The sequence below is a fragment of the Aphis gossypii genome, chromosome 2, assembly GCF_020184175.1.
Source record: "Aphis gossypii isolate Hap1 chromosome 2, ASM2018417v2, whole genome shotgun sequence".
Classification (NCBI taxonomy): domain Eukaryota; kingdom Metazoa; phylum Arthropoda; class Insecta; order Hemiptera; family Aphididae; genus Aphis; species Aphis gossypii.
Genome location: NC_065531.1, coordinates 26,017,175 through 26,089,263, shown reverse-complemented (window position 1 = coordinate 26,089,263; position 72,089 = coordinate 26,017,175). Strand labels below are relative to the sequence as shown.

At 26.8% G+C, this 72,089-nt stretch overlaps 5 protein-coding genes and 1 long non-coding RNA gene across 7 annotated transcripts in view; 2 read left to right on the top strand and 4 right to left on the bottom strand.

Moving 5' to 3' along the window:
* LOC114123300 (protein held out wings) overlaps positions 1–17,508 on the top strand; it is a 26,043-nt gene extending 8,535 nt beyond the window's left edge. The window contains exons 2-9 of one of the 2 annotated variants that reach the window (XM_027986218.2): positions 4,160–4,293; positions 12,268–12,384; positions 12,565–12,705; positions 12,789–12,888; positions 12,969–13,310; positions 13,613–13,684; positions 14,893–15,054; positions 15,903–17,508. In XM_027986218.2, coding sequence (XP_027842019.1) covers positions 4,160–4,293; positions 12,268–12,384; positions 12,565–12,705; positions 12,789–12,888; positions 12,969–13,310; positions 13,613–13,684; positions 14,893–15,005 — 1,019 coding nt within the window. In that variant the 3' untranslated portion in view covers positions 15,006–15,054; positions 15,903–17,508. The remainder of the gene's footprint in view (positions 1–4,159; positions 4,294–12,267; positions 12,385–12,564; positions 12,706–12,788; positions 12,889–12,968; positions 13,311–13,612; positions 13,685–14,892; positions 15,055–15,902) is intronic. The other variant, XM_027986219.2, reaches the window with a different exon arrangement.
* Positions 5,339–6,394, bottom strand: LOC126550473 (uncharacterized). Its single transcript, XR_007604594.1, has 3 exons — positions 6,212–6,394; positions 5,554–5,664; positions 5,339–5,473 (listed from the first exon to the last, which is right to left on the bottom strand). It is a non-coding gene; the product is annotated as an uncharacterized LOC126550473 (long non-coding RNA).
* Positions 17,509–18,651: 1,143 nt separating the features above from the next.
* Positions 18,652–21,063, bottom strand: LOC114123294 (RING finger protein 37). The gene is made up of 2 exons (XM_027986210.2): positions 20,803–21,063; positions 18,652–20,734 (listed from the first exon to the last, which is right to left on the bottom strand). The coding sequence occupies exons 1-2, from the start codon at positions 20,803–20,805 to the stop codon at positions 19,637–19,639; spliced, it is 1,101 nt and encodes a 366-aa protein (XP_027842011.2). The 5' UTR covers positions 20,806–21,063; the 3' UTR covers positions 18,652–19,636.
* A 146-nt stretch (positions 21,064–21,209) lies between these two features.
* LOC114123292 (golgin subfamily A member 7) lies at positions 21,210–23,586 on the top strand. The gene is made up of 4 exons (XM_027986208.2): positions 21,210–21,646; positions 21,713–21,865; positions 21,942–22,043; positions 23,203–23,586. The coding sequence occupies exons 1-4, from the start codon at positions 21,497–21,499 to the stop codon at positions 23,245–23,247; spliced, it is 450 nt and encodes a 149-aa protein (XP_027842009.1). The 5' UTR covers positions 21,210–21,496; the 3' UTR covers positions 23,248–23,586.
* LOC114123291 (tetratricopeptide repeat protein 1) lies at positions 23,569–25,010 on the bottom strand. The gene is made up of 5 exons (XM_027986206.2): positions 24,812–25,010; positions 24,469–24,726; positions 24,153–24,326; positions 23,903–24,085; positions 23,569–23,844 (listed from the first exon to the last, which is right to left on the bottom strand). Exons 2-5 carry the CDS (start codon positions 24,712–24,714, stop codon positions 23,674–23,676), a joined length of 774 nt encoding a protein of 257 aa, XP_027842007.1. The 5' UTR covers positions 24,715–24,726; positions 24,812–25,010; the 3' UTR covers positions 23,569–23,673.
* Positions 25,011–38,121: 13,111 nt separating this feature from the next.
* LOC114123299 (kinesin-like protein KIF12) lies at positions 38,122–71,831 on the bottom strand. The gene is made up of 16 exons (XM_027986217.2): positions 71,434–71,831; positions 68,777–68,869; positions 68,600–68,678; positions 64,309–64,530; positions 60,721–60,864; positions 60,226–60,367; positions 59,876–59,970; positions 57,413–57,557; positions 56,358–56,476; positions 55,225–55,329; positions 49,862–49,982; positions 47,946–48,159; positions 46,513–46,615; positions 42,386–42,468; positions 42,237–42,326; positions 38,122–38,623 (listed from the first exon to the last, which is right to left on the bottom strand). The coding sequence occupies exons 1-16, from the start codon at positions 71,472–71,474 to the stop codon at positions 38,122–38,124; spliced, it is 2,298 nt and encodes a 765-aa protein (XP_027842018.2). The 5' UTR covers positions 71,475–71,831.
* Between the last annotated feature and the right edge of the window lie 258 nt (positions 71,832–72,089).

Here is a 72,089-nt window from a genome sequence, read left to right as displayed (position 1 = left end):
TCTGTCTTTCGTGATATTTGTCCAAGCGACACCAGCAGTAGCAGTCAGCCACCACATGTTTGTTGATTATTATGATTTTTTTATGCACGCAGTCCTTTGACCACTGTTGCCGTCCCGCCGTCTTGTTAAATCGCGATAAATCCCTCAAGGCTTTTTCTTATGTACGTTGGAGCGGTTTCATGCTCGATAATTATTGTCGTCTCTCAAAGAACGGTTTTGTTTTATATTTCGTTAAACGAAAAAAAAAAGTATAAAATAAAAAAAATACCATGTACCGAGGGGATTGGTCGTCGTCCGTTTATAAATAAAGAGCGTGTTGAAAAAGTCAAAATGGCGTCACAGCAGATGCCAAGTGCATTGCGTCTATTCTTGGACCTGGCGTCTGCATTGCGTGTGTTTTCTCCCCTTCAAAGGACTCTACGGCGTATATACCAACGCATCGAAGGTTGAAAAAATAACACTCGGACGATCATACACACGCTCGTTTGTATAATAATATGAATAATAATAATAATGTACCCTGTTACGAAAAACGAAAATAACAAGCTTTTGGTCAAAGCCCGCATACGCAGTAAATTATTAGATCAATCTATTATTATTAATATCACCCCGATGATGGGGGTTGTTTAATTTTTCACCATGTGCGAATATATACCCACCCGTACAACCATAAATAATCGACGGCGTCCATTAGTGTATATTTAATTTTTATTAATGACAATATAATAGCAATTTGATAAATATAGTTTATATCTACGACAACCTCTTACACGCACGTACGTATGTATATTACAATAATATGTAATGTATGTAATGTTTGTATGTATCGTGTAATGTGCGCGCGTTTTAGCCTTGGCGGACGGAAAGAAAGGCGGCGGCGGCATCGACGAGATTGGTAATTCGAGACACATCGCGCGAACGGAGAACAATGTGAAAACGATATTTTATACAGATGAACATGTCACACTCGTCGACTTCTGAGTCGGTGGAATCGTGTATTGTTTTACCCGCTCGTAATCTAATATTCCCCTCCTAGAGAAATGGTTTTACAAAATAGGCGCAACGGGATTTGTAGGTATATTAACTGTACAAATACAATATAATAATATGTTCGTCGTGTGTGTGTACGGTATACGTACACGTACGATACGTGTAAGTTATTCGTTCCCGTCTTCCCGACTTGGCGTTGACCCTTCGTGACGATTCCGCCCTTTTGAGAACCACTGAACTGCGACGATACAGTACCTACATTTTTTCTATTTCGTATTATGCGTATACGTGTGTAGTGCACGTACATTATATATATAATGTGATATATAAATAACAATAATAAATGATTCAAACGCCATATAAAGAATACACGGTAACGTGGCTTAAACATTACACACACATACACACATGTTTTCGTCGGGAAGACAAAGCACGGAAACCTCCTCATCGTGATGATGCATCCTGTGTGCTGTATATGTAGTAGTATATAATATTTATAATATTAGAATCGCTTTGGTTTAGAGCAGGGAATGAAAATATTCTCTCTTAGAATATCTTTTAATGAGAACCGAATGCGTGCAAACGGTATTTTTTTTATTTTTTTTTTTTTTGGCACTCGTTTTAGTTTTCAGATGACATTTTTAAATGCATAACGTGTCACATAAAATGCATTACAAACGTGTTTTTAAATGAGCCGCGTATAATTTTCAGACGTATTCTTCTAATTTTTGTAACTATTTTAACTTGTTGTTTTAATCATTATTGTACATCCGACATGCGACGATTATTCGAAAATGTTTGTTTTAGAGCTCTACGGATTTGGAACTTACAATAACGTGTGCATCTATGACTTTAGCCGATAATCTGTTTTGCATCGAATGTATAATCATTTGCAGCGCGGAGCAGCAACGCACGTACACACGCAAACAACGTACATATTGGTTACTTTATGTCTGACGTTGGATAAAACGATTTTTTTTTTTTTTTTTGTGAAAGTCTGCTCTTCAAACGCTGAAAGTGTTCCAACACACAACAGATGGTACCAATATATAATATTGTGTACGGTTTTGTTTTAAAATCCGTTTCTCGATCAACTAGTTGCACCGTGCAACTGCGGTGACCGCGGTACTGTAACAACAGCAGCAGGTTTATAGTTTCTATAATATTATTATTGTATTATGTTCCGTTTGAAAACGATATAGGCGGCCGCGCCGGCTTCTTCGACGTTATACGCGTGTATACAGAGGTATTTAGGGGCTGTGTTGTGCACCGTACACTGATTTCCACTTGCGATCATCCCCGAGGGCGGTGCATGTGTGTAAGACAATGATAATACGATATTCGTATATAGGTATTATTTTATTATTGTTGGTGGTATTTGTAGGAAAAAATGAAGGGTTCTGTTTGTCGAGACCTTGATGCGCGCGCCCCCCCTCCTATACGGCGCAGGCAACCGGTTTTTTTACTTGCATTATAAATACGTTCGGAATCTCCTCTCGGGGCCGGTTCTCGGCCGCCGCACAACTGATGTTTCGACGGACGCACGGTACTACACAGTTACTGTACGTACGTAGACAGTCGTAGGCTCATGTGTGGCGGAAAGGCAGCGAGGTGTATCTCGTAATATATGTAATATGTATATATATTGTATGGTCAAATGGCAGAAAAAAAAAACAATCTATTTCGATTTACAATAATTTCGTCGTCGTCGACCGGTAGCGTGTGGGTGTTGTGGGTATGTTTGAGAGAGTTGTGTGTCCGGCGTGTGGGACGATTTCCTACTCCTTCTCGAATATGCATCTTAAAACTTTATAGTAATATTATTAAATGATAATAAAATAACAATTTGTACACGCCCGTGTGCGCGATTCTTCCGCACCGAGTCATCGGGGGGGGGGGGGGGAAACCAGCCCGACCTTTGAATGTATTTATTCATGATATAATATCGTATTATCATATTATTATATTATATGATTTCCGCGGACCCGCTCGTCGTCACGGTCGGTAGTTAACAGTGACGACGATGTGGTTTCTGTGTATATTATGCCGTAGTCCACCGCCCACCGCCGCCACGGATCTGACGAGATCCGACAGGCTCTTTTGACATGTACTTTTTCCTTCGCATATTACTTTGATACGGCGCTGCTGTGGTGTTCGTCTTTAATTAATCGGAATTGAAAAGAACAAAACGTTTGGGCAATCGCATAAATTTGTTGCAGCGCACCCAATCGTCGCGGGGACACGTCCACCCAAACCAATGAAAGCGAAACTTATCATTTTGCTTTGTGTTGTTATTACGTTAATATTATTATTCTACTACCTAGAGTTTTTGCTGCCTCGTTCAGTATACGAGAGTGAAACACGACCGATAGACGTAACAATGATATGATGTCAATTGTCAACAGCAGTATACACATAATTATTTTTTTTAACTCCCATTTCTATAGCGAATTCAAACGAAATATTTTTTATACTTGTTGACGTTCAATTTTTTTAGTTTTACTTCGATTAGCTTATTGTTGCATTACCCTATTTTTTTATACTGCATGTGTATCGAATATTATACTATTACTCCTTGGACAAAATCGTGTTTCTATTTGTATAGGTATCGAATAAGTACAATTTACATGGCCGGAAGCCCGGAACACCTTTTATAATATAAGATATGACGAAGATCAATGTTGGTTTATTTTTTTGTAAATGTTGGTATTTTTTCACGAGATTAATTTTGTTCACTGTTTGCTCCTATTATTTGCACTATAAGTCAACTTTCGACCTTGTGACGGTCAACCCTTCATTGTTAAGACAATGGAATATTATAGGCGTCTAGACATATTTTTATTGAACACAGAGGGTTTTAAATTATTCTCCAGATCACGTTAATGGATGTGTACAAACAGCAAATATTAAGAACAATAACATAATACTGTACCTATTTTTTTCTGTACATCAAACATTTTAATGATTTTTACAAGTTCCAACAGTGTATACGCGTAAAATAAATATGTTACAAAAATAGAAAAAATGATCAATGATAACTACCTATATTATATATGATATTGAAGCAATTAATCATGTGTTACTTTTTAAAATTTAACATTATAACGCAATAATATTGAATTTTTAGATTGCTGTGTATTAACCCGTGAAATTTAATTTTTGTCCACAGAAATAACCAAAGTCCGGGCCAGCCTATTCGAAGTGAACGGTGTGAAGAAGGAACCGTTGGTGCTGCCGGAACCAGACGGCGCGCCCGTTACCATTACCGAAAAAGTGTTCGTGCCGGTTAAGGACCATCCGGAGGTAAGATCGTGAGGCGTTTAATTTATTGTCGTTATTACGCATTATTATTATTGTTATTGTTGTTTTCCGGGGCGCGGACGCGACATAATTTCACTGTAAACTATATTATATACCGTTTAGACAGTAATAGCGAGGACGGACTTGATACTCTACATGGATGTAATTTTCTCATCACGAAATTTTTCTATGTTAATGTTTAAAACAGTATCAAATATTAGTATGAATTCGGCTCCAGTGGTGGTGGTGCGGCTTAAACGACGCTGGTGTTGACGGTGGTGCTTCATGCCGGCATGGCTAAAAATAGAGGAAATATCGTGTCGCCTTCGCCGCCCACGCCGCGCCATCTTACCGGTACACATTCAGTGCCAAGATCCCAACCCGTATCGTGTGTCCTCCCCCGCTACCAGTCGATGGGCACTCGCCCAAACGACGGTCATTACTACAAAAATAAATTTGAAAATCTTACCGTAAACCAGGAAAAAACATGTGATCTGCGCTCTTTCCGCAGGACATTTTCTCGTCAAGACGAATGTATTCATTATTATATCCGTCATCGACGATTTTCCTGTACATTATACACCTATACTACCTAACATCGTACAACACATCTTGGTGGGGAGGGTGTTGATAAACCGAACGATGACCACCAAACGTCCATGGGATAATGAAATCACCGGTACCGGGTTTCACATGCTATCATAATATTATTTAATATATTTCAACGTTTTATTGTAGGTATTAAAAAAAAATAATAATGCGAAGTAGGTTAAAGATTATTTTATCTTTTGTTCGATATTTCGCTCAATAATGTGTGAGTTTATTGAATTCGTTGTTCAAGGTGTTTACTTCCTCCCTCACTATCTGTCTTGTCGTTTTCCTAACGTAATAATCTACAGTTCACGTTTCAATATTTTATTTCGCTCCTTCGTCGTTTTCGCCCTTGTACCTATGCGCTTATACTTGTTTTAAACTACATGTGACATCTGTACCAGATGTCTATATGAAAAACGTCCCCTTTCTCTTGTAGACACTTCTATAAATACGAGTCAAATCGTCTCGTGTACATGTGTGGTTATTTACAACTCAGACGCATCCCTCGTCACCACCACCGCTGCCACCCTCTTGAAAACTGAATACCAGACGTTTACGTCCCGTTGCTTCGGGTGCTGTTCCGGCAGCCCTGTTTAAAAACGAATTATTTTAAACAAAAACGTCCAAGTACATTTCTTTACCGAGAACGACGAGAAATAGTATACAAACCTAGTACCTACTCGCAAAATCCCCGTCGTGAGTCAAACCCATCGAATGACCTTTTTTTTTTGTTAGATGAAATTGTCATCGATTCCATAAGTATAGGTAGTCTTAAAATAACTAAAAATAACAATTCAGTCAATCTGAAGTTAAAATTCTAAATAATTTGAAGGTAAATTACTGTTTTACTCAACAAAAAATTACCATGTATTTGAATCAAGAAATTTGAGAAAAAATATAAACTTTTTGAATAAAAATAAAAAATAAAAATTGTATTCATCATTTTTTAATTGAAATGGACATTAACAGCTTTATTTTATTTATATTGTTATTATGATAAAAATAAATTTATATAATATATGTTAAATACATTTTTATCTTAAATTTGAATCAAATTAAAATTTAATACTGCAAATTTTTAAGCTTGATAGTCCAACGTAAAGAATGACATATTAAGTTCAGCTGACTAATTGTATTCCAAATTAATTAGAAAATGTTGATTTTTTCTCATGTCATCGTAATAATGAATTGTGAAGTATGTATATAATTGTTTTGTCAAATGTAAATTTATTTTTTAATTAATCGATAAAATTAAGAAGTAACCACTACAGGACGACCAAAAGTAAAAATTATTATTTGTGAAGTTGATAAGTTGTTTTAAATTTACCTGTACTGGTGGAATCGATGTGCCCCTTCGAAAACAATGTATTTCTTATAATATTGTTATACCAACAGTTCATTGTGTAGGCAGTATGTGGGTAGGTAATGTGTCCAGTGGTGTAAATAATGATCAGTTTGTTTTGAGTGCGAGTCAAAGATGGCCGCTCGGAGTGACTATGGCAATGATTAATCTGTAAAAAATAAGTCTCCTCACGACGAAAACCGCGCACTCTCTTTGTGCCGGCAGCGGTGTTGACCTTTTTTACTTGTTTGGATCTATTTTTAAGGCACTGTAAAATTATAATTCGGGAAAAACAACTTATTAATAAAATTAAAATTCATATTTTTCACGGTTTTTAGCGTAAAATATAAATTGCCTTTTGTATTCTGTGTAGGTACTTTTTAAACTATTTTACGATTCGACATTTTTATTTATTAATTTATACACAATTACACTGTATGTTTTATTTATTATTACCGCTTATGCTATTATTGATCCTGCTGATCCATTCACAATTTCTTGCAATAGGTTAAGTATTGCAATCAAATAATTTTTTTTATATGTTATTTAGCCATTTAGATACCTATGTGTTTTCTTTTATTGCATACTTCGAGAAATTCAATTATTTTGAACACGTATAATGTAAATTCTTTAAAGTATTTATACATTTTTTCTAGTATTATTAATTTATTATTTATTATAACTATGACCAAGCTTTCAACAATTTTTTGTATGAATAATGCACAACTTGTACTTGCGTTGCGTATATTATGATGTAATGGTAGAAAATATTGTACAGTTATTGTCCAAGATTTTTAAAATTTATTTCAGGAGATTGTCTATCTTTTTTACTGTTTAAGAAAAAAAATTAATTTATTATTACTAGGATGTGTTTTAAACTTTATTTTTGTATAGTTTATCTTCATGACTTATCAATTGATAAATTTAATAATATTGGCTGAACACATTTAATATTTTAATTAACTGTACAACTTACAAAGAATTCACTAATTTACAAAATTTTCCTAATAAAAAAACAAATTTTAGAATATTGTAGTACTTGAGTATTTTATAAAATATAGATCGCAATTGCTATAAACCTAGTTACTAGTTATCTATATAGGTAAATATAATATACACTATAGAGTACCTTTGAAAATTGTAAATATATATTCAATTGTGCTAAGGAATTTGTTGTTAAATTAAAAATGTCTATACTATAATGTATTTGAATTTTGTTGTATGCTATTTTTTCACCTATATCACTATTACTGTCGTGCCTTGTACAAGTACTTTCTGGTAGAGTCGTAGAGAAGTGCAATTTACGTAATTCTGATTTTTTTATTTTCATACCTTTTCTCCAGTAGAAATAATGACATCGACCGCCTTTTACGCTGATCAATTTATCATATGTATTTTCTCATATTATAAAGTGACAGGGAGGAAAACGGAGTTTAAATGTTACGCACTTAGTAGAATGGGTTTGGCATGTCCTTGGTGCATGTGTTTATATAATAATATAATATTTGTAATACTCAACGGATTGAATGGGATGGTCCGAAAGACATGTCCGGTCGTGGATGCCCATTAATGGACAACAGTGGCGTATATATATTTTTCTAATTTTTATTTATTATTTTTATTTTGTCTACTCTACAATTGCGACCTACGCGAGTTATAGGCGTTATAGCGAATAGTTCTGAGAGGGAGTGGGACAGGAAAAAAGGAACTTATTACTCACATCAATATATTCAACGCGGGGTTGGAGATGTATGTATAAGACCGATTTGCATCTCGTCATCATCATCATTATTATAATTTTATTAAAAATCTAATGAACGATGTATGTATATCGCAGGCGTAATAATGGCATTTCCAAAATGAGTAATCCCACGCTATTAAATTTCCATATACTACCACCGTGTGTATATATTATTTTCGTCTTTTAAATCGTCGTCGTCGTCTACACACTTCTATATATATATGCAATGTTAAAGATCATAAACGTGCCAGAGAAAACATGAGAGGACCATATGGTCGGGTTCTTTTTTAGGATCGTGACAACGCTGAATATGGCCAACAAGCAATGGCGCCCTCGCAGTTTCTGCTCCCGCCGCCATTGCCTCGTGTCCTTAATGTTTCTTAATTTTTTTTTTCTATCCAAAATCGTTTTTCTGTTTTATAGCAATTCTCCGTTCGTTCGTTATAATAATAATAATAATAACAATAAAAATAAAAATGAATGGTGACAAATGCATTTGTGTGAAATTATTGTGTATCGTGTACATGCTATTTGCATATATTATTATTATTATTATTTTAGCATATGCGCGGCGAGAGTGCGAAGAGATAGTTTAGGAGAGAAAGAGAGAGAGAGAGTGAGAGCTGGCTCGCCTATAAAGAGGGGGGTTTAATCCTTTTTTGGCGTTAGCACCATCGTTATTCGGGTTTGGCCAAAAACGGTTCATTAGCAGAATTACTATGTATTATTGTGATGTGTGGTAGGTAGTTAGTCACTTTTTGTCGCCGCAAACCATTGTTGTGATTTGTGGTGGTGCCCATTATCATTGAGTCGTTATTATATATATATATATATATAACAATAATTAATAATAAAATATACTTATTATATATTTTATTTATCCTTAACTGGCGGTAAAATTAATTGTTGAGTCTTCTCGCGTGAATTACCATTTTTTTTCTGGCTTGTCACTTCAGGCCGTCGTGAACTCGTGAGTTCCACAAAACTCGGTGGGGGGTATACACAATCGTCACTTAGACGAATGTCTGACTATGTTTGTATTTATTTTATAATATTTGACTTCGTGCAAAATTTGATTTATTTTGAAATTCATATTTGTTTATCTATGAAATGTTAGTAGTATAATTGTATGTATGGTTTATTAAATATTACTATAGTATTATAATTACATATATTATGTGAAAATTAATCTCATTATCGTGCCGTATTTGTAACATGTCTTATTACTTTGATAATGTACAATAATGTTATAACCATGTTATTCAGTCTATAAATTAGTGATTTTATGCATAATTATCTGCTTTCTATTATATCGAATCTGCCGAGGTCATCGTAGTATACCTAAATCTACTTTATTATCATTCGGTCCCTACAATAACAATTTCGATGAACATTTCAATATTGTGATGCGTCATTAGTCATACTTAACTATAGGGCTGTGCTTTACACTTGCAATTATTATAGATAATGCATAATTGATAAATATAATAAGTATAATAACCAATGTACAACGGTATGGGTCACGGAGTTTGGTACAGTTTAACTTCATAAAATTATTACTTTTATACTTTTATCTAGTTTATAAAATATATTATGTTGTAAAAATTATTAAATGTTTGTGACTGAAGTGTGTTCGGTGTGGATTGATTAGTATAACGCTGTTGAAAGTTTTTCTACGAAATAATTACGAAAAGAAATTAGAAATGGAAAAAGATGTAAAAAAACTCGCGTTCGGACTACAATGATTATTAGTTCTTTTCAAATACATATCCGCTCCTTAAATGTTGTACTGAATAAAAAGTATCCATGTTTCTTGGGGAATTTCAAATATCTGCGTCACCATTTCCTCTACTGTGTAGAGTCTGCATTTCAGATGCTGTAATTTCTACGGTTTAAAATGTTGGTACATAATATGATATTTTAATCCGTTGAAATAACGTCATAGTAGTAGTCGTAGTACCATAATAATATTGAGAGGACGAGGTGTAACCGCGGTTACGCATGTCTATACAGAGGAGTGCCATCCATAAAATAATAGTTAATGCACAGGCAGGCTTTGTAGGACTATTATTAATTATTATTGTCATCGTCCACTTCTTGATCCAGCGGCGTAACAAAGGGAAATAAAAATTGACGACGAGTCCCATACGATGTTTAAAACGTGAAATTGACGTTTCGGTAATTTTTTTAAACAATATTTCTACTGTATTGTAAACCATAATTATACCATGTCATCGCAGTATTTGTTAGTGTTCGGTCGCACGTATTGTCTTAGCGGAGGCTAGATTTTGTTGGAAAATAATTGGTTAGGTTGTAAAAATTCGGGAAATTTTTCTGAATTATAATATGTTATATGTGTATATTTTATTTTTGGAATTTTACTGATTTAGGAATATAAATGTTTTATTGGTTAAGTATTTACCTTGAAACGTATTTATTAGAAACATGTGTTGGGCACTTTGATGAAGTATTATTTTAGAATCGTATTTATAATTTAAACGTATATTGTTGGAATAATATTAGCTCAGAAACGTTTTTTGTCAAAAAATAATTTGTTTGCAACCATGTATCGTAATCCAATAATATACATTTCCAATAAAATATTTTTCATTAAAATAATTTGCTCAGCAATATGATTTTCAAAAAATATTGTTCAATGTATAATTTATAATTTATGTTATATAATAGTTCTAAGAACACTTGTTTTCCAATAGAGTATTGTCCATAAAAATATACGAGTAGTTCTAATTTTCAACACATAATATGTGTTTCTCACAACTACGACTCTGAACTTATAACTTTTCAACTTTTTAAGCACGCCAGTCGTAATACTACTGTAACCTGACTGTAGTAGTGGTAATTGCACTTAAGATTACCTTTACAAATTGTATACACCAATTTATTGTGCTCGGTTATGTTCCGGGTTGATTATCCAAATACTGCATTAGATAATCGCTATTAGTTATTTTTTTTTTAACATTTTAGTTATTTTTTAAGATTTGAAAATAATATTTAGTAGAACTTATTTACTTAGTATTTAAGTTACTTCACTTAAATTAAATAAAAACATATAATAATGAACATCTAGTTATTTAAAATATAATAAAAATGAATTACAATTTTAAAAGTATTTAATATTATCCATTTATTGTCATCGTGTTTACCTTATATTATAAAGTATTATACAATGCATATGGATTTAGCTTATATTGGATAGATAGCTTGCGAAAATTAAAACTTATTTCTTCTGTAAAGTATCACTCAAATCCATACTCGTTAGTTATGTATGCACAATGCACATAATGACTAATAATGTAATGAAAACTTCAATAATTTTAAAGGATATTAGCTGTGAATCAGTTACTAAAATTTTAAATGCAAAAATATAATTTTTTATCGACTGTAAAATATAAGGCGCGCAATATTACCTATTATACAGTAAACTCGGTCTGAAATACAAATTGTGTTTAGGCGAAACCTATAGTCTATGCCCGCGTGTTCACGTGACGTTTAAAATGTTCCAACCAATCCAGTCGTATAATATTATTTATTTTATATTATTTTAGTCGTGGAATTATATTCGTATACGTTGGCCATAAAAAGTAAACATTGCGTGTTTAAAATGTCATATGTGTATTCGAGTCAATTAGTATATAATATTATAATAGTGACGAGTAGAAACCACTCGACTGTTTATATAATCATAATATATACACCACAGTTATTATTACTATATTATAATGCTATGTTATGTGTATGGTGTGTGTCGAAAAGACGATATCCAATTCAAGTACCTACGTTGTTCGAAGAAATTAACGTACTCGTGGCCCATGGGGCCTTGTCGAGCCATAGTCGGCGACACCGTGTGGATACACAGGATGTTAACATCGTTTCAAATGTTATTATCTATCGATTTGTTACAATAAGTGTCTCGCCAGTATATTAATCAGTACTTCACATTAATTTTCCGTAAATCGTAATCGACAATACATTTAGTATATTAATGTATTAATATTAAACGTGGGGAATGGGAATCTTGGTTTATTTGAATAGTGTTGGTGATAATTTTATTTCGAAATATAAATTGTGTCACGAAAAAAAAAAAATTGAAAATTATGCGTAGATATTTGCTAGCATTACTATGATTTAACTAGCCCACTTAAAATATACATCTGATACGACAATCGTTACAATCAACATGTTATTATGATTTTTATATGTTTTTTTTCTGTATCATTTTCAAATGTTTCCATATTCTTAAATGCGATTTTAACAATAGATTTGTATTAATATTTTTTAGTTCAACTTTGTCGGAAGAATATTGGGCCCACGAGGTATGACAGCAAAACAATTGGAGTTGGAAACCGGATGCAAGATTATGGTTCGAGGAAAGGGTTCAATGCGTGATAAGAAAAAGGTATGTACGAAAATTAAGTGTTAATTTTATATTGATTTTTCTTGTCTAACACTATGAATAAATATCATTTATTTGCTAACACCATTATCGGGAGTTTTTCATACAGAATCGTAAGTAAATATGAATTGTATAGTTTCGAGTGATATAACAATTAATTATTATTAATATGTATGTTTCAAGGAGGAACAAAATAGAGGTAAACCCAACTGGGAACATTTGAGCGAAGAACTTCATGTTTTGATATCTGTTGAAGACACTGAAAACCGGGCTAAGCTCAAGTTGAAAAGAGCAATTGACGAAGTGAAAAGGCTTCTTGTGCCAGTTAGTTGAAATTATTTTTACAAATCTTTTTGGTTTTTAATTAAATTCAAGTATATTAAAGTTCTAATATTATTACTTTTTAGGCTGATGGAGAAGATGAATTGAAGAAACGCCAACTAATGGAACTTGCTATTATTAACGGTACATACAGGGACTCAAACGCTAAAGCTTTAGCAGCAGCAGGTAAATTAATATTTACTATACCAATAATATTATAATTTATTTAGTATTTTAATCACAATATTTAACAATTAATATTCTAGCTTGCGATGAGGAATGGCGTAGGATGGCTGTTGCAGCAGCTGCTGAGACACAGCGACTTTTGTCACCACATGGTATGGGTGGCCTAGCCACAACTTTGCGACCACAAACTGCCACACCATTAACTGCGCCACTTATATTATCGCCACGTATCCCGACTGCCATTACTACCAGTGGTGGAAATCCTGGTGCTCCTCAGCTATTGTCTCCAGCTGAACATCATCATCATGCTGCAGCAGCAGCAGCTGCAGCTGGTCTTATATATACACCATACGCTGATTATGCCAACTATGCATTAGCTGGATCACCATTGATCACAGAATACACTCCTGCCGATCACTCGGGTGCGTTGTTGTTTGTTTGTTAAAAAAAAAAAAAAGATTTATATAAATATATATATTATATATATTTATATGGTGTATATGATTGAATGCGCTTGGGAGACTGAGAAATCATTATTCAGGATGAAAATAATTTAAAACTACAATTAAAATCGCCCCTGTTCAAATATCACTAAACAATTATTAGTTTTTAATAAGACTGAAGAAAAACACATATGAACCTAATCAGTATTTTTACTTTTCAAAGCAAACTGTTCTTGAGATATTTTTTAAATTTTAATTTATTTTTATTATTATATTAAAAGAATGTTCGGCCAGATACATGCTAATGGTTCCAGAACTACAAGGGCTCACCTACCGTCACTGGCCAAATCAACGTTAGTACCATCCTTAGTATTTGGCCATCCAACCCTTCTTTTTTTATGTTTGTGAGGTGCTATCTTATTTATTATTTATGTATAATTTTAGGAATTAATTTTATTTCAATATTCCTTATTATTATTTTTTTATTATTATGAATATTATTATTATTATTTATATAACTATTATTTATCTTGTTTATTTTATTATGATTATGATTATTATTATTTTTTTTTTTTTTGATTCCTTAATTTTTTGCGCGCTTTTAATCTATTTTATTACTCAAAGCTTTTATTTTTATAGTAATTATTTATAGATTTTATTTTAGTTATATATACATATATATCCCTTCTTTATCTCTGTTTCTTTCGCGTTTAGTTAGTTCAAATATTAGTCTAACTCAACTAAAATATTATTTTAAAAAACTAGGTGTGTACTAATGAATTTAATACGGTAATCAAACATTTTTCCTAATAATACTCCTCAAGTACTTCCTATTGAAAAAAAAAAATATAATATTTAGAATTTGTATTCTAACTGGTAAAACAATTTTAATAAATAATAACAATTAAACAAATCCTTATTATTTTTAATATTTTTCATAGTTTTGAAATTAGTGAATTTAAAAGTATCTTTCATATCTTCTTAGTCAATATTTTCAACTAACCGGGACAAATATTTAAATAATTTTTTAGAAATATGTAAACCAAGGTGTGACTCTAACATTAATAGTTAATACTAAAGTTTTAACAAATATAAAACAAAATATTAAAAACATTAGGACCCGAATTAACAAAATACTTGAGGGACCAAGAAGAACCACCAAACAGGTTTTTTACTCATAAGAAGAATATATACTTCTGACACCTAAAGTTCCTTAATTTGATAAGAATGAAATACCATGACAAACACTTTTAATATTTTAATTATGTTTATATTATATTATATTATAATATTATTATAAAAAAAATACTCAGGCTGATTATATAATTAATGTAATGTATATTTTTTTTGTGATTGTTTAGTACACATCTATGTTTAGAATTTGTTATACATATATACTATATATATATATATATATATATTAAATAATAATTACTATTATTTTTGTACAAGTTGTAGGGGGTCGACGTTTTAAAATGGAACCTGGCTCTCTAACGGTGTTTTTATGAATGCATTACTAAAATTAATTTTCAATAAATAAATAGAAATAATATGTTTATAGCAGGTGCAGCAGCCGCGGTTGCGGCGGCGGCTCAGGTCGCAAAACAAAGAAGGCATTTGACTCAGATCAGGGATCATCCGTATCAGAGGGTTGGCACTTCGATTGTCAATTAAAAAAAAAAAAAAAACCAAAATTAAAAAAAAAGTTCTTTGAATCTGAAAGGTCAGTTGCTATTCGTTTTTAATTTAGGGTTAGACAATCATAGTTTATAGGATATAATCTGGCGCGATTATCAAATTTCAAAGACCCCAAATTATTTATATCAATTTCAATGACCCCCATGCGTAATTTTTTTTATTTATGCTTCTTTTTTTTTTCTAGACCTTTTTTTCGGTTGTGATATTTTTATTTATTTTTTCTCATCATTTATTTGTGTTTATGTAGGTATACTATTAGTTTTATATACCTACATATCATATATTAAATAAATATCTATTTATTCATTTTTAGTTAATTTATATACATTTTTATTTTACTATTTTTTTTTTGCTTGTTATAGCAGTATTATGTAGGTGTAGGAGCTACATATATATTAATTTGTAGTTGTAACATATTTAAGTATATTTTTCACGTATTGTGTTCTAATATTGTATTTAACAGCAAAACCGAAGATTGGTGAAGGTAGACTATCAAAATTATCTACGATTACTACGAAACATCCCTTATTTTGCACTATAATATTTAAATTTAATGCATTTAATATATAAACAGTGGAATGAAAAAAAACTTACATTACTGATTAAATAATAAAAATAATAATCACATGAAAGTTTTTTTTTTTGTATTACTCATATGTATTTTACGTCATAACGCTTTTCATTCATATGGTAGTAAAATATTGTACTAATAACTATTGAAATACACTTGACAGAACACTTATGTTTGTCACAGGCGTACTTATACTAATACAATAATAGAACATAATACTTTTAGCTGCTATTTTTTTTTTTTTGAAATATTTCATTACTAACATGTTTTTTTATTTATTTTTTATTTAACCTCAAAAAAAGGCTTGCGGAGATCTAACATACTGGACCTTTATTTTAACACCACACAATGCAGCCTGCGGCCGAAGTGCGACGATTGCCAGACGGAACTATTATTAACAACTAAACAATATCATTCTGCGCACATATATACACACTTAAAAAAAAAACGCAATGTTGCACTTGAAATTATTCGTCTAACCAATTATCTGTCTGTCTAATCATTTTCGTATAATAATATTTGTTTTATTTATATTATTATAGTGTATTATGTTGTTTCGTAATATTACAATTTAAAGACTAGATAGATTTATTTTGTTGAGTCCCTTGATGCCTTTAAAAACATATGTATCTATATATTTGTTTATTTTGGTATTAATGTCGACAATCGTTATATGCTTGTCGTCACTAGTCTTAGTATTTTTGTTTGTTTATTTCCTGAATTCTGAACCACCACAATGGTCTAATAACACAAAGTATACGACAATTAAAAATATAAAAGAATATTGAACAAACTTTTTTTACAACTCTACTTATCAAATTTGCTTAGTTTAAACAAGAATATAAAATAAGAAAATTACAAAAAAATATAAATGAATATTTTTTTTTATGTTGTTATTATTTATAAGAACTATTTTATATATAGTGTGCAATAAAATGTTAATTTTTTTTTTTTAGAAAAGTTTTTCGATATTATTATCTAGAGAAAATTTTCAGTATTAAATACAATTAAAATATAATACCTTAAATAATACCATATGCCAGGTGCCAAAATCGACCCATGCCAGTTCATTTTACATTTTTTTTTTTTTTTTGTTATAGAATTATGTTAAATAAATATAGAATATAATACTCACAATAATTTATTTATTAGTGAGATATATTTAAAATTATATATTATATGAAAATATATATTTATACGTAATGAAAAAATTATTATATATTTATATATATATATATATAATTAAGTTTTTATAATATTTTTGTAAGTACTTAAGAGCCTAAATAATTTAGACAATCTCTCGTATAGGCTAAATATATATATATATCATATACATACATTATTATATTACTTTATTTTATTTTGTTGTTTACGAATCTCAACGTTAAAATAGTCGTGTTTTTGTTTTTTCTTGTTATTTTAGACGTTTGTAGTTAATATATAAAATAATTATAAATATACTTATAAATGTATATTTTAGATTTTAGAAAAAAAAATTTTTGTTTGTAGATGAGCACTTTACTGCCTCCCAAAACAATAAATAACTGTTTGATGTATTTCAGGCTCATGTGCCATAGGGTAAAATTTTTTTCTTCTCTTTAAACGTATTAAGATTTAACATTATAAATTTTAATTTATTTCAATCTATAAAACATTGTTTATATTATATAAACTATATTTATATAATATATTGTATTAATATTATACGCTTGACAATATGAATTTTATTTTTATTTATAAATATATGTGTATATGTTTTATAGAAATATATATATACCATAGGAGTTTCTATTTTAATCAAATTTATCAATGTTGCATGTAAGGTTTTTCAGATTTTTATGAAATTTATTTTGTAAATGAAAATGTTTTATCAAATGATATGAATAATAAAAAAAAGCATGTAGAACAGTTTTTTTTCATTATTTTTTTATTACCCATATCTTCCTTTCATCACCATGCCGCGTATGTTGGGCAACTCGTATAATAAAATCTACTTTTTGTTTGCACTGCTGAATCCACATGAAGTTGCTAATGAATAGAACAAAGAGGTTTAGAACAAGTCATAAAAATATATTGACTTGTGTTGTACAATACACATAATATATCAATGTATATATTTTATGTTTAATTGTATTTCACTCTACGTCGCAGTAACTCAATAATTGTCTTTTTTTTCTTTAATTACTAGCCATGATGTACGCCACCGTATAGTGTATATGTTTTTTTTTGCTAATCCAATATATTATGTGCAAGAAAATAATAAAATATATTGTAGTGGTCACATGGTAACCATTATTGGCCAAAATAGTAATGAATTTGTGATCATTTTATACACAATGTGATGATGTTTTGGTATAAAAATATTAATACTAAGTTTGCTATTATCAATTTCATAACTATGAGTTTAGTAGGATGTTTTAATTTTATATTTGAATATAATATGGAGGTTTTATTATAAATTATTATACATTCATATGTAGTCATCAATCATTGATAATATCAAATATGAAATAGAATTAAATGACCACAATATTATGCTTTGTAGAAATCTTAATTATAATAAAGTATGTAGCTTTTGTGTACCTAAATATGGCTGATAGTGGGGAGGGTGTGTTTAAGCATTTTAAAAATATAGTTTTAATTTATATAAGAACATACATACGTACATAATTTAATTTTCATATATTATGTGACAACGGGAAGAACAAACAATTAATGAGTTAATAAATATTGTGTATAGTAACATAATATTATGTAACATATTTATTAAGCAATAATTTAAGAATAGAAATGTAAAATCTTAGTGAAATGATGTTAAATATAATGTTAATAGATTAAATATTTATTATTTGCTCTTTTGGGCTCGTGTTCTACGTATACACTATCAGCACTCGCTGAGGAAGGTAGTTTACGGTCCCTTGAGGGCTTATCAAATGTGTATGTATCATACCTATATGATTTTATTTTACTCAATAAACGATGCTGCATGGGGGTTAATCAATGTGAAAATAGTTCGGCCCCCGATGCAGTGATTTACAAGGAAAAAAAATATTTATAAAAAAAATTACATGATTATATTAAATTATTCATAATATTATCATACAAAAAATAACCTTGATACTTTAAGTAATTATCACTGGAATTTAATCCTCTTTGCAGATGAATGATTGCCAGCAGTTTAATTTAATATTATACTATTATCAACATTGCAAAGTTCTCAAATGTCATAGTGCCACTTGTGACTTGCATGAATAATGAAACTCCTAGTATGATCATTTTATATAGATCGTTTTTTATTGTTTCAAAATTAATAAGTTGAAGCTTCCCACACAGCATACTTTGGCAAAACAACTTTTTGGTTAATATGTTTGAGGTGGATGTAAATTGACATGAGTGATGTGTTACTTTTTTCAATGAAAAATATTTTTTTAATAATATTTAGTTACAATAAAAATATTCTATAATCTAAATTTAACACCAGTATTTATTTTCCTAAGGCAATGATTATAGTTTTTTTTCACAACCACATTTATAATACAAAAAATGTAATACAAAATGTATTTAAACATTTAATTAAATTGTATGTGTAAAAATATACAAAGTAAATATTAATTCTACCTTCATCACAAGCTTTTGCTTCAGAAAGTAAATAACTCATGGTATATGAGAATTTAAAAAAAAAATGAAAAAATATATATCACAGCCTAATAAATTTATTAAAAAAAAATTATTAGTTTTAAATTAATACTTTTAAAGGTAATTTTGTACTTAATTCACATTTATTTTGAAGTACAATACAATATATACAAAATAAAGAAAACAAATACGTAATGTACAAAAAAAAATATATATATATAATGTAAATATGTACCTACTGTAAAGAAATTGGAAACTAACTATAGATTTATTGTTATTGTAGACTTTCAATCATTAAACTTATTATCATAATTGATTTATTATGAAATAGTCAATTTCTTCGAAGGAATGAACAGAAATACATAGTTGTAATCAATGTTGTAACAAAACCATGTTTATATTAGCGGTTTTCATGATATTTTTCAATTTGACTCCGATGAAAGTTACTGTGACAAACATTGCATTCAATTTTTTCAGTATTTAAGCAATTCCTACATTGCAGATGTTTACAAGGTAAATAATACAAATTACAGTTTTCGTTGCATATACTACATTGTACTTTGGATTTTTTAGTCTGTCGTTCTGTGTAAAAACTAAAACTACGTTTACCCACTGCACGTGGTATACATTTTACATTGTCATCATCTGCATGTTTTATTAAAAATGAATCAATTCGTCCTTTCAGTTCAGGCACAGGCATCGGTTTAAGTTTATCTGTAAATGGAATTCCGGTGAAAGGGTCACAAGGTGTACGTCCATACATGGTATCATGTTCAATGCATTTTTCTATAGTTGAGCTGTCGACATATTTTCCACAAGGTAGAACCATAGGACATGTCATTACTTCATAAGTGATTGAATCTAAAAAGTCATCACACATAATGAAAGTATCACCATTTTTTTCTGTAGCCAGTTGTGTGTTGTTAATTTGTTTTTGTATTTGTTTTGGTATTTTACTCTCTTCCCAATTACGAGTTATTGATTGACGAATTTCTTTTGGTACACAACATGAAACCTTTCCCCAAATTTCTAATTTACCTATTGCCGGTATAGAATTTTCTGTTTTAAAAATACCTACAGATAACTTTTCAGCTGATCTGATATTTCTACTAGCTGATATATTAAAACAGCATTTGTCATAATTGTTCCCAAAGATAGATAAATCTGTACTATTGTCATGAAATACTATCATCTCTTTATTAGTTATCATAGAACAGATCTTTTGAGTATTGTTACTGCGTCCAGCCCATATCTGAAATCCCGAGGACTTTTGACCACCCACTCTTGTGCCAATCACCACATACTTAATGTCAAACGCGAACGGGAAACTGAAAGTCAAACTCACAGGTGGTCGAATGAAAGTCTCGCATAGAAATCCTCTTTTTCGTAATCCCGCATCTGGTGAAATGAGATTCTCTACGGAATAGTCTTCTCGAGATATACAACTCCCATCCAACTGTATATTTGCATTGAAAATCGGATCACATGCGTTTATTAACTACAAATCAATAATCCTATGGTAAATATTCATAATAATATTAAATTTTAATGTCACTGACCACTCACCATTTTGGTTTATTTTTGTAAGTCTCTAAACATCTATGAGACTGAGATCTATTGCTGGATTACTGCATGAAAAATCGATTGCGAGAATTAAATTTTAAATACAACATTTTGTAATTTAATTTATTGAAATAGATATTTTGATTTTTCATGTTTTAATCGAGTTCATTCGTCTTCGAACGTGTATTCTATTCGACATTGAATACCTATATTTTATTATTTTTTGAACCATTAACTATAGTCTATAATATAGCCTACTCACATAATAATAATAATATTGTCTCTGTTTGTTTTTTAATTTGTTATCACTTATCATTGTTGTTGGTGTGTTTTCTTTACAACTATAGATATTAGATAGCATTGATAGTAATAACTTTAATATAGTTAGTAGTTGATCTAAATTTCAGACTTCTAATTTATTTTAAGAAGATCAATATATTTTCTATCTATTTATTTTTTTAAATCTTTAATGAACATTTTTTATTTTGAGAATACCTAAAATACTTTACATTATATTGTCTTGTCAGGATTAGGTATATAATCAAGTGCATAATTTGCCACAATACCATTTAGTATTTTTCATTTTTAAAGTACTTCTCAGTAGTTAGTGAATAGTCAGTTGTATCTCATAACCATTTAATATTTGTCTAGTAGACTGGAATCATTAATTTTGTAGTCATAATATATTGTATACACTATGTCCCCACCAACTATAAGGTCATCCCAAGGAAATACAGCCAGTCAAGCACAAGGGCCTCAATATGCTAAAGTATTTGTTCAACGAGACTATTCGGATGGCACAACTGTAAAATTTATGACAAGTTTTCCACAAGGACTCGAAAACAAGGTAAGAACTTTATTGGTTGCTTGATTTTATTAAACTATTGACTGTATGATTATTGTTTGATTGTAGATCGAGCGATCGGTTTTTGAATATACAATCAATCAATTGAATACATATTTCGCCGAAGCTGAAAAAGCGTCATGTAAGACTTACTGTGAAGGCTGTTTTGCGTGTTTCACCGTGTATACAATGTTTTTGTGTGCAGATACACATTATGAAAAAGTAAATAAATAATAATTCATTTTACACATAGGTATTTTAAAAACAATATTAAATGATTGTTTAAACAAATTTTTAGTGTTTACGCAAAGTTGGGAAATTTATAGTTGAACAGAATGAAATGGTCTATTTACCAAGAGGTTTGCTGCTTACCAATCCTGCTGAACGAGGGTTAAGAATTGTATCCTTTAAAATGTTTTTTTTTTTTATTATTATTTGAGCTACATATTATTATGCAACTGTTAATTAATAACTAATATTTACTCTACTGGACTCCCTAAAAGTATAATTTATGATTTTTTATCATTTAATCTTTGTCAAATAGTGACGTAACTATTTTTTAATATTTTATTTGACTCATAAATTACTAGGATGTTGATGGTAGTGTGATTTTTCTTCTTTATATAGTATAGATCTATACTTTATAAAAATGGTTCAATGGCGTAATTTAAATTTTATTGCCAAAATTTAAGTAGTTTAATTTTTTTTCATCTTAGTAAATTGTAAATATACATCACACTTACACAACACATATTTTTCAAATTTAAACAGACAATGAAAACCTATGTTCACTGATGACAACAGGGTATAAGATATTAGTTGGGAATATACGAGCTTGATTGCTGTCTAGACTCAAGGTGTATTTCTCATGAGCCTGAGTATGTTTAGTGTTAAAGGGTTACATTTTTAAAAAAAATAATGAATTAAAAAAATTAGAAAGTATTATGCATTATGGTTTTCATACTATAACTATTATATTTTGGGTGTTTAGCATGTTTGTAAATTTTATGACATGTTAAAAGGACATAAGTAGAAAAAAGTGGGTGTGCTAAGATTTAATCTGTCATTATTAAAAGGATTCTTTGAAATGACTGAATAGTTTGGTATACAATTTTTTGAAACTTGTGACTTAAAGTAGAGATTCCCAACTAGGGTACCGCTAATTTTATTTAGGGTTCCATAAAATTATTTGAAATAAATTTTTTGAGAAAAAACGATGTCATGAAATATTTAGCAGTATGAATAATAATACATATCTATTGTTCTATATAATTTATGAAATATTGCGATGTTCAATGTATTTAAATATTTATATCTGTTTCTCGTTTAATAGCTATCTACTAATGCACTGCTAAATAACACCAATGTGGTCTTTAGGGTGCTTCGGGACTTTTAGAAAATGACTAAGGGTGTCTTGAGTCAAAACAGGTTGGATATACCTCTGATATAAAGGTAGTAGAACATTTATTAAATGTTCTAAAAGTCTAGTTTTCTATGTATTATTTTTTGGTTAATATGTCATATAAAAAATGTACTTTACCTTAACTTTTTATTAATAGATTGAAATAACTATGCTAGATCAACCTATAGTGGCCAGAACATGACTCACATTAGCCGTTTCGACGGAAGAATTCTTCATGTGAAAATTGGCTAAAAATATTTGTTGAGTGTAATACTACTACTATTACAATTGATATCATACAAACGAAATGTCAACCTTTCAATGGTTTTTCATTAAAATACTTTGAATCATGCATTCTTATGGTCTATGGAAGAAAACTATTGTTATGTTAGTATTAGTTTTTTTTTTTTTTTGTTGTGTGGTTTTGTTTGACTTAACATACCTAATTTTGCATTTACTTAACTTTTTATTTTTATTATTAAAAAACCTTATTTTCAAACAATAAAAAGTTGATCAAAATAAATATGTTTTTATCACCAAATAGTTTTTATTTATAATTAACTTATAATTAAATTTGTATGTACAAACTAAAGCGAGTCGATAAGTTGTAACAAAATATTAAATTAAATTATTGTTTAAAATTAATTGAGTATCCACCAGTATTTGGATCTTGGTTAACTTGGAAGTTTTGGGTAGATAAACCGAATGGTTTTAGTACCATATTGCCCAAATCTTTAAGTTTGGCCATCATTTCAGTTTTTAGTTTTTCATTACGCTCATTTACTTTTTCTTGTAATACCTAAATATACACATTAAAAAATTAATTAAAATATAAATAATGAATAATTATTACTTACTCTAGCATCATATGCCACTTCACCATAACGTGGATCAATTTCAAGGACTTTTTTTAGATCATCTAATGCTTCATCGAGCTTGTCATTGCGTTCAAATAGTTTAGAACGTCTAGTGTATGCTCTTAAATAATCAGGATCCAACTCAATAGCATGAGTACAATCTTGAATAGCACTCTCTATATTCTGTAGATAAAATAAATTATATCATATATTAAATGTGAGTACCAACAAAGAATATGTGTTAACATACAATGTCAGATTTAGCTGCAGCTCGATTTGCAAAAAGTATAGCCCTGTAATTGGGAAAAATTAATGGACAAGTACGCAATGCATCCGTGTATATTTTACAAGCTTCTTCGAGCTCTTGATTTTTAAACTTAATGTTACCTTCATTTTTTAATTTTAGAGCTTCTTGCAATAATTCCTAAAATCAAGCATATCTATGAGTATTACACCATGAAATTACAGGTATACAAGTTTAATAGTATAAAACTATATACTATGAACATAATAATCTATAGTACTATTATATTAAATAGTAGTATAATGTTAATTCTTATACTAACTCGTAGTGTTTCTTCTGGTAAGTTATCATCTCTTGCTTTTAGTACTGTCTCATCAATATAGTCTTCATCTTTGACTTCATCTTCTTCGTTTACATTCGCTTCAGACTCCAAATCTGAATCATTGTGATGCGATGCATCATCGACAGAGTTGTTATCAGTTTTAATGGCTGAACTCTCTAAGTCTTTAGTGAGTTCTTCTATGATTTTTTCATTGGAGGGAATTCCACTTTTACTATCAGAAGACATCAGTCCTAATTTCTAAAAAAAATGTTTGTACATTCAAAAACACTTCAAACATAAATGATATTATATCAATACTTGATGAGTATTTTTTAGTCCTTACCTAGTGTTGACGTTTTAATAAAATGCAGAATAAATAATTTTTTTTGTTAAATGTAATTAACTCGATAAACGTATTTGTTTAAATTCAATGATATTGATCTAGATAAATGTATTAAAATATTATTAATAAAATAACGTATATAATAATTATTGATGATGATGAAAATTAACTATTAAATACAAAGTACAGATTACAGAATATTATAGTATCTTAAGTTCATGTAATCATAACTTACTGATTTGTGATTGTAATTTTATAATGATAACACTGATAAAAAAATAAGATCATAACCATGGTTAACATATTTTATACCTAACCACTGGTTTTTTACAAACCATTAAAAAAATCGATCTTTAATATTTTATCGTGCGACGTATCAACGCAATAAATGTCGAGTACAATTATTATAAAATATATTTTCGTGACTAGTCGTGAGCGCTATAATAGTATACTTGTCTTTGATAGTATCTAAATTTCTAAACGTTTCGCGGGAGTCGCTTTTCTGTTTAATTATTTTAATCTCTTTTCTACGAATCATTAATTGTAAATATTATGTTAAATTAAGTTAATTGGATTGTAAATATTAGATTATCGTTAAAAAATAATGCGCACGAAGAAAATTCGGTTAGTATTATAGGCTTTGCATAAGTCTATTTCAATGGTTGTACCTGTTGGAAATGAAAACAGCAGTGCCATCTATCGCTTTGTTATTTTCCACCACACAACATCAGCGATGACACTTTCTTTTGTCACTAGATATCGCTACAAAATACGGTAAATGCTAATTGTTTAAAAAACATCCACATTATAGGTATTCATTGACAATAATACAAAAATTATAGACGTCTAACTACTAATTATGGTGACCAGATTTAAAAAAATAAAAAAATAAAATACTTATTCTTATATAAATATAAAATGAATACAATATAATAACTGATCAAACAATTTTTAATAATTTTGAAACAACTTCAGTTACTTATCAATGATTTTTAATTTTATTAATAATAATAATAATAATAAAAAATCTATATTACTTACATAAATCATATGACTCATGACAAATATAACTTAAATCTTAATACTAATAATAAACATTTAATATATAAAAAAAATTAACGAATAGTATTTTGATGTAAATATTATTATTTTTTAGAGTTTTAGATTAAACATTTAACTTATTTAGTTTGAAAAAATGGAATACCGAATAGGTATATTATAAGTACTTAGGTATTAATAATAATAAAAAAAAAAAATTCAAAACCATAAATGTTTTAATATTTTTTAGATCCATGAATTTCTTTAAGTAACTTGTGATAATTTTTCGATACCTATATAAAACGTTTATGACACGTTTCATCAATATTTGTATAAGCCTGCATTAGATGCATTTAATGAAGACATTTATAGTTGTGTTTTTTCAGAATTTCCATACTTGTTGATTGGTAAAGGCTGTAAGAGTTTTTCAATTTGATAAGCTTATTCCCGGAAGACTTAGAACAAATTCACACAACTTCGCTGTAAGTTACTAATTTAAATAAGTTTTTCTTTAATAAAATAAAAAATCCTAGGCATTGACCTTCTGTCAATATAATATTGTATTTTAATCAAACATTTTTCTGTTGTTAAATACAACTTGAACTAATCAATTTCATCAAATAGTTGATTTTCATTTATAATTTTATCCAAAGAAGTCTTATATGTTTCAAAAGCAGTTGATATTTGGTCCTATGTCATTTTATTACACAAACAAATTCATGAAAATAACTTTAAATCGTTTATGGTCTATTATTTAAATAATCAATATAGCTAAAATAAAATCTCTTAGCTTTCAATAAAAATCAATCATAATTATTTATATTAATTGTATTTAAAGTCTGACATTTTGATAAAAATACCTTCTCTAACTTTGCCGGGTAAAAATGATTCATCCTTTATGATTTTATGATTTATAATGTTTAGTAGTAACAAATATTTTAAAGAAGCTTCAGTGGTAGGTACATATTTTATTATTTTTATTCTTTAAAATGGTTTGATGAACTAATGATGCATTACACATTTTTTAAACATTATTCTATTTTGTAATCATTACATAATTTAAAATTGAGTACCTACATTTTTATGTTCTTTAACCATTTTCTATATTTATATTGTCACTATGTATCTAAAAACTAGTATTGTCCATATAAAATAGGCATATCTGGTCACCTACGTATAATCCAACTTTGTCAGGGAAAAAATAAACTTAAAGAAGGGAACGAATTTTCTGTACCTAATGGTGTTAGCGTAGGTATCTCAGTTCACTGACAGATCGACATCGGTTTAGTTCACTTTGTGAACTAATTCGACCGAGATATAGGCTATCGGTCTATGGCGGATTGGCTATAGGCATAGTTCTTGATACATTTTTGGACTTGGTTCAAACTAATCTCTTAACTTTCCCGATATCCCTAAGAACAATTTCTAAAACTTTCAATAATACTGATGGAATAGTTTTTCAATCCATGGAAAATGCATAAAAAACCTAAGGACATTGCCTTTTTCTGTAAATTTGAATAAAAAATAGAAATAGTTAATTAAATAGGTACTATTATTTAAAAAAAATCTCTTATCAACGTATGGTAGGTTTGATAGTTTAAACCATTTTTTAACCATAGGTATTCTTATTAATATACAAAAATGAATTAAATTATCGTGAGCCAAAATGATATCCATACGTTAGTCACAATATATCAATAGTATGTAAAATATATTTTACCGGATGATAATACTATTGTATTATAATAATTACCTACCTATTACCAGAATGATAAAAAGATCTCTTAACATTCATTGTACACCATTTAAATAGTGTGAGTAATGGGCTAGATTGAGAAAAATATTTCTGGGTGCTAGAAGACAATTAAAGATGAGATTTAAACTGCGTGTCTTGTACGCAGTACGTACTACGTACAAAAATGTATTTTTTTGCCAGGAACGAAGCCAGAATTTTTTAGGGAGGTAAATATAATTGATGTGGGCTCACACATTCTCTGTTGTAGTTATCAAGATCATACACTAAGTTCTTCCCGGTTAAGTATGTGGATCTATTTCTAATCTCTCATATAGTAGCAAACTAGCCAACTATAGATAACATTTTCAAACCACACACAATGGCATATAACTGACAGATAGATGACATCAATATCGTCATGAAATCGTCGTTAATCATAGCATACCATCTAATTAGGCAAATACAAAAATATGTATCTAATAAAATACTAAAATGCTTATGCTATGTAAGTATTGAAAGTAATGTATACCTAAGATTGAAATTAGAAAATTATGAGGTTTTTAAAGGATGAAACATTTACTAGTTGTTATTCATTATTAAATTATTTTATTTTATATATCTGAGTTAATTATTCTTTTGTTTAACAACAATTTAAAATGATATGAAAAAATAAACAATTGAAATAAAATAATTAATAAAATAAAAGAACTTGTATTTTAAGTATATTAAGTACGTATTTTAGAATTTACAATTATTACAATATAAACATTAATTAATATAGTTTGTGGCTTAAAGAAATGCTACAAGTTGACCATACGAAAACACACCCGTCAATAAAATTTTGTTTTTGAATATTAAAATAATATACATAATTAATAAACATGAATACATAATATTATAAAATAAAATGTAAATAAATGAAAATAACAAAGAAAACAAACAGTGCATGGTAGAGGTTTGATAGAATTTTTTTCGAGGTGGGGACAACTATTTTATTACTGGATAAAACAGTTTTACTTCTGCTCAACTCAAATATCTATGTACATAAATAGAAAATTAGTATTTTACTAAACGACTAATCTCATAAACTATACTACGTCAATGTCATAAAAAGTTATATCAATAGAATCTTTGATATTCTTTTAATGGTGATTTAAACTTATTTTTTTCTGTTATTATTTATAATTCTTTCGATATTAATAATAAAAATATTTTTTCTGTGCATACACTTCTAGAACAATTATTAAACCTGTTTTGTAACAGTCATAGCGATGTTATCATTTTGTATAGATATATATAATCCAGAAACTCCATTCGTAAGTTTCTGAGGTAATTGGTAAAGATAAAATTGATATCTATATACTTGTAAAAGTTTAAATAAGTCAGGGAATATAATATATATATTTTAATGGTCCCCACACGTACGTACATGTTCAGTTGGGCCCTTTATCTTTTTGGATATTAAATAAAAATAAAAATAAAATATAAATATACCATATCTATATATTAATTAATATCAGAGTTGGGCATCATTCGAATAAAATTTTATTTAGATGATTATCTAGATAATATTTTATTCGAATAAAAAATTATTCGAATAAGTATTTATTCGTATAATTATCTAGATAATATTTTTCCCAACTCTGATTAATATCTATCAATCTATTAATATATTTTTAGATATTGATTCCTGTAAAAGACCTTCTGTTTATTATTCAACAGTCGGTGATTAAGTAATATAAGACTGAATAATGTTGATTTAAAAATCAAATATTTTAATTTATCGGTATCATGATAGCGCCGTGCATAAAGGGGGGTTAACATCGCATCAGTTTTATCATAATGTAAATCATTGGAAAATGTTGTATATCGAGAATCATGGAAAAATATTCATTCATAAAATAAAATTCAAAGTTGAATAATTATTTATTAATAAAATTATTAGCTAAAAAAATATTGGTTACCTACACTTTAAGATCTTGGGAATTAATGGAAAATAGAAAATAAGTATTTTACATTTCGAATAGTTGATAATAGTTACTCATAGGTACCTATATATTGTGTATTTTTTTTGGTGGATGGTCTTTGAATATTTTTGGTGGTTAAGGTCTACCACTCCTTTGTACATATTATATAATTATTAATTATATATCGTATAATATATAATATATGTCATAGGTAGATGGTTTAAATAAAAACAAATTTATCATAAAATGTGTTATTTTTTAATTATAATTTATATCATCTAGTAAAAATATTTTCTTGGTAAATTATGGTATGATAATTATGGTTTTATTATCCACCTTTTATTAATAAAATAATATATAAAAATGAATTTCAAGGTGTTTGTTATCAATTAAGATGTACAATATACAAAAATTACAAATTAAACATTAGTTTAATATAACGTATTATATAATGTTGTTTGTGTAATTTCATGATTTTAACTGTATCTATAGTTACTAGATTTAATTTACTATACATAAAATTAACTTTCTACTTCATAGGTCGGTAACCCGCGGCACACAAAGCAATTTTATGTGGACGGTGTAGTAATAAATGCACCCATAATGTACATAAAAATAAACGAATTTCATATAAGAACATTATTATGTTTGTCATCTTTGTGGTCCTTACACATTTTTTGGCTCTTGATATTCGATTATCTATATTATCGTTTAGCATATTTTATTCAAGAGTGTGGAAAACGACTATGGGAAAATTACTGAATGTTCTTGTTACAGCGTCTCTGACAGTGTGTGCGTTATTTATACTTTATATCGTAAAATATGTTGGAATTAAACAAATTATATGTTAATTGCTAAGTACATATTGGTGTTATACAATACAATTAATCGATTTTACAATATTTATATGTGTAGGTATAGCTAGGTAACTATAGGTATTTAAAATAAGAAGATGCATAATTAGTCTAAATGCTTTTGAGATTCCATTATTTCAACCTTTCGAGGGATTATATGCAATATACTTGTTTGTAGATTAGAATTCCGAGCATATTTGACGATGTCCATTAGTAAACGTAAACGATCAATTACACGATTACGTGACCAAAATGTAAATTGAATTGGATCGTTATCGAGCCTTATACAAGTGTTTAATTTACATAGGTACATACATTTTTAATAGAAAATATTCTCCTTATTATTGCACTAGTTATTGTTATTGGTAGAGAATATTTTATTAAGTTCCAAAAGTTATCGATAAAAATATTTTCACTTATTACACACATAATAATATAATATGAAGATAACGGGTTTTAGATGATTTCATTTTTTAAAAACGGAATATTGTGATAAAATGACAATCCCGTTTTAAACGGAACATCCAAAATATATAAGAGACTTAAATGTAATTAATCATTAAATATAGACGAATTAAAAATGTTTTATTTATTTATGCGGGGTAATCAAAATTTAAAAACTGTGCAATTACTATTTACTAAAATTAAACCAATACATAAATATTAATGATTATAGTATTTACCTACCTTGAATATAATTTTTCCATTGTTTATCCACAGTAATTGATTAGTTGATATTCATAATATTTAATATACTCCTAATATGTAATAGGACGTCCGACATAGGCATTATTTACAAGCTGCACTCAGTCAATGCATAATTAAATTTACTTAAATTAGAGTTTAAAAAGCCATTAATTATTTTTTGTTAGGTATATTGAAAAAACTTAAACTATTTATTATAAACATAAAACCAAAGTATTATAAAAAATAAACTCTATACATATACATAAAAAAAAATATAAAATTAAAAAAGAACTATAATCTTAAGATCTACATATTTTTAATGTTATTGTTTGAGTGATCGTATCTGTTATTTCGTTTTTTTATCAGCTATAATATTTGTTTGTTATGTTTTGGGTCGGTCATTATTGTTTCCACCTAAACGAAAAAGGTACGATTTTTGTTTTTTCCAAATCTACTTCTACTTATTTGTTGTTATTCAACATACATGATTAACTAACACATGATTAACTAGCACATTATTTTACATTGTAAACTAATTAAAACGATGAAATAATAACATAATTATGATTAACAGAACTTTAAATGATCTAATTTATTGCCATTTTATGTGTTTTAGATGTATAAATAAAATCCGTAATGTCATAAGTTTGAGATAAAAGAAACTAACTATTTGTGTATTTAATACTGAATTTCTTGTTTTTATTCCACCTCTGTCAATCATAATTATGTAATTATTTCATCGTTTTAATTAGTTTACAATGTAAAATAATGTGTTAGTTAATCATGTATGTTGAATAACAACAAATAACTAACACCACCGTTAATCCTTTAGTGTTCTCATACAAATCGATGTGTCACACTACTTTTTTTTTAGTCAGCGATTCGAGCGTCAAAAACGATGTGACGTCTCGATTCATATGAGAGTTTCGTAAAAAATACAATTAGAACGTTTATTTTGACATTTAAGATAATGTTCTAAAAATAACTAGAAGAAACCCAGATTTTGAAGATAGAAAAAAATTTTCAAAAAAATCTTCATTTGTTCATCACAGCGAGTAAGCGTATACTAATGTTCTCATTCATTTCAGAAACACCCTGTATATCGAGATTCGGGATTAACTATTTATAATGCAATAGAAGAGTATAAAAACAATACAATATCAAGAATGACATTTATAGAAATGGTTTACAACAATTATTTGAAATAATGGTACATTTGACTTTATATAATATATTATAAAACATTTTTATAATAACCTTAATTCAAAAATATGAACCTAAAAATCAAGTCAAATAATTTTTTGGGGGTTAATAAGAAACGCATCCTTGAGGTGGTCCCTGGGTAACTCTAAATGGTTTCCAAACTATAATTTAGACAGGTGGGTAACAATAGATTTGGCGGAAATAAAAATAGAACCTTTTTTGTTTTAGCAAAAACGATAATTGGCTGAAACGAAAATCATATTATATATTGTAAATTCCGCCTGAAATGAATAGGTAAAAATAAGATTTACGGCATTGCATCAATACAAATTTTGTTATTTAATAGTTCATGAACTATTGTTTACAGACAGTTCAGTAGTTGGTCTAGATTTGTTTCAACGAAATATATATATCTATTATAATATCAAACTAATTGAAGAACATAATATAGTAAGCGTAGTACTGACAAATAAATAATAATGATAGTATTCAAATTTTCATGTGTTTGAAGATAGCAAGTTATAATATATTATACGATATGCAATACCACTTCAATACTTCATAATATCAGATTGTATAACTTTGGATTATATATGGGTTTTATTATTATTTGACATTTAGTTTTATTATACTGTTCATTGTTTTATATAGTTGTTTCCTATTGGTTGTTTTATTTTGGTTTTGACCTACAGCACATCCAAATAAATAGTCGTTTCTTATACTTATACTAACCTTCAAGTTCACGACATACGACTAAGTACCTTTATTTAATGCACGAATTATACATATCACTTTTGGTTACGGGTTTTTTCACTATTATTTTTCTGTTTTATTCAAACATTATTATTTATTAGTAATAAATAATAATGTAATATAATTATCTGATATTTTTCTAATTACTTTCGAGGATTTCAATCCTATTCTCAGTTTACCAAACTTACTATTGGGTGTTTCGATGTTTCCTAAACGATCGTTGGTCAAAAAAGTGTTTAATTTTTTTATTGATAATTATATTACTTTATTTTATCAATAGTTATATTACTTTCTACATACATAATTTTGGTCGTTGATATTTGTGATCAGCGTGTCCAAATTATACTTGAAATTCCCTATGTATTTCTTTCTCTTCTTCGACTCTATATAGTTCTAGAAATCATTGAATTATAAAAGATTTTTTAATTAAAAAATATTTTACAATATATTAGTTTAAATTAAAAATAAGAACTAATGTTTTAAACTTCTGCTGCATAAACCATAAATACGTTCTTCTCGTTTATTTTATTAAACATTTCCAAAATATTATTAGGTATATTTATATTAGTACTTGGAAGTTCACTTTTAGTTTTTGCATCATAAAACTTCTCATCCATGTCATCCTAACAGTATAAAGAAGTAATATTTCTTCTTAGTTCGTATTACAATGTATTTATTTAGCATGAATTATTATTATACATTATATTTCCTTTAATATACTAGCTACTACTTATCTATATTACTTCAAAAGTATAGAATTTCTGTATCTTAATTATCACAAATATTCTTATTGAATGTCAGAAAATATTATGTAAAATAATAATGATTCACAAAATTTGCTTTAGTTTGGTAACCCTTCATTAAAAAAAAAAAAAAAAACAATTTCTATTGACTAATAAATAATTATGAATTGTTGAAACTTTTTCTTTAAGTTATTATATACTCAAGGAACTTATAAAAAAAATTAATTAAATATTTAATCAGATAATATAGATTTAATCACACTTATATCCGTTTTATTTTTGTGCATTTTAAACCTGGGATATGCCTAGAAGGTATTTTTCTATAAGCTATTATCTATACTATAAAAGTATAAAAGCAAGTCAATATACCGTTAAAGGTATCATTACAAAATTTTTTACTGTTAAACCTGACAGTTTGTTGAAGGTTTTAGTACCACTTTTGTTAAGGAACATTATTTCGATTATTTTTCAGATTTTTACAGAAATATGTTATTTGTATCTAAATACACTATTTGGTGTGAAAACGAAACATATATACATGTCACTTACTATAGTAAAAGTTTGTGTATCGTTATTTAATTTATTTCGAAAAGGGAACATAATAACTAATAAGTTACACAAAATAAGTTTTGTTTCTCCTGTAAAATTTGAATTTCGACGTATATGACGTATTATGTATTATAATATATCAAATAATTGTTTAAAACGTATACCTAGTTAAGCAATTGTCCACGACCTACCTCAGAATGTGTAAATAGAATCGACGATGAATTAATTATTATTATTGTCGATGTATATGACTATATGAGATGTAACAACTGCTTGGTGCTTCGAACGGTCCTGCAGGCTGCAGGGATTGAAATATAGATAACTGCGTTCTAAGCTTCTAACTACGAAAGGGTATAAGGTATGTACATTTTATAGTATTTTATGATCGAAATAATTATAAGACAAAGAAACGGCTATCCACGGGGGCAGAGCACGTGGGTGACAGCTAGTACATTACACAATTATAATATAATATGTATATTTTACTTACCTTTAAATCATATTTCTCTTGCAGCTTACGATCATCGTCTCAGCTAGACCCGCAGTACTTCTTGACATAACAATAAAATCTTTTGTACATTCCGACAATTTTTACAAGTTCGAATGAACAACCGATCAAAAATTCATTCGATAATTAATGTATTTTGAATTAAATGTTCATAACGATCTACGTTTGTTTATTCAAAGATACATGGTGTACATAATATCATAACGTTTTTATGCTTTGGTATTTTAACTAAATAAAATATAACGACGGGTGGTCAAGTGGGTAATGCTCTGCTGTATAGTTGGCTGACAAATAATCTCCGTTCAAAATCGTTTTTCGCATACTACGATACCTAACATTGGATTCAAATTTAACACACCCATTAAAGTGACCTACTCTATGTGTAAGGTCATGCACTCGATACCTACTGTACAGCAGAGCTATAGAGCTTGACCATCCTTTATTTTTAATTTTGTTTACCTTTTACCTTCTTGACCCATTCAGGTAATGAACTCAATGACTCAGATCCTTGTAGAGTGCAGGATTTAATAAGCGGCGACTACTTCAAGAGAATTATTAAAATTACCCGTACATCAGATTCCATAGCCCGAGATGTTGTTGAAAAAACAATGTACACTGCAGTCACTAATTAAAAATGATGTATAATAATAAAATAAAACAACAGCCGTACAAAAAAAGTTACTAAAAAGTTATAAAAGTTATAAATAATATTGTATACATAATATGAAGAAATACGTAGGTAGGTATGGTAGTATTATACTATAATAGTATATTAATCATTAATAGGTACATATAGAGGAAGATGGGTTATTCTTAAACATGAATGTTTATAGTATAATATACTCGTAGCTTAATAATTAATAGGAATCAATAGAAAACGCGATGCGTTAAAAAAAAGGTATGTAAACATTACATAATATTAAATAGGTAATTAAGACGTAAGATTAGGTTGGGGGCTAGGGGTGGTACACAGCTCTCGTGAGTGTTGAGGTGAAATAATATACGATTCAAAATTAAGACTTTTTACTTTTGATTACGATAGGAAAAAATTTGGATAAAATGTTCTTTAATAAACACTTGGTAGTAAAACACGTGTTAGATAGCTTTTCGTATTATTATAATTTAGTATGATAAGCACTGTGATAGGGAACGATTTTATACTATTAATAGTAATATAGTAGAGTAATATGTTATATGAGAACAACGTAGCATCCAATAGGATCCAATAGGAGTATAATAATTTTATTATTATATTAAAAAAATATTAGGTGATTTTTGGAAAACCTACTAAATTCGTGGGGCTTTCTATGATAATGATCCAATAAACGTTAATGCAACTGTAAACGATAAAAAAGAAAAATATCTTTTAAAAATAATTCGTTTGTCTTAGGTTTTGAAAATTATATTTTATTTTATGGATTTTATTATTATTATTAATCTTTATAACCTAAAAGCGAGCTACGGAGTATAATAAGCTTCATGGCGTATACAGTACCACGTATTATTATACATTTTTACAAATGCTAGATTATCTTAAAATTACAAAAAGTAATTATATAATCTGTCTGACTGTCTACAATTTTTTGAATCAAACCGTAACTGGTAGATCAGTAGAATTTTAATAAAAAATAATAATTAACTTTAGTATTAAAATTGGGCATGCATACAATTTTAAGGTTTGTTATATGCTCACGATTTAAATTTATATAATAATTCATTAAGTTTAGTCAATAGAAAACTTTTTGTTATGTTTTAAGTTTCCTAAAGTTTATTTTTAACTAAGTTAAAAATAAATCAATAAAAAATTGACTCAATTTTGATAAAAAATAAAATTTCACGTTTGCTAATAAAAATAGTTTTTTTTTTAATAGATACTAAAAAAATCCACCAAATAGGTTAATTTTGATATTTTTTCAAACTCAACATCTAATAAATAGCAGTTAACGATGAATGTTGAGATTGCAGTTGATTCTTTGGCGAAATTCTCTTCATTCATCAAAGAGGGAGATCATAAGTTGTATTTGTGTACTTAAGTATTTGTATTTTAATAGGTACCTACCTAGAACATTTTATATTATTATACTCACTAATAAAATATGTTTTTTGATTAACTTTTATATATTTTTAATAGATACTACCTATCTATCGTAAATAGATTATGATTTATGAGACATACATTTATGAAAAACGCAAATTGGTAGCTATTGATTATTGAATAAAATGATCACATGTTTTTGGATTGAACGAATCCTAGATGGATTCGAGATATCTAATTTTTCAAATAAATAAAAAAATAGTTTAATTTTATCAACATTTTAATACATCTGTACAAAGTTAACTTTAAGTTAATATCACGCCATGTACGGTAAAACAGTAAAAAGTAAAAAGTTAATTCCAAAAATAAGTAACGAATTGAATCAATTTAACGTATTGACTTAACGTTAATTTTTAACTCGTTACTACTCAAATATGCAATTCTTACACTGTGATATAAAATGATAGTTGATATTATTGTAAATAACTAATATAATAATACGTCAAGAATACTTCATGTATTTTGCATTATACAGAAGGATTCTCTGTAGTTTTAAAATTGCCTTATTTCCAGTGGTAGATTTTAATAACAATTTTTTAGATATTATTTAGCATTGAACTATATATATATATATTATTATGTCGATTAATTGTAAATAATTAAATACACGGTAATTAAACTCAGTAATTTTATAGGACAACGATTGATCGTAATGAACAATTATTTATTGTAAAATTATTGATCGTAAATCACAAAGGTTAGGTTAAGTTAAATGATATTATCTTATCAGAGTTATTCGCTATTTTTGTCGTCAGTATAGAATAAAAAACTATTACCATAATACCTTGTTATATATAAAAACCTATTTTTGAGACGTGATGACGTCATGATGAAGGCATCAGGACTTATATTATTGGCACTGCAAAGAATTTTCAATACTAGCTACATACTTCTTTTTTAAGTATTGTAGGTATATGTAAAATATAGAAATGTTATACTAATGTACCTACTAATTTAGACTTAGTTTTGTATCATTGATTATTTTTTCATTAACTACTCATTTTTACCTATCAGTATATTAAAATAGTTGTTGTATACTGTTTATAAGTAATGATGATAAATATTGTTGCGGAAAATTTTGTTACAATCAATTATCTGCGGTAAATTGTGGTTAACTATATTTACAACGTGATGACGGGATTTAATCCATTGAAGTCCATATGATTCATGCGTGAATTTCAACTGGACGCGGCGGCTGTTTTGATAGCGGCGGCGGCTGCTCGAGTGTTGCCAGCATGGTACCTAAATCCGTTGTACATCTGCGGCGTCACCGGACTTCCAAACGGGTCGCGACTTCTGGCTGGTGTGTCCCGCCGCGTGTGCACGCCACTTCCGATGCTGTCCCGCCGCACTTGCACGCCACTTCCGACGACGTCAACTGGGTCTACTATGTCCGGCAGAGAAAATCGGCCGCCGGCACTCCGTCGGTCACCCGCACTGACGATGTCGTTACCTCCACCTCTTCTATCGCTTTCGTCGTTACCGCCGTCACTGCCGCCATCACCCCTGTCACCCCTGTGGTGGCCACTGTCTCTGGCTGCCCGCGGTATGTCAAACGCTTGCCGACTGACGATGGAAGCGAGCGTTGACGCTGCCGAGTTGAGCCCGTCGTCGAATTTTTTGCGAGGTCCGTCAATCACAAACGACGACGACGTTACGCGGTCAACAGTTGGCGTCGATCTGTGGTAATACAAAAATAAACAAATCGCATGCATTTAGAGATTTTAAATTTCGAATGTAAAGGTAATTTAAAAAATTTAATTTTTAATTTTTAATACAACCTTACATATATAGAGCGTTGATTTATTATTAAGGTTTAAAGTATTTTTAATTGAATTAAAAAATATATTTCATTAGTTTTATTATGTATAATAACAAATATTTATACATAAACACTGCTGTCTACGTTTATATATATAATAGGTATGATAACGACCGTTAGAAGACAAATAAGCTATAATCATTAGCTTTAATCATGAATCGAATAATAAATATATAAAGCTCGGTCTCTTACGAGCTTGTTAAACGAATATCAGTAAATGAGTATAGTCGTATGGAGCAGTGCCAGCTCGTTGCATTTAGGAGTCCAGTGCAGAATTTAACGGGGGTCCATAATATTTTATAGTTCAACATTTGTATAGGATATGTGATTTGTGATATTTACATGGTTTTTGTTGGCAAAGCAAACAGGTAAATATAGGCGTGTCACCAGAAACCATTTAAATATTTTAATCTTTAATGTTAGAAATCTACATTTTAATATAATCAAATAAGAATCCATTAAAAAATTATAATATTTTTTTAAAAATTAATGAGGTAAAATTTATTTTTATTTTTATTGGAAATGTACCTATCAATTGTTTATTATAGATTTATTTATAGCTCGACGTATTGATAATGTTATTTTTTATGCTTATAAGGATCATTAGGTCAGATGACTGGTGCTGAGATAGAATGCTTCTTAAATAATTTTTATAAATTTTAGTTTGAAAAATGTAAATTTTGTAAAAATTAGTATCACTGGTATAGTGTCCAATGTCCATTATTCGGACACCTACTTTTATGCTGAGAATAAGTTAAAAACAATATTTAATGCCCACATGAGGCGTTGTGCTTATTTTATTTTGAAAGATTTATTGTTCCATAAATAAATCTGCCCTGTTTATATCCATAGTATAACTTTCAATTAATGTTTTATTGAAAATTTGAAATTATGACAACAATTTTCTACAGATTTCTATTGTTTTAATTTCGTAAAAAATCAGTCAGTCTTATTATGATTCGCGATTTGTGTAATTGGAAATAAATAATTTTTTTCTTGTAAATTGTAATACAAAGTTTTGGTTAAACGGACAGCGAGGCTGCTACCACTCATCTACTTGTTAAAGGTTGGGCATAAGTACAGAATAGGGTGGATGATTTTCGATAAATATTTTAACGAAAATGTGAGATACATACGTTAAACTTTAATGTATTTAGCAGCATTTATTAAAATTAAAATAAATCCAACTGTGACGGGTGACTATCAACTAAGTAATTAAAAATGATTTAATCCTTATCACTGTCAAAGTTTTAATAGGATAATATTGCCAGCAATATTTCAACATATCAAAACGATGAAATTGTTTTGTTCATGTTTATTTGTTATGAATTAATAGTATTAATTTAATCAAGTAAATTATTGATTATTTTTTCAGTTACATATGTATACGGTTTTGTGGTACGGTTTTACGATTTTTTTTCTGTTAATTTAAATCAAAGTTCGATTTTATGAATTTGGCTTAATTCGCTTTGTTGGAATTTCGAACTATTTTTACTTTTATTTATGTTTTTGTACCATTAAGTGAAAATATATATAATGTATATCGTATACTTACACTATACATTATGTGTTAAGTAGGTATCTATATATTATACAGATTAAGTTTGGTTTATGTTACTATATTATTTAAAATAAGTACTTACAGATTTTAAGTCTTACTACTACAGTCTACAGATTAAAACTGAAATATAAAAAATTGAGTAACCATTGCTCAGTTTAGGCAATCGGTATAAGTACGTTTTAGAACACGGATGGATGATCATATAGGGATTTTCTGGAGCTGAATATAGATCCTTTAAAATCGAATTTGTGTCATCAGGTTTAATGTTTATATAAATAATTGTACTTTTATAACATTAAGAATCTAATACATCATCTTATGGCTACATTTATATGCATTTTGTATCAATTAAAAATCCGAGAGTTATTTCGGCAAATAAAATAATAAAATATTAATTTATATTAAACTGAACCGTTGTAAACGCATTAAAACATTGGCGATTCAATACTCTTTAGTAGTTTAGTAGGTACTAATAATAATTAGAAAAATGTATTAGTAGTAGTGATATAATTATGATAAATAAGACTTATTTTAATGAAAATAATATAGCTAGGTAAATCACTAAAAAATGTTTGCATTGTTGAAATACTTTTATAGATTAAGTACTTAAAAATACATTTTTTTGTGAAAATAATATTAAACATCAATATGACAATAAAATAACTGTTGTAGAATTATTAAAATCATGTTTTTCGTCATGGTATACAACTAGCGGGTATCGTATACGTCATGCAATATGTATAGGTAAAACGTTTTTTAAACTATCTACTCGATATTATGTTGGTAAAATAGGGTCAAAATCAAATTAAAAATATTTTAAATTTATGACCATCTAACAACGTTTGTCGTCCAATTTGGTTGTATAGGTATGAATAATTAATGATCGGTCATTTGAAGTGTTACTATTTATTTGTATAGGGTTTTATTACCAATTTAATATAGTTCTTTCAACCCTATAATTTTAGTCCAATACCAATTTACTTAAGTACATAATATATTTCGGAAACGCTATATCGGCTGTAAACGTATGGAAATGCAGGTAATATAGATTTGCGTACATATTTTATGTACACAAATTATCTGAAAATAATTCTCGTTAAAATTTAATTTACTGTATTGCGTGTTTGCTGCTATGAACCGTATTCGAGTAAATTGTAGCTGGTGGGTTTTCCTATCATTGTTTCTCTTTTAAAAATACGCCAGTTATATTATTCTAACATTGTTTTTTGTTCTAATTCATTGATATCGACTGTAATTGGTTACTCGGTGTACTTGTGTATTGTTTGAATACGATACGATCTAATAAATTGGGTAAAATCGAAGAGATAAAGCTTCATAAAGTTACGTAGTATTATACGTATATTTTATTTACTTGACAAACTTTGTTAACACGCGACGTTAAGGATCAATTCTACACACCATGGGCTTTTGATGTGATAAACATTATTAATGTATATTAACTTAATCCCAAATCCCATTTTTGCACAATTATTCTTTAAGTCTAGTCGTAATTTATAAAATTAAACAATTTTAAACAATGATGATTTAAACACATACGAGTTTTACAATGCTTGCAACCTTAGAAGCCGTTAGTTGGTTTTATTGAAAACTTGTATACTTTAGTTTTAGAAAGTTTGCAAGGCTAATTAAATGAGACGGGTAAATTTTGAAGTTTTCAATGAAAACTTATTTACTGGAATTCCCATGGGGATTCCAGTTGATATGTTAATTTTATATGAAACGGTCTAGACAATTATTTAGCCACTGTACTTTGAATAATATGATATATGACTTTTTTATGTTGGTTAGTGCATATAAAAATGGAACTATATAAATCATGATCACGTAGGGCGAGTAAAAATTTTACGCGAAAATTCAGGAGGATTTGTATGGTATTTTTTTTTTTTTACCTTTTAGTTGAAGTCGGTTTCGACGGCGTTTTACAAACATCCGATGAAGTTTTTCTTCGGTTTTTGAAAGAGCCCACGAAATTGCTTATTCTGAAAAATAATAAACTTATAGTATTATTTCTATAATAACTAACACTTTAAAATCATACGCATTTCCAATTCCTTTTTTTTCCATTTCTCTTTGATAGGTTATGGGTAAATCTCTTTTTTCTCTTTCCAGTCCAATATTTTCCTGAAACATAATATATTTGCTAGACAAAATATGTTCTAGATTATGTATGTAATCATAAAACGTCATTTGATGAAACGATGTGTGTTATTTACACGATTTTTGTTTTAAATGTATACAATTTCTTTGTTCGTATCCATCTTCATCTTCTACAGCTCTACGATCCATTAAGGATAAGCTCTGCCATTCATGAGTTATTCAATATATGAGCTTTGTTCGTGTTATTTATATAAAATATAAATATAAAACACATAAGTATCGTCATTCATCAGCTTTTTAAAAACTCTAATTCTTAACTCTAAAAGAAACGTGACATTTTTACTTAAAAAAATAAATTATGTGCATTGATAATTTAATTTAAAAATGTTAAATATTAAAAAACTAGATTGGATGCAGAATACAGATGACAAGCGTGATCACTCGTCCTGCTTCACTCTTTACAGAGTATAAAGTAGTGTATTATTTACTTTAAATTTAAAAACTATATATTTTAAAGTATACCATTGTATTTGTATAACGATTCACAGCAGAGCTTGGTTAAAACGTTTTCGCTATAGTACTTTCATTATTTTTTTAGGTTGTCTTTAATTTCTCATGTATTCGTAAAAGATATTGTGAAAATTAAAAATATATCTCTTTAAAATAACAACTTTTAACTGGACTTGATTTAAAATAAATAAACTAAATATAATATGAAATAATAGTTACCTACTTCGTTAATCCGAAATTAATTTTAAAATTAAAAATTATATACATTTTTTGTATATTTAGGTATTATTACTGTATTTTATGGTCACATTTTATTATTTTTTGCTGATTAATCGAATAAAGCAGTTAAATTAAAGTTTATGTTTAACATTTTAAAATGTATAATTCATAACTTAATGTTTTAATTAAGCCGAATTTTTAGGTTTTTATGACTACGTAAGTTATGTTTTTTATTTATTTAAAATTCATTTTTAGGTTTTATGAATAATAATTTTAGACTATAATATACAAGGTTACAATTATTACTCGAAAGTGTTTATTACCTATATAAAATATTAATCAATTAAAATGTTATAAAACTTGTTTTGTTCTCAGTTATCATTATATTCAGGTATTCTAGTTGGTACCCATATACGCTGAAGTAGTAATGCCTTAAAAGTTTAAGTGATTGTTAAATTTGTTCACTTATTGTATTTGTATACATTTGATATTACTTTTGTGGCGATATCGTATTTTGACTACATAGATACGATGGTTTATTTATTTATCTTCTTGTTTTTGTTTATTTAAACAATTTGTTGTTTGTATCTATTGTGTATAGATTATTCTTTATATAATATCTATTATATATAAAATAAAGACAGTATTATCATTTTAATTTTCAAAATGTTTTATGTTTTATTCATGCTCATATTCTTATATTATACAGTTTATATACTTATATTTTTTACTTACAAGATAAACTTATAGTGGCCCATGGTTATATATCACGTTTGTTTGACTTCTCTGAATTTATATGAAATTCGAATTTGATAAAAACTTTGTTTATAATAGATCGTTATTAAACAATAAGTAGGTTGATATTTTTTTTTTACAATCATTCCAAGTACCTACATAACGTTTATGTAATTTTAACTTAATGAAAGTAATAACTAACAATCGAAAATAGTTGTCAGTGATTAAAAACTGATAAAAATTACGTACGAAGAATGTTGTCATTTATGTTAACGTTTTTAATTAAGGAAAAGAAAATTTATTTTTAATAGTAATAGTTTAAATAAATTTGCAGTTTTTGAAGTTAATTAAATTTAAGTTAATTCTACAGCGTTTGCATCGAATGTATATGCAATTGATAATTATGTTTTGAAGACTAAAGTTCACGTTTATAATTTATTTATGACATTGGAGTTATTAAAATTAATAGCACCGTATTCAACCATGTTGAGTTTATATTCAGAAATTAAATAGGTAGATGATTTTTAAACTATTAATTTAATATTTATAATGTTGGTTAATTTGTTATACGTGGGTTTTTATTTTATTATTGTTAATATTTTGATTACATTTATTTTTCCGTTATATACTTATTTAAACGCCATAATGATTTTCTGTAACGGTTTATCTTATTATTTAGCGTGCAACAAACAGCTTTTCACCAAAGCCACATATGTCTTCAAACGAAATAATTAACGTAGTTCAATGGGCACAAACTCAGCAAATAACGATCAATATTTTGATAATTAAAAACATCGGTAGGTATGACTTACGAATTGAAGGAATATTTTATTCCGATCAAGTATGTATGTAATTTATGTAAGTATAATACTAACATTTTTTTGTTGACAATTTTAGAGCTCCAGATTTAGTTAGTTATAGGTACTCGAAAAGTTACTTTTATCGGGCTGACAGCTTAGTTAATGTAACACTATTCGCTGCCTATGGTGAATTTATAAGCTATGTGAATGCAAGGATCGTCATAAAGCTAGATAGGTATACTATGGTTAGTTTGAGATAACCTCTGGGGGTTTGGTCCTAGAATTTTCAGATTTGTCATAAAACCATAGTAAAACCCACTAGGAGGGCATAGGACTGATTACCGTGGGTTAAATTATGCTCAGAACAATCCAATTCGATCGTGTAACCAACCAGGAGGTAGACAGTGACTGTAAAATGGTCCCTCAATGACCACTTTTTGACATTTTGTTCTAGAAATATGTATATAGTTTCGATAGATCCACGTTTACAAACTTTTTGTTTTTAACGCAGAGTCATCTTTTTGTTGTGATGAGTTATTATTGCTTTCAAATTTCATACCATTAGGCGTCAAGTCTTAATATTTGCCTTATACTTTTCTTGTAATGAGTTGAATTAATAACACTATACTAGAGCGAAATACAATTTAGTAATTGGTATATATATATATATATATATATATATATATATTATATATAATATATGTAAAGGTACAATCAGGGACGGCCTGGGATAAAAATGCAGTCCAGGGAAATTTATTATACATATTAATATATTTTTTTTTGTACAAAGAAATTAAAACTACCTAACATTAAAAAAAAAAAATGTAATACAGCCGTAAGGCCAATTCAAAATTCTAATATATCAGACCACCGGTAACCTCTCGGTATCCTGGTGGGCTAGGCCGTCTTTAGATACTACAATATTTTATAGAGTTATATTTATAGGCAAAGCATAGTTGCGTATAATTAAAATCTGATTTTAATATATCAAATTAAAATTCGATTATTAATTTACTTGGATGTGCTATGTGTGGATTCATTTCTGTCTGATTATAGTGATAAAATGTTTTATTCATACCTATAGTCATCTATTTTTCAGAAATTAAAAAACAGAAGAAAGAAATACAAGTATTTATGAGAACTTATTTCTGTTATTTTTTTAAATCAATACAAAACATTGATTTTTTAAAAGATCTATATTTTTTTCCGTGATATTATGTTAATCTATCGAGTAAGTAAACTCGTAACTTTTTGATATTAGAGGATCAAACGTTTGTAAACCCATATTTCGTATTCCCTAGAGATTTGATTGTGGTAATAAAAGTTGACTGAAACCTTTGAATGTACAATACTCATATTCATATTTTAAAATATGTATAAATGCGATAAATCGCATTTCAATGAAATATTATTCATACAACAAACAAAGCATTAAGTATAACATGTGTTTATCGAGCTTTTACATGTTATTTTTGATACTGAAATATCAAATACTTATAAAAAATATCGTACTTACACTGTAATACATACATTTAAATAATTCTTGTATCATGATGTTATATTGTTACATTATTTTAGTTATTTGTACCTACATATTTTTAGATATATGTATTATTTAGTATTGAAATATCCATCTGATTGTTTTAATTTTTATTAAAATTCAAAATATGTGCATTGTATATATTATACTGTATCATACGTAAACAAAAATTAATATTAACCTCGAAACATATCGATGGAAATTTGGAGGTAACATAAATCATATTTAAATTTATTAAAATTATTTAAATGTAATTCAACTTACCATTTGGTTATTTTGTGTGCTTAGAGAGCTGTTGGTCGAAGCTAGTTCTGTTTGGTCAACATATTGGCCACGCGCTGGAATTATTGGAGATCTTATACAAGCCCTGAAAATATGTTTGTTCTAGTTTTTTAATAATTACGGGATTGTGCATGGCATGCAACATAACGAAGCTGAGTATCGTGATATTTACTAACATATTGTAAATTGTAAAAGTATTTCGGATTGAAGTTTATTACGGATATTAAACATGACCGTGACTATGGGTTTTTATTTTTGTAATTAACAAGGACCTTAAAATTGTGTTAAAAGTTAATTTTAGTGTTGATAATTTTGATTTTGTACCCATATTGGTTTTTAGAACAACAAGAAAGTACTTTAATAAAAGTAACATTGCCTGTGCTTGTTTATGCTATATAGGGTTGATTAATTTCAATTGATTATTGCCAATGATATAATTCATAAACCGTAGCTCAAATCAATTTCATTTTAACAGCAATTTTTATTATATATTATTTAATTTTAAAACAAAGCACAAAGATGTTATATTGTTGGAAAATTAGTCATTTTTATTAATTAACTTTGTAATTAGTTGTAGCCACCTCTGATCAAACAACGTTAATAGTACATTGCAAGTTAACAAATCAATATTTATTAGTTATTCATGCCTTTAAAATTACTATTTTAGAATGTTGTATGATTACGAATCTCCCAAGACGTGTATTATTGTTTTGATGTGTTTTGTTCTCGTCACCAGCGTTGCTGTACAGGATTGATTTAGTTTGTTTTATTATGGCATCCTTTTGTATCTTTCATTTTCATCTGTACGTATTGATAATTATTGCGGTGTACAGTGTAAGTGTGTTACCAAGAGATTAAGGAATAATTAAATAAAATAGTAGTGGTGACCTATTTAAAACTAAAATATTAATTTAGTTTTTAAATTATTATTAAGGTTGATTTTCTTGGACGTTTCGTTTATTTTTAATATGCGCACGTCGTGTATACATATTAATGTAGCCACGAACTACGAAGGGTTGACGTTAGTCTGAGTTTATTATTATTTTCAATTATGTAACACGTTATTCGTATAAATGACAAGTACCAAGTAGATACGTCCATATTTTAATTTTCCTACTATAAAAATGAAATACAATTTTCATTTTTGATCGTTAACCCAAGTGGTATTTTTTAATCTTGTTAGACATAGACTAATGTAGTTTCGAAGAGTTTAAAATACATAGAGAGGAGTTCAATAAAACTGTGCTGTAAAAACCGAAGATAAAAAATATAACAGTGATGTAGACATAACAACTGCAAAGAATTAATCAAGCAAGAGACACACGTACAACATTTTATTGCTATGAGACGAAAAGAAGAAAGAAAAATAGAGACAAAATCACAAAATCGGTTATTTTTTTTATAAAAGTATTTACGAGTTGACGTCTTCAAGTTTCTTCAGCAGCCGTTCATTCTCCCGACAAACAATTTCGTGGTCTCTCTGTAATAGGTCCCTGGAGTTGAATAGCTCGGCATTTTCTCTGCGCAGCGCCTCATTTTCATTCGCGTAATGTTTGACCAAATCCACAAGCTCCTTGGGGTCCATTTGTATTAACCGGTCCATGTCCATATTGGGCGGCATTTTTACATCTACGAGAAATAAAAGTAACTATTAGGTCAGCTCTGGTCTGCAAATGTTATTATTATTGTTATTATCGTCGTGCATAGAATTTCTTTACCGTGTAAAAACTAAGGGATATAGCTTTACCCAAAACGTATACGAAGTAATGAAACACCATACGAGAATGCGGGTAAAATTTTAATAAAATGATTGTTTTGACAGAACGTAAGAAAGATAAAAAAAAGGTGGGTATACTTAAATTATTTGTCACTTGATAATCGGGAAAATAAATGAAAAAGCCTGAAATACAGGAGTTTTCTGGACCGAAACACTGTCACCTGATACGTGTAGTTATTTGTTGAAATATTATTAATCGTGGAAAACATTGTTCGATGCGCTGAACACTGAAATTGTATTTGACATCCGTATTGTATTTACAAAAGGAAATAATTTCAGACAAGCAGTAACATTCTACGTTGTAAAATTCGTATTAAATTCGTATAATATATTAATTCCAATCGATTTCTTAACGAAATAGACAATAAATTTGTTTTTAATTTTATTTAAGTTGAAGGACATTTTAAGATAAAAAGTGAATACATCTGGAAAACATTATCTATCATTCAGCTTAATTTCATATGTTTCATTCCTGTACGTAAATAAGTTATTTAGTTAGTTATAATAAAATGACAGTTAATTATTTAGCGTAACATTATAATATGAATATATTTTAACATTTTATTTATTGAACAGTTTAAGGTTCTGAGTTATCAACGATATTTCCATTTTATGTTTACTTTTATAGTAATAAGCCCATCAGTCATCACACATCTTCCATATAATTTTCTATCATAATTATTACGTAATAGGTACTCAATGAAACTGATGTTGATTTTAGAAAACAATAAACCATAGTCAAATTTATGTAATGAAATGTATAAAATATGTTGCCGTGATGATGTTATTTTGTGTTATACTAACAAGGGAATGCTTTTTGTTTTACGTTTTTTCGATATTTAGATAATTATTATTATAGTGGTATAGTATTGTACAAAATATTCTTAAATATTAGTAATACGGTTTTATAATTAAAAACAAGAATGCGAATTGTTCAATGATTGTAGGGGGGTAACAACCTAAAATACTTATATATACCACTTATTATGACAAAAAACTAATTAATAGGTACGTAAATATTCATAAAACTTTAAATTTAAAACTTAAGTCACTTAAGGAATTTTTGTTTAAGTAAATAGTTTCTATATTGGGTGGTCAGAAGTTGAACATTCCGATTGATATTACGATCGTAACCCCACTGTGGTGATTGGCGGTAAAATTTCCCATGTATTTTAATTTACTTTTTTGAGTAGGTATGTCGTGAATTGTGGTTCGCATTTAGTATTCACAAAAATTGTTCATTGAAAATCGGGATTTTTGTTAGTCAAAATAATCATTTAAATATTTAAATACTTTGTCATATTGTTTTTATTATTTTTCTATTTACCGTCATTTTTTATAAATAAGATTCAGTAGTCTAAAATATTAAAATTATTTTTTATAATAACCCTCCCCCTACATTAAAACATTGTTAATAACACTACTATTGTAGGTATACGTTGTTAAATATTTTTGTAACCACGTTGTTTGTGAAAAATGGTAATTATTGTGTATTTATTTCTATTTTTATCATACATGATAACATACATTGTTACATGTGTACATGCAACTTACTCGAAATACTGGCGGCCGATGATGTCTTGCTAATATCCAAAGCCTTCCGCAAATGATCGTTTTCATTCTGCAGCGCCTCCACCTCACGTCGTAAACTGACGATTAATGCTTCTCTGGGGTCCTGTTGTACAGATAAGGGACCGTAATGATACGCATACAACAGTCATCATCATATATACGTGTGGTCATTGTCGTATTTACTGAGAATCGGTTTTGTTTTATTTTTGTTTTTACTGTTTATTAGTTGTTATAATATCTCTGACGTGCTCGGAAATAAAGCAACACCATTCGCATTAACCGAGTGTCTGTAGGGGAATTAAATAGAACAAGTTTTATGTGTGCTGGTAGGATAAAAACGGCATAAGTGGAAAGGAAATTTGAAATATCATATTCTAGTTTTGGTATTTTAATGTCCAGTTTTCTGAACGACTTTAAAACTATATCGAATCCTTTAATTCCCTATTACTCTATAATTTTAAGTAAACACACAAAAAGTTCTTCATAATTGTTAGGAATAATAATACCTAACCTTATTGACGAACCTCATTATAAAATCTAGTGATTATTGTCATTTAATGTATACATAATATATATTCACCATGATGACACTTGTATCACTGCCTAGCTTTTATCTGAATATGTCACTGTTATTGTTTTTTTAAACCACGTTTTTAAAAATATTTGGCAATTCCTTACATTTATTAAAAGAAATAGCAAGAATATGAATAAAAAAAATAATGAATTATTCAAGTTTAAAAATTAGGAACAACAATTTCGAAGTATTTTTCATCGATTATAATTTGTGAGTTATTCAAATATATTTATTTTATAATCTACTATATCTAAAAACTTTGAACTTATTAATATTGGTTCACGGCATCATATTATTATGTCTATAAAATATTCAGATGTTGAAATAATCAAAAATGTAAATCAATCAAGTATGTCTACAATTTAATGACAAAATATGTGAAAATGTGAAAATGTTCAAGTATAATAATAATTTCCAAGTGAAGGGGATTAATATTTCATCATTTTAAAATTATTATATAATGTATACAATGGAATTTTGGTACTTTATATTTTATAAAATATTTGAAACAATTTGTTTGTTATTTTTCAAATTATTGATAAATCATGTTTAAGTAATTTTTGTTTTCCGAGTACAATAATTAATACACAATATACGTGTAAAATCAATAATGTGCATATTATCTTTTGACGCTGTTAGTTAAATTTAATTGTTACACATTTCATATTATTATAGAACTTAATTAAACTAATTTATCCATAATTTATTACGAGTGAGTAGGACAAACATTTATAATTATAAAACCTATAATAATATTATATTTGTTTTACTTAGATAGGTACCTACATCATATTAACTCGTTCTGCAGGAAGAACGCATTTTACTGATGTGCAGGTGTTTACTAACATTCATTGAATGTAAATAAATACATGACAATAGGGGCAAAATATTAGAAAAACCGCCAGAAATGAAAATTATCATGTTTTACCTGGAGAACTTGTTTTTAATATTGTTTTTTTTTACGATAAAAACAGGATTTTCGATGATTAAAAACAAATATTGAGTTCATATAAAAATAATTTTTATAGTACAAATATATTATAACTATAAAATATGTATCGATAAGTAATGTATTTGCATAGGCACATAAACCGTATCGATATACAGTATTAAAATGTATATTGTAATATTTATTAACTAATAAGTATGTTCAATTTATAAATAACAATTAATTTTTATGGCATTTCATATTTATAATTACCTGGGTTAGGTTTTGTTGCATGCAATGTGTTATGTATCAGTAATAAACAATAATATAAATATTAATACTTAAATAGCCTATTATGTACTATTAATATATTGCGAATATTAACGTTAAATTCTATTTTTTTTTTTATATACATATAAACTGTGCTTATTTGTTACAGTATGAATAAAACTGAGTGTTTTAACGAAAATACAGTTAAAACAGGTTTAAAATATTTTCTGAATAAGTATTATGTCCTTGTATAATTTTCAAAAATATTAAGTGTAAAATGTAATGGAAACTTGAAATACTAACTAATGTTTGTGGTATCATGCATTTCAAAGAAAGTTGTATGATTTATTAAAAAAATATATTAGCGTATAAAGTTATGCTTCATGAGAGTCTATAAAAGTTTGCTCAATAAAGTATATCGAATGATTATATATTATTTCTATTTAACATCAAAATAATGTAAAAAAATACTCAGAACATTGATCTACTCTCGTAAGTATGTCATACTTTAACAAAATTAATAGTAATATTTATAAGTCATATTATAAGCACAACAGGTAAATATAAATAAGTATTTTAATGGAGGTGTCACAAAAACAATATATCATGATAGGTGTATTTATAATTTTCGATACGATTTATTATAAAATAAAATGAAACTGGCAGCTAGAATTAATTTTTTCACTCATGACAACCAAATATTATAATTTTAGTATTGATAATTTCAAAATAAATTGATGATGTGAGTTTATTATTAATTCATATAGTAAATAATTTACAAATTATGTTAAAGTTTCTAAAAAGGGTATGTTTGTGCATTAAACAATGTTGTAAACGGTATTTTACTAAAATTAATTTTTAACAATTATTCATAGCAAACAAAGTATTTTGTTAATCACTATTGAGCGTTAAATTATATTTTACATGCAATTAATTATCTACGCAATTTATATGTTTATTATTAAATATTGTATATTTTCATTATTTTATGGGATTTCCATGCGTAAGACGAAGTGCATAATTTAATCAAAATAATATTATTTAAATAATTATAGAATTATACTTAGATGTATTTACTAGTTACTATCATAATAGTAAAAGTCTTACAAATTAAAGGTTAATAAAACAATTTTAACATTGATCGTATTTGAGTTATTTAATAAAACTTAGATGAAAAAAAAAATGAGAACATTTAATAATTCTAATTCATTTAAGCCTACGTATTTTTGAAGTATAATGGAATTTTTTGGTTTGGACGAACAATATTCATCAATGTCTGTGTTAACTGTTGTAGACATTTAATGCACATTTATTATAATACAAAATACTTAAACATATATATTTTTTCAATAGAAATGTTATACATATTATAATGATTTTTTCAGTATTTCTCACTACTGATAAAAGTTAATTAAAAAAATAAGTGACTTTAATTTAAGTGCTAAATAAGGATAGAATTTAATGAACTTTCCGTATCTTAAACCCGGATAAAGCGTAAACATTTTAATAAAATTTATTCGATTATTCGCGGGTATATTACAATAAGCAATAACTAAATCTATCTTTTGCATGGTTGCTAGTAGAAGAGTATAGACTAGCATATATTTTTAATGAAAAAATATTGTCATCGGTGTCATTATGTTGTTTAAACTAAAGTTTAGAGACCTCGAAATTATATTCCATCAATACTTTCCATTCTTTTATCCAGTTTATCCTTTAATAGTCGTATACTACGAATTATGAAATTGGAAAACTAAGGCTCATCGTTTTCCGCTTATCATAAAATATAAGATAAGTACTGATTGAAAATTTCATTAAATATTCATTCATTATATATTACAATCACTTAGTTAACATTTTTATCATGATACATGCTTATTATTACTTTTTTTAAAAAACATTGATCTTGTCCCGTAATAAATATATAAATAAATGATATATAATGAAATCTCTTTAATAAAATTATACCACTTGTCATTTTATACATTATTTTGTTTAAAGTTTAAAATTTGTCGATAATTCTAGATTAAAATTTTATTACTTTTAAGTTTCTGAGTTTCTATTATAACTCATTTGATGTGTTGTTTTTAGGAAAAGAAGACATTAAATATCCTTTTTTTTTGAAACTATATCGAACTTGGAATATTAAGATAATGTATAAAATTTATTTGTTACATACTTATATGGCTATATCTGGTAATAAATTAAGTAGTTTGTTTTTATCGTAGGGAACAAATGTTATTTATTAGATCTATTATTTTAATAAGATGATATCAAAAAAAAAGCTACGCTGTACATTTATTTTAAAGGTCAAAATGGATATAAAATTGTTTCGAAATTTTCTTGAAAAAAATTCTATACAATAGTATAAGGAAACTGAATTTTTGGCATTTATTACATTCAAATTTAAAATGGAATGATGTATATTTAATATTAATATTATACTTATTATAAACCTACCGGTAGTCATTATAATATCTTTGATGTATTGGTGTCTTGTATTATAATATAAAAGACGACCATTAAGTATATTTAAAAAAATGTACATGTAAGGTGAAGTATTTATTATTTTTAAATTTTTAATACTTGAATATAGAAACTTGAATAGGTCATTTTGTATAAAACGATTTCACATTATTAAGCATTATAAACTTAATCAAAATGAGTTGTTTTAACTATTGTCAAAAATATTGTTACGTACGTACTTTCAATGAATGCGTTTAAACCATTAAATAATTTTTGATAACAATTTTTCGCTTAAGTTTGAGTTCATTACTATTTAGTTTGAATTTTTACGACTCATGGACAGTAATTTTTAAATATTTCCCTTTGTTAATGTAGCAATAAATATTATTCTTTAAATGTATTTATCATAGGGGGTTTTAGTGGTTTTTTATTTAAATGATATTAAGCTTTTTATAGTTTAATATTTTTGTAAATTATCTTTCAAGTTGTATCAAAAAATGTCATTGAAGATTATTTGTTTAATGGTGTGACGTAAATTTAACGTAGAAGTTTTTTTTTTATTTTTATATATGATACGATGTTTTTAGTAGGCAATTTTTTCTTTTCCCTTTAAATAACGTAGGTATAGTTAAAATGACCTATTTATAAATTGGAATAATTTTAAATTGTAATTGGAAGGAACTAGCTACATTTATGTTGACATTTTCTTTATTTGCTACCAATTATTCACTTTGTTCTTAAATAAAATGCCAATAAGTAATAATTTATAAAAAAAACACTTTTTTAAATATAATATAAGATTACAAGAGACCTAAACTATAATTTTTGTAATCAAGCAAAAACAAAAATAATAATAATTGGTCATCAAGTTTCAGAATAAAAATTATAATATTGATAAAACTATAAATAAATTTTAAAAATATCACTCTTACACTATTAACTATCCAGATAGAATAGAATTAATTTTATAAAATAATGATATCTTAAATAATACGTTAAAGCGTCTGTGAAATTATTATTATGATATTAAAATTAAAAGTTATTAAAACATTAAAATCGAGTGTTTATAGTAAGTTTGTTATCGAAAATATTAAAAATTATATTTACCATAACTATTACTGGCTTGGTTTTGATTTTTTTTGCGCGAGCTGCATACCTTAACGTACTTATTGTCTCACTAGCATTTGATCTTGCTGGTGATATGCATGCTATCTATATACATAAATTATAAACATTTGAATAATTATTCTTATGGAATATAATATTCGTTAAATGTATTATTATTAAAACGAATAAAATATAATTATATGCCGAGTATGTATATGTATTTAATATTTATATACACACACTTATACATGGTTGTTCCTTAAGTATGATCACTTTCACTTTTCTTTATTATGAATTTATTTTAGTTCTGAAAATTGCTGAATTTTTAAGTACATATTCAAGTACTATTTTTAAAATACTTAGTATTTTATATCATCTTATTTATTACTGTGTATTGTTGATTATACAATAAACTTAGTTTTTCAAATAAGAACTAATTTTTCTTACTGCGAATATTGTTAAGCAAATGAAATTGTTGATGTATATCTAAATAAAAAATTAAAAGAGTAGTTTCTAATAGTTGTAAAAATGTATTTACTAAAGATATTAGTTCTTAAAATGGTTCAACAAATGTACAAAATAAATATAATATTTAATCTAATACTTTGTATATTAAGCAATTTTTTCAACAAATTTTAAAATTTAATAGATTAATATAAAGTATATACCTTCTATAGTTTTCAAGTATACCTATAATTTTAGTAAAAAAAAAAAAAAAAACTTAAAATAAATACTCATAGTATAAATTTAAACTTAGCTAGGGCAATAATATTTCCAATCAAGTCTTTTTTTTGACATAAAAAAAAGCGATACAACACATGAAAATGGGTATATATGCTTAGAGAACCAGTCAGTATGATATACTGTCTAATAACAATATAATATTTTTCACGATCTTTATATTTTATTTTTGCAAACAATTTATATAAATATAATACATATTATATATATCAATAAGTCGTAATATTTATATAATTAAGTTTGGATTTATCGTTTATTTTGTGAATATTGAAGCAAAAATGAATTTGATTGAAATGAATTTAGTTTTAAGTGTGAAAAAGTATTTTTGATAGAGATTCTTGTATTTTATACAGGCATACTTAGTATTGTAATTAAATTTTAAAATAATTTACCATCAACGTGACACCTGTACCGGCTAAACTATCAGACAGGAGTTTGGTAAGCTTACTGTCTCGATACGGGATGTGACCTTTCCGCTTCTTAGGATCACTCAGCGATGCTATACAGTAGCCTAAGTAAGAAAATAAAGAAAAATCATTAACACGAAAGAACGTTTAATTTTCATTTTTAGTGGTCATATATTCCCCCGCCCCTATTGTGGCGGGGGCCAACTTTTCCGTTTGACACGTTGTATTGCACTGATACACTATACATATGGTTGTAAGTATAGGTAAGGCGTTATTGACCGAAAGGGTAATGTTTTCTATTTTTATTTTTATGGAATGATGACCCCAAGAAAATATCTTTATTATTTATTCAACGGCTACCAAAAGGTTGACCTCGACTGTTCAACCAACAATTACGTCGTGACATATCGATTAAAAAGTTGAAGACCCTGAAGCCTGATGATTATCAAAAATGATTTTATTTAATACATTTGGTACGACAACAATGTGATAATGGTGGTGGAAATAAATGTAAGCCTTTTTGTATGTAATGTTATAGTAATTTGAAAGGAACATAAAATAACACTAACCTTATTTTAACTATCTATTTGTGACAGATATTAGATGGACACATTTTTTCTATGCTTGATAGTTTTTTTTTCTATTAAATTTTAATCAATAGAAGTATATAGGTATAATGAATACGATGAATGTTACAATTTAATAAATACTTCATAATAAGTAGGTTAAGTAGGTTCCTAATTAGTTTATTGTTGATGCACATCATTGTAAATAAATAGCATTATAATATAATGCATTTAGTTTTTGTATTCACTACTGATATAATTTGGATTAAGTAGGTACTGAAATAATTTGAACTCGATATTGGTCTAAATATTGTTATAACTTGTTTGTGCGTTATTAATTGTGTTCATTAGTGTATCCAGAAACTAATTGTTTAATATATTGATCTTCATTGGCAATGAGATGCATCAATAATGAACTTTATTATATTATAATACATGGAAATTAAACAAACACACACATATACTATGTATTACCTAGAACCATTAAGCTTTTGTTGATATTATTGGCTTCTTCTAAAGTTTTTCCTTCACTCATGGTTTTTTTTGTCATTTCACTGCCGGCCAAATCAACAAAATTAATTTTGCCCTGTTTCGTGATAAAAACACCGTCTTCAGATATCTAAAAGTAACCAGTAAAAATATTTAAAATCATTAACATACTTATTATATTATGCATAGTATAAATCATAACAAATCCAAAATTAATTAAAACAAGTTGTTTTACATAAAAAAAAAAAAATGTTAAATAATGTAAACACATTATGGTAACGAATGTATCAAAATTTTACAATTTTTTTTTTTATTTTAAAACTAAACAATTAATATTACAAAAATACCGTAGAATATCATTGCAAACCAAATATTTTAAAAACAAAAGTTGAAGTATTTTGTCGTTAAAAACAAACAAATATTAAGAAAGATAATATTATGTTTATAGGTGAACTTTAAATTAAAAATTTAGGTACTTAATAAACTATATCTACTCATGATACAACATTTTTATACCATAATAAATATTCACTGCAACCTAGAATTTTAAACTGGTACCTAGTACATTACACTATTTAATGTGAAATAAAAAAAATAGTGTGTAGATAGTTCAATATCTAGTATATTCTATTAGATTTGACTGCAAATTAGATTTCTAACGATGTAGTTTTATTAATAATTGCTTTTAATTATGTTCGTATAGATTAATCTTGCTAATCCACTTGGTCACTTTCGGTTAAAATAATTTATTTACGCATATGCGAAGATTATGTGATAAACAATTTAAATCACAAAATTTTAGGTAATTATTATGTAATATATATGCGGTAACAACTAACAGTGGTAGTATATACTACTATAGTCTTACTAAATATGTTTATTTATTGAAATTACAGTTATTTTGGTAGAAAATAATTTATATATATATTATATATAACATACCTACACAGAAAAATTATATTTTATAAATAATACGAGAAAAATTTAATAATTGTTACAAAATGTTAAGCGTATGTTGGAAAAGTTTTTGAAAATTGCCAAAATATTGTCACATCATATTTTGGCAGCAAAAATCACGTTTTCAAAATATGCAGAGGTAATATTGTCAACATATTTTCAGTAAAACTTTGCAATAATATCGTATAGTGCATATTTTAAATATAGTTTATAAAATAGTTTGTGCTATATACTGTTTAGTTATAAGTGTTGTGAGTAAATTGTTGTAATTTTTTTACAATAATGTAGCGTGTATATTTAAAACACATTTAAGAAACTCCTTGTGATGTGTTTGATTGCTGCAAATAATATGATTATTTTATTATTATATTAATATATTATGTTTGCCACAAGTGTTACCATAAGTGTTCAAATAGATTTTTAGAAATTTTAGTTCATAATATGAGTAACTACAATTTGGAAAAACACAGTTATGAAATCAGTGAAGAATAATTATCAAACTTTGAAATAATATAAAAATATATTTTACATTTACAAATAAACCTTACTATTAAAACAAAAAAATTTAAAATCATAATAAATTTATCTATGTTTTTTACCAAGTAAAATAAAAAAAAATTGAGAGAGAGTATATTTTTGCAGCTGTATGAAGCATAAATAAATATGCAATGACAATTAAATTTGAAAAAATAAAAATAATACATTTTTTGAAAAATATCCAAATAGTAGGTAATAAAAATTATTGTACAAAATACAAATAACAAAATTTAAAAATTTAAATATTTAATTATTATAAATTATAATAATAAAATATTGTTTTATTTGTTGATTCTATCACTGTTAGTAATGTTTTTAAAAATAGTTTTTTTGATGTGTTTGAGATCCTTATTTTTCAGTGATTTTCCAACGTCTATAATAGTTACAACTTCAGGTTTATTTTTTTGCATTGTAAAATATTAATATAAACTTGGAATATTAAAATTATATTTATTGATTTAGAATGTTTAAATAATATGGTCAATATAGAAAAATGTTATTCCGCGTTTGAAAAAAAAAAAACAAAAAGTGTCTATTACTTATAAATATTAGATATTGAAAATATTTTAAATATAATATTATAATGGAGTGGAGGTCATAGGTTTGGGATCCAAAACATTTAATGTTATAGAATTTGGCTTAAGATTTCTAATCACCGGGAGCGCACTATAACTATTTAATGGTTTATTAATTATTGAATTTACTAACACAATATTATACTCTTCAATTCCAGATGGTTATTAATAAACATAATAATATTTAAATAATTTAAATTTACATGTTTAACACTTATCTAAGTTATATGAATATTTTTATGATATATTTGATAAGAAATTTATATGTTAAATTTTTTTTTTTGCGCATGCAATCTGTTGAGTATGATAATGTATTGGCTATAATATCTTAAAAATGTTTCAAAATAAATTAAAAATATATCGATAAATGGGTACTCACTTGTTGTTCAGACGTGATATACACAGTTAACATCGTATGACTCCTACTGGAGCATTCGTTCATATTATGGCTTCCTACCGTTCTGTTTTTCATGCCTATAATAAATATTTTTTAGCATTTAAAAAATTCAATAATTGCTCAATTGCATTAAAACATATCATGAAATTGAAATAAATATAATTTTTGAATTACTAAGAACATATGATTGACCATATTATACTTATTTAATTTACCATGCATTGATAAATTATTATAGTAGGTAAAGTATTACTCAATTAAGTACTTAACTTATTGGTATTATTGCATTTGGTAAAACAAGGATTTTTTTTTATAAATTTATGATATATTACCTTCTTCTAGTACAGCTTGCAGGTCATCTAATTCTTCACAATCCACCATAAACAAGTTATCGACATAAAAGTTACGTGCTTTTCTGGACCATCTTACATCTAATGGTTTTCTGACAGTTCCTGGATTTAATAAATCTATCACCTATATCATAGTATTTTTTCAACATTCAATTAAATAAAATATATCACTTACGGGTTCAATGAATGATATTAATATTAGTCTATGTCATTAAACTTTTTGTTGTGTAAGAACTGTATAAAATGGTTTTTTAAAGTTCAATGACTGGACATGTCTGAGGCGAATATAATATATTAATATTTAAGGTATATTGAAGTTCAGCGGAACGCTTCATTCAAACCCATCACAAATAATAACAAAAATACTCGAGTTCAATGAACTGTATATTGATTTGCATATAGAAATGTGTTAAAGTAATTATTTGAAAAAATAAATAAGTTTATTATAATATTATGATATATACTTAAGTAAATTACTTTTTCGTTGTAAATTTCTAGAAATGAAGCTTTGAGTACGAAATGAAGATCTTGTCGTTGTTGTACCAACCGAAACAGATACATAAATGATCGGAATACTAGACCATGATCCACGGAAAACGGTTCAATGCGCTTATTGAAAAACTAAAAATAATCAAATTAATTTTAGATAGAAAATTGTATTTTAAAAGTTATTATTTAAACGTGAACTTAATAATAGGTACTGAGTATATTAATTATTGATATGTATTAAAGTCAGTGTTTTTTTTTAATAGTTGGAATTTGTTTGTCGTGGGGAGTTAAGGTATATCATTAAAAGTAGATCATAATGATGTAAAATACATTTTAATTGAATTAGTTACTTTTAAGATAATATTTTAATAAAATAAGAATTAAGAAAAAAAGATTATTAAATTCAAAATATTTATACGAAAAAAAAATATATACCATTTTAAATAATAGTATATGTATAATTTAGTATTTTTAAACTCGAGTTTATTTAATTAATATTTGAAGTAGCAACTAGGTACTAATATTTTAAAATAAAAATAAAAATCTATTCACCATTAATTGATAATTGCTATAAATTTAAACGTTAAAATAAATAAAAAAATTGCCATAGCTTTAGAGATTTAAATAATTTGTAAAATTAAATAGTACGAATAAATTTGTATTTTCAAATCTATTGTACAATTATAATAATTGAGAAGTGGATGATGAGAAAAAAAACATAACATTGAATACAATTAAAAATAAGTACGAGAGTAATATTTTATTTGGAATTAAAATCATTTTAAAACCTAAATTATTACTGATGGGAATGGAGCCAAATTAAACTAATACAATTCTCAATGAGTATAATTTTGAATATGTATATGGTTGCGTATGATTTACGGTGGTTTATGTTTGTCATATTAAAATAATATATATCACTTGGACACAAGTCTGTAATTTATCACTGTAAGTTGTTTGGGTTTACAGAATATCCACACAACGGACAAATTTTAAGCGTTAACATTTTTGTATGGCAGATGGACACGTTGCATGTCGTATTCAAAACAAAACATAGTATTCAGTACCTAATATTAAGCTTATGAATTACTTTTATCTAGGAATACATTTATATCAGCTTCTAGGAAATAAGCATAACATATGAATTTTATGGAATTAAATATAAGTACTTATTTTATAAATCAATAACTATATTGTATACACTATACACATGATATAAATATAATTTAACGTCGGTTAAAATAAAATATATACATACAGAATGGTTCATCAAGTATATTCAAACTTTAATTTTTGGAACTTTTAAATATACTTGTATAAATAATATTCGAATACTTGAAAGTTTTTTCACCACATAAAGATACTCCCGTAGCCATAAATACACTTCTGTTTTTCAAATGAGATCTACCTTTTTTACTTAAAATTAAAATTAAAATTCAAACAAGTAGTTTTCGATTTATTGAACTTTTGAATTTAAATAGTACAAAATATATTGAGTATTTTTAAATATATTCAAGAATTTCAAAAATTAGATTTTGAATAACTGCATTATTAATGAAAAAAGGGTGAGCATTTTTGGTGAATCACTCTATACAATTAAATTATTAAAATATTCTATATTTTACGTGTTAATTGTTTAACTTAATTATATAGTTCTATACATTTTAAATAAATATTTGAACAATACAACAATAAATAAAATTAAAACCAGAGAACTCAATCTGCTGTATAGTAAGTTTCAAGTGTATTCTGCCATAGGATGGGTAACTTGTTATATGGATGTATTGCATTTGAAAGCTATCATAAATCATAAACATTAATCAATAAAAATAATTCTAAACAGGACTTTGGTATAATATACAATATACTTATTAATGATTATTGTAGTTAGTTATGTGTGTAATGTGTTAAAATGTATATAAGAGCAAATCCTTGAATACGCATAATAATTTGAAACCTCGAAAACGAAAATGTTTATTAATAGTTCAAAGTTCGCAAAAAAATACAGAACATTTTAACTCCGTTATTATATTACTGAATATTGTTAATTTAATAATTTAAATATTGTTTATTTTTGATTTTATGAAGAATTAAAAAAAATATATATGACAAAAAAATCGTGTTTTTTACCATTATTCCGTCATGTCTCATTACGCAATCCTTGAAAGTATTCAAAAATCAAAAAATGAACTCTTAAAAGTATTATTTAAGAAAAATGGGGATGGGCATAAGTACTTATACTGTTATAATCAGTATTAGTATCTGACGCAGTAGTCAGTATTTTAAAATAAAAATAATAAACATCACTGTAAAACCACTACCTTCGCTCATCGCTCAGAATCTAGAATGAATATATAATATTTTATTTTAATTATTTTACCAGTATAGTGTTATTACTTATTATTAATTATTATATTGTCTAAGTTTTATAATATTATTGGTTTCATTATTTATAGTGTACATTTAAAAATATTTGTAAGTACATAAATATGCTGACGAGCAAGGCATTTTAAAATTTACTTTGCATGAAGATGTTTAAAAAAGAATCCATAAACCGGTTGTAGTCAGTCAGTATAAACTTATGTATTCGATATTATATTATTAAATTATATAAATATAATAATTTTACTTATTTTAATTGATTTATTTTGTACTTTTAATTTTGTGTGTGATAGAAAATATTTACAAAACAGTATACATATCGCTAACCCTTTCACTACATGCTGACAAGAATGTGTATGATAAGTATGGGTTGCCTGCGGGCTATGTAGTTTCATACGATATTCACTTAATGTATTATCAGAGATATGCAGAATATTGAAATCAAAGTGCGAGTTTGGGTATTAAATAGCAGACATGGACACGACGAAGTGTTGTAAGCAGGTAGTAATTTTCCGTGATGGTATAGAGGAAATTGAACAGACGGTGAAAAACGACGACGACCTTGCCGTGCCAAGTGAATACCAACACGCCCTAACACCGTCCGAGCCGAGTACCGAAGGATGTATTAAAATTATATTATCATATACAATATACATATATTATCATACATAATACACGCATATATTTAAACACATAAGAGATGACCCGAGTTTCTTTTTCGGAGGCGGACGACGCGAAATGTTTCGCTATAAATAACGTAGGGTACCAAATACATCCATCACCTGATCAGCATTTTTCATACAACACTCGGGCAAAGCAAACAAACAAGCTGTCTTTCCACCTCTATACAACCGATCCACCTTTTTATTAATTGATTTTTATTGATTTTTAGCAACTTAATATAAACCGTGTAAACCCACAACATCAACAGCGAAAATAACTGCATTTTTAGATCCTATGCTATTAATCCAAATTGATTGCAAAATATTATCGAGATTAAAAACTTTATTGTTATTTGTTAATTTACATTTTTAGTATAGTGTATTAAAAAATCGTAAACAAACTATTAATTATAGTTACACATATAGTTATACATCACAAAGATATAATATTCACAAGATAATATTTTATCAAAGTTGTATGTAAATTTGTGTTTTGGAAAAAATGTATTTTCATAATTTAATTAAAACTCACCATTCCTGGAGGCCCTGTAAGTGTGTGGGTTTTACCACTACCGGTTTGTCCGTAACAAAAGCAAGTGGTGTTGAAACCTTCGGCCGCCATCTCGATGAGTTTCTTGATGCCAGAATATTGAAATATATCTTCTTGCGTCGACGCCGGTTCGAATACGACATTAAAAGAAAACAGTTTAGATTTAGGTCCATTAGATCCACCGATTGTTTGAAAACCTTCCACCTAAACATCAGACAATGACATGATTAATATTATAACATATACTCAAAATGATAAGTTTGAAACAAAGTTATCAATTGTGTAATAATAATTATTATGAATTATGCATAAGCGTAAGTTACACGATTCTTACATCACATAATATATTATATAAAAAGATATATTCATAAGTCCTACAACTTTATTACACAAATATTTAAAAAAATATGTTTAGATCATCAAAAATAATAAATGATGCTGTATTTTTTCATTTCATAAAAACCTTGTTTAAAGCTTATTTGTGTTCTGTTTGTTTGTTGGTATTGAACATTTTTATAAATTAGTGTGTAGGTACTTATTTAGCATTATTGAAATGATATTATACTGATATTATAGATAAATCAAATACGTCGCACAATAATTATTTTGTAATATCAATGGAAATAATTAAATAACATTCATAAACATGTCAAAATTATAATTACTAATTATATGTATAACATGTTACAGCATTGCATTTGTTTTGTTGGAAAAAAAGTACAAAATCTTCTTATTATTACGACATCAATACTAGATGAAATATTCTTCACTCCACTCTTAAAATAAAAATAGCATGAAGTTTGAAAATATTATTTTTATTATTAATTTTTAATATTAGGTTTAATTATTTATGTTTTTATTTTTGTTCATACATACGGCGTTTTAATATAAAATATCTTTATAGTTTTATAAAAAATATACATATACAATGGGTTCTTTAAACGAAAATTTATCAATATTAAAAAAAAAAAATACAAAATTTGTTAATTTTATGAAAATCTTTTTGAAACATAATAAAACAGTAATGTATATTTATCTTAATTATGAAGGCAATAATGGGTATTCCCTTCATAATTTATTTTTATAGTTTCAATTTTCAATTTTAAAACTACAACATTTAATTTGAAATTTTACTTTCAAAGAGAATATTCTTTAAAAATGTATAGTACACATAGATCTAAAAACAAAGTAATGGCTTATTAATTATAATTGTATAAAGTTTAGATTGAGAGTATCAAATAAGAAAATTTAAAAAAAAAAAATAGGCAAAAAGTATACTTTCTTTCTCTTCTAGTCTAAACTTGAATTTATTTTAATTTTTAAACTGTTTATTTACTAAATTTTATTTTTGGTAAGTTTTGTGTTTTTATAGTTTGTAATTTCAGAATTAGAATTATTATTGATTTAAAAAATCAGAGAACAGCGTCGATTTTGATTTTCAATGAAATATATCTGAATAATTTTCATGAAACTAAAACCAAATAATAATATTAATGAAAATTTTATGTAATTATTTGTAACTATTTAAATTTATATTTGTTAGTCGTAAATACTAATGTTAATGTTTGTCAATAAATAGAAGCAATATTTCATTATATTATTATAAAAAATGATATACCAACAATATTTATAATTTTATAAGTTAATATTTAAATAAATTATGATATTATTTAAGCGTACGCTGAATATTGTTCAGTTTACTATAAGAATATTATTATTATTATTATTACTTTATACATAAATATACTTGAGTAAAAATGTTACAAATGAATATTGTGTTTTATTAAATTTTAACAATTATCAAGACCTTTTAGAGAAGAAGTACTGATAATATAGGTATAATTAACTTTATGCTTTAATATTTTTTTGCATTAAAATAGTGATAAACAAAACTTAAAATATAATAATATGGGTGATCAGTACTCTAATATATTATAGGTATATATATATTTTTTAAATATTTATAATGCATTAATTATTATGTACTCAGTAAAGTAGAAAAAAGAATCTTGATAGTTGTCAATTAATTAAGATTTTTTAGAATTTAGACATATTTTTTATTGTCCTCGGCTAACAAATCATAAATTTTCTAATAATTAATCATAGAGAACTCATTAAGTACAAAATCGATACGATAAAATTATAAAAAGTTCTAAAATAGAAAAAAAAATCATTATTTTTCCTTTATCACTAATAACATATATATTTTTTTTATTGTCTTTATTTTACTTTAATAACTTGGTTATTGGAGCTTCATATAATTACATTATTGTAATTAGATATTTATATTGTGAAAATGTTAGAAATAATATTTTTACTTACTACTTATGTCAAAGACAAGATTATTTAATTAGACATAAAAAAATATAACAAAAAAGAAAATTATAATAATATACTGAATATATGTGTAATGTGTTATGTGTATATTGTATAAACATGACAACAACAATTATTTTTTATTGATTTTGAAAAAAAGAATCATACATTGCTTATTCATATTCGTATTTACACCCTAGTAAATATTATGAGTTAATATTTTTTCTAAAAAATAAAATTAATATAATTTCAAATATTTGTATTATTTGGAAAACTATTTACGAAATAAACATACAATTTATCACCGTGACAACTTAATGGATTATGTATTTATGTAATAACAGAAAAAAATGAAGATTATATTATTTGAATAAATAAATAAGTATTATTAATGTAAATAAACTATAAATTAGTATAAAATTCAGGATAATATACGATATGGATTTAATGAATTAAGATATTATTTTGAAATTAGCCGTAAAAAAAGAATGTAAAATATCCAATATTTTTCATTAAATAAAACTGTCTAAAAATTCTAACGCTTTCCCAATTAACCAAATCATCCTACATTACTTTTCATTTAAAGTTATCTCATCATATAAATCCGTTAATAAACCGACTTTTCTCTCGCACAAAACCCGAAAACCCCCAGAGACGTTTAAAACGAAACTGGCCTAGATGTCGAAGGCACTACTGAGTGTTCCTCCAATACCTCTTATTCTTGTTACTTTGAAAAAGATAACTTACTTTGCTAATTTATGTATAGATTATAATTATATTTTGATAAAACAATTTAAAATAGAACTGCAATAATTTCTATAGTTAATATTATTATTATTAAATCAATATTTTTATTATTAAATATAAATAACCAACCTAAACTACTTCTAATTTTAAATGTTCTATTAATTGCATTTCTTATTACTTAAGCACAATGCCGAATCATTTATGTAAAAAAAAATATATTAGTTTATCGTGATAAATATTTGTCTGAAAGCACTGAAAACTATATTAATAAACTAATATTAATTAGAAATTATTATTTATTCTAAATTTTTGTATTAATATATATTTATTTTTAAAATAAAAAATAAAATATAATTATAATAATTTAAAAAAATGTTGTTATGCCGTTATGATATTTAAATCTAATGTCATCATCGTGCATTATTATTATAGAGAAATCTACACTTAGGTGTCATTAAATTGTATACTCAACACGCCGTGTGACTTTTAAATTCTATAATTTATATATATTTTTTGTTTGACATTAATTTTAGAATAATCTGTAAGGGTAATTTTACGATTATAATATTATGTGCAGTATATATATGTTTTTTAAACTTGATTTACGTGATTTTAAGGAACTTACCATCGGCCATCAGTAATACTTATGACCCAAAGAATTTAATGTATGGCTTATTTAATTTTTTTTTTTATATATACATACATACTTTTTTACATTGTTTCCAGGTCTCTACACTAGTTACTTTTTAACCTTATGGGAAGGTTTCCAGGGATGTTGCTAGTGTCAAGGACAAGAATCAAAGGGTTTGGATGGTTTGCTAGTTGGGAGTTAAATAACTTGTTGGACGATTTTGCTACCTCTGGGACTGTTTGGATGTTTAAGTTGGAGTGAAGTGTGTGATTTGAAACGTAAAAAGGCGCGTTTGAAATTATTTGTAATATTATTGGTTGAAAACGTTGTATTTTATAAATGTTTGTTTTCTTAGCAGAACCCTATAATTAGATACCATAAGACTAAATTGGTTTAAGTAATATTTTGTTTAATAGGAGATTATTTTTAAGCCAATTGTGGAGAATATTTTTAATAAGGCCAACTAGGTATATAGCAATATTAATATTAATAGCATGATATTGTAAGAACATAATGAAACTTAATTGTTTTTATAATAGCTGTATAAAATAATACGAATATATGCATTAAATAACTCACCAAAATACGTCCATTTCCCGGAAACGATACAATTGATGGTTCACTTGCTCTATTTTCTTTGGTGCTTAATGGTCGAGATCTAATTTTGAAAAAATTATTAAATATTGATAAAAATATTTATGAGAACAATTTTTTTTATTTATTGATAAAAAAAAAAATCAACTTTATTTAACTCACCTTACTATGACGTATATACCATTTTCCTGATCAGAAATATCATTGTACGATCGATTTAATGACCCAGTTGATTCGTTTAAAGATGAAAGAGAGCTAAAATATAAAACAGTGTTCATTCAGTGATTCATTTTTAAGGTTTCGATTTGAATAGGTATGATACTTTTGTAAGCATCAAGGTAAGCATATTTGTTCATGTTATATTCTTTTAAATCATTCATATTATTATATGACGTCAATGTAATTGATAGTTAAAATACTTTATATAGTATATTTAAAAATCCTCAAAATAAATTGAATGCTATTGGTGTACCTTAACACACTTTTGTGTATAGTATCTAATTCTATGCTATCAAACGTGTGATAAATTGTTTGTTGTACGTATTGAATTTTTAAAAACGAACATTGAAAATATTGAAGACTAATATTTTAAGACGTTAATATTAATTTATAAAGTAGATATGTAGGAATTTTAACTACATCTAAGTAACATTTTTATTGAAAAATAAACTCATGATAAGTAAGAAAAGTAATTATTTCCATACTTATAAGTATTATAACTTACTCTAAGGATATTATAATTTTTAAATCAAAAAAAATCAAATGTTTTTATTTATTATTCTGATAATCTTTTGTATGAATTTTGTGTTTTAAAAAGCTTAGAAGTACTAAATTTATTTCTAGGTTTATGAGTTTTCATTGTTTTGTTTTTACATTTTTCAGATGAAAATTATGCGCTTGTTGGAAAGCACACGAGGTCATAACACTTTTGTTTTAGCACATTGAAAAGATAAAATTGTATTACAAATTGTACGACTAAAACTACATTTACTTTTAATTTATTTTTATGAATATGTTTATTAAATATTTTGAAATAAACTGCCCCATAAAATATATTTTATCGGATGATTATTAGCTTATATTATCTGTAGTAATTTTATAAATTTATTATTATGCCAGAGTTTTCTTGGATATTCCATTTTTTTGTGACTTTGGTTTGTAAAACTTAATTTATCGAATAAGCCAAAAAATTAATTTATTTTGTTATTCTTGTTTTTATTATAGCAAAAAATAGAATAAATATAACATAAGAAATATTTTTAATGTGTATGGTTATTTTAGTAAATAAAAATTAATGATATTCACGGATGTAATTGTATTTAAAAGAATATTCATAATGAACTGTCATGTTTATCAATTCAAAATTACATAACTTTTTTGACGAATGTAATTTAAAACGCAGTATATATCGAGTATCGAGTGAATATAAGTATTTAGAATGTTTTATCATTTTTGAATTTACAGTAACTTTAAACCAAAAAAATTATTTCTCATAATTTATAATTTTTTTAAATATTTGAACAGAAGCAGCTAAATTAACTACCTATTGGCTACCGAATATGTATTTTTCTTTATCATATTATGAACTCTGTCGTCATACCTGATTGTGTTATTTCATAAAACTGTTTTGTCAGATTTTTTCAAATAGACGTTTTTGTGTCTCATAATACGGTGGACATAAAATTGGTTAACATTACGTCTTATAAAAATGTGATGAAATATTAATTTAAAAAATAACTTAAAAATACCCAATTATTGTCGACGACTTCTCACCGTGCCAATAACATAGTGTATAACTGACTTCTTTTTTTCTCTACATAATGTATTTCTTATTATTTTCATTATTATTTTACTGGAAAGTAGATACTTATAGTAAATTAATAATGTATTTTATAGTACATGTATTATAACTATAATTTACATAAAAACTAAAGTTGACTACATACTACAGAATATTTAAATGGCTAAATTCCTTTTCAAAATTTGTTCATAACAATCATAGCTCAAGATATTTGCGTTTAAACTAAATTATGATAGATATTAGTTACATAGGTTATAAGTATAATATTATCTCTATGTCGTATTAGATTATGGGCTACTATTTAGTTTTGTGGATAAGTTTTAAAAATAAATAGATGTATGTATTACACTTGGTAGCATGACAACTAAGGGAAAAAGTTTGGAGCAGAAAAACATTCTGGATGTTGTGTTTGATAGGATTTTGTAGATTCCATTAATTATAATCTCACTTTTGAACTAACACTATAGGAATTTTGTAACTTTGAATCTGATTATTATTGTTTATTCTAATAATACAAAATTATAAATGCACAATGTGTATTCATTATTTGGAAAGTCAGTAACTCTAGTTCATGATGTGCAAATATTTGTGTTTTTTTTTAAACATAAAATGTCACTTAAGGTTTTATTTACCATGATATATAATATGTTATGATATATTATATTAAAAAACAAAAAAACATTACACTAAAATATTAATTTAAACTAGGGTCACTGACTTTCTAATTAACTTTTTTGATTAAAATTATATAAGGAAAAATGAATAGGCTTTTCTTTCTGTTTTTATATGCTATCTATATATTATTATTTTAATAATTTTGTTAAAATACCAAACAAGAAAAACGTTATTAATAGTTCCAAAGGTAATTAAAATATTTTTTAAATAATATTTAAATAACGAAGTATACTGATGAGATGTTAATTTTTTATGAGTATTTTATTCTACATTTCTTGTACATACATAGAGCATATTACGGGGTTTTATTTTAGTAATATTACAATTAAACATTTAAACTTACTCGTTGCTATATTTTGATTTTTCCTTCATTTTTCCTGCCATTCAGGCATAGCTCAATTTGCAAGAATATTCAGTAGCCGGAATTTATTTAATATCATTGAAAAGAAAAACAATAACAATATAATAAGTTTGTGTAAAGTGCACGGGGAAAAAATGTGCGCGCGTTGTGGCGATGGGCACTAGGTAACTGAGTTGAAAAAAGCACAACATTTGCTTTAACAGTCTATATCACGTATACGTGTTTGCATGTAAATAATATATCGGTCTGAAAGTGGTGGTATTTGGATGTATGTATGTGTGAGTCAAAAGGGTAAAATCGAACATCCATCTATTAACGCGTAGTGGGGTGTACGTTAAAATTGTCGATGAGCCTTGGACCGAGGACAGCTAATGCACATATTTGTTACTACTAATTGCACGTACCTAATATTGTATCCGATCAATTATTTTAATTATATAAGGGGGGAATAACGTGTAGTAAATTAAATTAAATTCATTTTTCAAGTGATAGCTGTTTAATATTCAAAATTTTTGATAAAATGTATTAAATGTATAGTAATTATGTTAAGCTTCAAATATTATTAAATAATTTATTGTTTTATATTTTAAATTATAGTACTGATTAGTATACAAATAAAATAATAAAATGTCACCAAT

Bases quoted from the DNA above. Each gene is read 5' to 3' on its own strand.
- LOC114123292 (XM_027986208.2), top strand. From the start codon at position 21,497: ATGTCCCCACCAACTATAAGGTCATCCCAAGGAAATACAGCCAGTCAA. The intron at 21,647-21,712 runs GTAAGAACTTTA...GTTTGATTGTAG, and splicing joins CACAAGGACTCGAAAACAAG to ATCGAGCGATCGGTTTTTGA. The intron at 21,866-21,941 runs GTAAATAAATAA...ACAAATTTTTAG, and splicing joins CAGATACACATTATGAAAAA to TGTTTACGCAAAGTTGGGAA.
- LOC114123291 (XM_027986206.2), bottom strand. From the start codon at position 24,714: ATGTCTTCTGATAGTAAAAGTGGAATTCCCTCCAATGAAAAAATCATA. The intron at 24,327-24,468 runs GTTAGTATAAGA...GCTTGATTTTAG, and splicing joins TACCAGAAGAAACACTACGA to GAATTATTGCAAGAAGCTCT. The intron at 23,845-23,902 runs GTAAGTAATAAT...GTGTATATTTAG, and splicing joins AAGTGGCATATGATGCTAGA to GTATTACAAGAAAAAGTAAA.
- LOC114123299 (XM_027986217.2), bottom strand. From the start codon at position 71,474: ATGGCAGGAAAAATGAAGGAAAAATCAAAATATAGCAACGA. The intron at 49,983-55,224 runs GTAAATATAATT...TCTGTACAACAG, and splicing joins CCAAGCCAGTAATAGTTATG to GACCCCAGAGAAGCATTAAT. The intron at 48,160-49,861 runs GTAAGTTGCATG...TATTTCTCGTAG, and splicing joins ATCGGCCGCCAGTATTTCGA to ATGTAAAAATGCCGCCCAAT.